The 72,089-nt window shown below is 44.7% G+C and overlaps 2 protein-coding genes and 2 pseudogenes across 2 annotated transcripts; 3 read left to right on the forward strand and 1 right to left on the reverse strand.

Annotated features, from left to right (window-relative positions):
* The first annotated feature begins 16,308 nt into the window (after nucleotides 1–16,308).
* On the forward strand, nucleotides 16,309–19,715 carry LOC125531192 (solanesyl-diphosphate synthase 2, chloroplastic). The gene is made up of 6 exons (XM_048695604.1): nucleotides 16,309–16,800; nucleotides 16,951–17,096; nucleotides 18,163–18,290; nucleotides 18,385–18,488; nucleotides 18,589–18,716; nucleotides 18,798–19,715. The coding sequence occupies exons 1-6, from the start codon at nucleotides 16,647–16,649 to the stop codon at nucleotides 19,344–19,346; spliced, it is 1,209 nt and encodes a 402-aa protein (XP_048551561.1). The 5' UTR covers nucleotides 16,309–16,646; the 3' UTR covers nucleotides 19,347–19,715.
* A 2,719-nt stretch (nucleotides 19,716–22,434) lies between these two features.
* On the forward strand, nucleotides 22,435–28,039 carry LOC125531181 (mitogen-activated protein kinase 10-like). The gene is made up of 10 exons (XM_048695597.1): nucleotides 22,435–22,750; nucleotides 23,507–23,915; nucleotides 24,865–24,992; nucleotides 25,082–25,141; nucleotides 25,464–25,613; nucleotides 25,712–25,867; nucleotides 25,992–26,203; nucleotides 26,293–26,391; nucleotides 26,982–27,127; nucleotides 27,207–28,039. Exons 1-10 carry the CDS (start codon nucleotides 22,727–22,729, stop codon nucleotides 27,617–27,619), a joined length of 1,797 nt encoding a protein of 598 aa, XP_048551554.1. The 5' UTR covers nucleotides 22,435–22,726; the 3' UTR covers nucleotides 27,620–28,039.
* A 1,740-nt stretch (nucleotides 28,040–29,779) lies between these two features.
* LOC125533192 lies at nucleotides 29,780–47,342 on the forward strand (annotated as a pseudogene).
* Nucleotides 47,343–48,039: 697 nt separating this feature from the next.
* Nucleotides 48,040–53,543, reverse strand: LOC125533193 (annotated as a pseudogene).
* Nucleotides 53,544–72,089: the final 18,546 nt, after the last annotated feature.

A 72,089-nucleotide genomic window follows, 5' to 3' on the forward strand; every position in this document is an offset into this window, starting at 1 on the left:
TCCCTGAGTATGCACCGTTGCCAAAGTTCGTCGTGCCCAGACACCACGTGATGATCGGGTGTGATAAGCTCTACGTCCATCTACAATGGGTGCAAGCCAGTTTTGCACACGCAGAATACTCAGGTTAAACTTGACGAGCCTAGCATATGCAGATATGGCCTCGGAACACGGAGACCGAAAGGTCGAGCGTGAATCATATAGTAGATATGATCAGCATAATGATGTTCACCATTGAAAACTAATCCATTTCACGTGATGATCGGTTATGGTTTAGTTGATTTGGATCACGTGATCACTTAGAGGATTAGAGGGATGTCTATCTAAGTGGGAGTTCTTAAGTAATATGATTAATTGAACTTAAATTTATCATGAACTTAGTACCTGATAGTATCTTGCTTATGTATGTTTGATTGTAGATAGATGGCCCGTGCTGTTGTTCTGTTGAATTTTAATGCGTTCCTTGAGAAAGCAAAGTTGAAAGATGATGGTAGCAATTACAAGGACTGGGTCCATAACTTGAGGATTATCCTCATTGCTGCATAGAAGAATTACGTCCTGGAAGCACCGCTGGGTGCCAGGCCTGCTGCTGGAGCAACACCAGATGTTATGAACTTCTGGCAGAGCAAAGCTGATGACTACTCGATAGTTCAGTGTGCCATGCTTTACGGCTTAGAATCGGGACTTCAACGACGTTTTGAACGTCATGGGGCATATGAGATGTTCCAGGAGTTGAAGTTAATATTTCAAGCAAATGCCCGGATTGAGAGATATAAAGTCTCCAATAAGTTCTATAGCTGCAAGATGGAGGAGAACAGTTCTGTCAGTGAACATATACTCAAAATGTCTGGGTATAATAATCACTTGATTCAGATGGGAGTTAATCTTCCAGATGATTGCGTCATTGACAGAATTCTCCAATCACTGCCACCAAGCTACAAGAGCTTCGTGATGAACTATAATATGCAAGGGATGAATAAGACTATTCCCGAGCTCTTCGCAATGCTGAAAGCTGCGGAGGTAGAAATCAAAAAGGAGCATCAAGTGTTGATGGTCAACAAGACCACTAGTTTCAAGAAAAAGGGCAAAGGGAAGAAGAAGGGGAACTTCAAGAAGAACAGCAAGCAAGTTGCTGCTCAAGAGAAGAAACCCAAGTCTGGACCTAAGCCTGAAACTGAGTGCTTCTACTGCAAGCAGACTGGTCACTGGAAGCGGAACTGCCCCAAGTATTTGGCGGATAAGAAGGATGGCAAGGTGAACAAAAGTATATGTGATATACATGTTATTGATGTGTACCTTACTAGAGCTCGCGGTAGCACCTGGGTATTTGATACTGGTTCTGTTGCTAATATCTGCAACTCGAAACAGGGACTACGGATTAAGCGAACACTGGCAAAGGACGAGGTGACGATGCGCGTGGGAAATGGTTCCAAAGTCGATGTGATCGCGGTCGGCACGCTACCTCTACATCTACCTTCGGGATTAGTATTAGACCTAAATAATTGTTATTTGGTGCCAGCGTTGAGCATGAACATTATATCTGGATCTTGTTTGATGCGAGACGGTTATTCATTTAAATCAGAGAATAATGGTTGTTCTATTTATATGAGTAATATCTTTTATGGTCATGCACCCTTGAAGAGTGGTCTATTTTTGATGAATCTCGATAGTAGTGATACACATATTCATAATGTTGAAGCCAAAAGATGCATAGTTGATAATGATAGTGCAACTTATTTGTGGCACTGCCGTTTAGGTCATATCGGTGTAAAGCGCATGAAGAAACTCCATACTGATGGACTTTTGGAACCACTTGATTATGAATCACTTGGTACTTGCGAACCGTGCCTCATGGGCAAGATGACTAACACACCGTTCTCCGGTACTATGGAGAGAGCAACAGATTTGTTGGAAATCATACATACAGATGTGTGTGGTCCGATGAATGTTGAGGCTCGTGGCGGATATCGTTATTTTCTCACCTTCACAGATGATTTAAGCAAATATGGGTATATCTACTTAATGAAACATAAGTCTGAAACATTTGCAAAGTTCAAAGAATTTCAGAGTGAAGTAGAAAATCATCGTAACAAGAAAATAAAGTTTCTACAATCTGATCGTGGAGGAGAATATTTGAGTTACGAGTTTGGTGTACATTTGAAACAATGCGGAATAGTTTCGCAACTCACGCCACCCGGAACACCACAGCGTAATGGTGTGTCCGAACTTCGTAATCGTACTTTACTAGATATGGTGCGATCTATGATGTCTCTTACTGATTTACCGCTATCGTTTTGGGGTTATGCTTTAGAGACGGCCGCATTCACGTTAAATAGGGCACCATCGAAATCCATTGAGACGACGCCTTATGAACTATGGTTTGGCAAGAAACCAAAGTTGTCGTTTCTTAAAGTTTGGGGCTGCGATGCTTATGTGAAAAAACTTCAACCTGATAAGCTCGAACCCAAATCGGAGAAATGTGTCTTCATAGGATACCCAAAGGAGACTGTTGGGTACACCTTCTATCACAGATCCGAAGGCAAGACATTCGTTGCTAAGAATGGATCCTTTCTAGAGAAGGAGTTTCTCTTGAAAGAAGTGAGTGGGAGGAAAGTAGAACTTGATGAGGTAATTGTACCTGCTCCCTTATTGGAAAGTAGTTCATCACAGAAACCGGTTTCTGCGATACCTACACCAATTAGTGAGGAATTTGATGATGATGATCATGAAATTTCAGATCAAGTTACTACTGAGCCTCGTAGATCAACCAGAGTAAGATCCGCACCAGAGTGGTACGGTAATCTTGTTCTGGAAGTCATGCTACTAGATCACGATGAACCTACGAACTATGAAGAAGCGATGGTGAGCCCAGATTCCGCAAAATGGCTTGAAGCCATGAAATCTGAGATGGGATCCATGTATGAGAACAAAGTATGGACTTTGGTTGACTTGCCCGATCATTGGCAAGCAATTGAGAATAAATGGATTTTCAAGAAGAAGACTGACGCTGACGGTAATATTACTGTCTACAAAGCTCGACTTGTCGCAAAAGGGTTTCGGCAAGTTCAAGGGGTTGACTACGATGAGACCTTCTCACCCGTAGCGATGCTTAAGTCTGTCCGAATCATGTTAGCAATTGCCGCATTTTATGATTATGAAATTTGGCAGATGGATGTAAAAACTGCATTCCTGAATGGATTTCTGGAAGAAGAGTTGTATATGATGCAACCGGAAGGTTTTGTCGATCCGAAGAGAGCTAACAAAGTGTGCAAGCTCCAGCGATCCATTTATGGACTGGTGCAAGCCTCTCGGAGTTGGAATAAACGCTTTGATAGTGTGATCAAAGCATTTGGTTTTATACAGTCTTTCGGAGAAGCCTGTATTTACAAGAAAGTGAGTGGGAGCTCTGTAGCATTTCTGATATTGTATGTGGATGACATATTACTGATTGGAAATGATATAGAATTTCTGGATAGCATAAAGGGATACTTGAATAAGAGTTTTTCAATGAAAGAGCTCGGTGAAGCTGCTTACAAATTGGGCATTAAGATCTATAGAGATAGATCAAGACGCTTAATTGGACTTTCACAAAGCACATACCTTGACAAAGTTTTGAAGAAGTTCAAAATGGATCAAGCAAAGAAAGGGTTCTTGCCTGTGTTACAAGGTGTGAAGTTGAGTAAGACTCAATGCCCGACCACTGCAGAAGATAGAGAGAAAATGAAAGATGTTCCCTATGCTTCAGCCATAGGCTTTATCATGTATGCAATGCTGTGTACCAGACCTGATGTGTGCCTTGCTATAAGTTTAGCAGGGAGGTACCAAAGTAATCCATGAGTGGATCACTGGACAGCGGTCAAGAACATCCTGAAGTACCTAAAAAGGACGAAGGATATGTTTCTCGTATATGGAGGTGACAAAGAGCTCATCGTAAACGGTTACGTTGATGCAAGCTTTGACACTGAGCCGGACGATTCTAAATCGCAAACCGGATACGTGTTTACATTAAACGGTGGAGCTGCAGTTGGTGCAGTTCTAAACAAAGCGTCGTGGCGGGATCTACATGTGAAGCGGAGTACATAGCTGCTTCGGAAGCAGCAAACGAAGGAGTCTGGATGAAGGAGTTCATATCCGATCTAGGTGTCATACCTAGTGCATCAGGTCCAATGAAAATCTTTTGTGACAATACTGGTGCAATTGCCTTGGCAAAGGAATCCAGATTTCACAAAAGAACCAAACACATCAAGAGACGCTTCAATTCCATCCGGGATCTAGTCCAGGTGGGAGACATAGAAATTTGCAAGATACATACGGATCTGAATGTAGCACACCCGTTGACTAAGCCTCTTCCACGAGCAAAACATGATCAGCACCAAGGCTCCATGGGTGTTAGAATCATTACTGTGTAATCTAGATTATTGACTCTAGTGCAACTGGGAGACTGAAGGAAATATGCCCTAGAGGCAATAATAAAGTTATTATTTATTTCCTTATATCATGATAAATGTCTATTATTCATGCTAGAATTGTATTAACCGGAAACATAATACATGTGTGAATACATAGACAAACAGAGTGTCACTAGTATGCCTCTACTTGACTAGCTCGTTAATCAAAGATGGTTATGTTTCCTAACCATGAACAAAGAGTTGTTATTTGATTAACGGGATCACATCATTAGTTGAATGATCTGATTGACATGACCCATTCCATTAGCTTAGCACCCATCGTTTAGTATGTTGCTATTGCCTTCTTCATGACTTATACATGTTCCTATGACTATGAGATTATGCAACTCCCGTTTACCGGAGGAACACTTTGTGTGCTACCAAACGTCACAAGGTAACTGGGTGATTATAAAGGAGCTCTACAGGTGTCTCCAAAGGTAGATGTTGGGTTGGCATATTTCGAGATTAGGATTTGTCACTCCGTCTGACGGAGAGGTATCTCTGGGCCCTCTCGGTAATACACATCACATAAGCCTTGCAAGCATTGCAACTAATGTGTTAGTTGTAAGATGATGTATTACGGAACGAGTAAAGAGACTTGCCGGTAACAAGATTGAACTAGGTATTGGATACCGACGATCGAATCTCGGGCAAGTAACATACCGATGACAAAGGGAACAACATATGTAGTTATGCGGTCTGACCAATAAAGATCTTCGTAGAATATGTAGGAGCTAATATGGGCATCCAGTTCCCGCTATTGGTTATTAACTGGAGACGTGTCTCGGTCATGTCTACATTGTTCTCGAACCATAGGGTCCGCACGCTTAAAGTTACGATGACAGTTTCATTATGAGTTTATGTATTTTGATGTACCGAAGGTTGTTCGGAGTCCCGGATATGATCACGGAAATAACGAGGTGTCTCGAAATGGTCGAGACATAAAGATTGATATATTGGACGGCTATATTCGGACACCGGAAGTGTTCCGAGGAAGTTTCGGATAAAACCAGAGAACCGAGGGGTTACCGGAACCCCCCGGGGGTTAATGGGCCTCATGGGCCTAAAGTGGAGAAGAGGAAAGGCAGCCAGGGCAGGCCGCGCGCCCCCTCTCCCCCTAGTCCGAATTGGACAAGGAGGGTGAAGGAAATATGCCCTAGAGGCAATAATAAAGTTATTATTTATTTCCTTATATCATGATAAATGTTTATTATTCATGCTAGAATTGTATTAACCGGAAACATAATACATGTGTGAATACATAGACAAACAGAGTGTCACTAGTATGCCTCTACTTGACTAGCTCGTTAATCAAAGATGGTTATGTTTCCTAACCATGGACAAAGAGTTGTTATTTGATTAACGGGATCACATCATTAGTTGAATGATCTGATTGACATGACCCATTCCATTAGCTTAGCACCCGATCGTTTAGTATGTTGCTATTGCTTTCTTCATGACTTATACATGTTCCTATGACTATGAGATTATGCAACTCCCGTTTGCCGGAGGAACACTTTGTGTGCTACCAAACGTCACAACATAACTGGGTGATTATAAAGGAGCTCTACAGGTGTCTCCAAAGGTACATGTTGGGTTGGCGTATTTCGAGATTAGGATTTGTCACTCCGATTGTCGGAGAGGTATCTCTGGGCCCTCTCGGTAATGCACATCACTTAAGCCTTGCAAGCATTGCAGCTAATGAGTTAGTTGCGGGATGATGTATTACAGAACGAGTAAAGAGACTTGCCGGTAACGAGATTGAACTAGGTATTGGATACCGGCGATCGAATCTCGGGCAAGTAACATACCGATGACAAAGGGAACAACATATGTTGTTATGCGGTCTGACCGATAAAGATCTTCGTAGAATATGTAGGAGCCAATATGGGCATCCAGGTCCCGCTATTGGTTATTGACCGGAGACGTGTCTCGGTCATGTCTACATTGTTCTCGAACACGTAGGGTCCGCACGCTTAAGGTTTCGATGACAGTTATATTATAAGTTTTGATGTACCGAAGGAGTTCAGAGTCCCGGATGAGATCGGGGACATGACGAGGAGTCTCGAAATGGTCGAGACGTAAAGATCGATATATTGGACGACTATATTCGGACATCGGAAAGGTTCCGAGTGATTCGGGTATTTTTCGGAGTACCGGGTAGTTACGGGAGAAGCAATGGGCCTTGATGGGCTTTAGTGGGAAGAGGAGAAAGGGCCAAGGGGCTGCTGCGCCCCCCCTCCCCTCTAGTCCGAATTGGACTAGGGAAAAGGGGGCCGGCCACCTCTCCTTCTCCTCCACTTCCTTCTCCCTTCCTCCCCTCTTGGTGGACTCCTACTAGGACTTGGGGTCCTAGTAGGACTCCACATCCTGGCCGCACCAATTGCCTTGGCCGGCCTCCTCCTCCTCCATCCTTTATATACTGAGGCAAGGGGCACCCCATGAACACAAGTTGATCTTCGTGATCGTTCCTTAGCCGTGTGCGGTGCCCCCCTCCACCATATTCCACCTTGGTCATATTGTAGCGGTGCTTAGGCGAAGCCCTGCGACAGTAGTACATCAAGATCGTCACCACGCCGTCGTGCTGACGGAACTCTTCCCCGACACTTTGCTGGATTGGAGTCCGGGGATCGTTATCGAGCTGAACGTGTGCTAGAACTCGGAGGTGCCGTAGTTTAGGTGCTTGATCGGTCGGGCCGTGGAGACGTACGACTACATCAACCAAGTTAACGCTTCCGTTGTCGGTCTACGAGGGTACGTAGATCACACTCTCCCCTCTCGTTGCTATGCATCACCATGATCTTGCGTGTGCGTAGGAAAATTTTGAAATTACTACGTTCCCCAACAGTGGCATCCGAGCCTAGGTTTTATGTGTTGGTGTTATATGCACGAGTAGAACACAAGTGAGTTGTGGGCGATATAAGTCATACTGCTTAGTAGCATGTCATACTTTGGTTCAGCGGTATTGTTGGATGAAGCGGCCCGGACCGACATTACGCGTACGCTTACGCGATACTGGTTCTACCGACGTGCTTTGCACACAGGTGGCTGGCGGTTGTCAGTTTCTCCAACTTTAGTTGAACCGAGTGTGGCTACGCCCGATCCTTGCGAAGGTTAAAACAGCACCAACTTGACAAACTATCGTTGTGGTTTTTTATGCGTAGGTAAGATTGGTTCTTGCGTAAGCCCGTAGCAGTCACGTCAAACTTGCAACAACAAAGTAGAGGACGTCTAACTTGTTTTTGCAGGGCATGTTGTGATGTGATATGGTCAAGACGTGATGAGATATAAGTTGTTGTATGAGATGATCATGTTTTGTTGAAGTTATCGGCAACTAGCAAAAGCCTTATGGTTATCTCTCTATTGCATAAGATGCAAGAGCCAAATAATTGCTTTACTTTATCGCTATGCGATAGCAATAGTTGCAAGAGCAATTGTTGGTGAGACAACCATGTGATGACACATTGATATAGATTAAGATGATGGAGATCATGGTGTCATGCCGGTGACGATAGAGATCATGATAGTACTTTGGAGATGGAGATCAAAGGCGCAAGATGATGATGGCCATATCATGTCACATATTTTGATTGCATATGATGTTTATCTTTTATACATCTTATTTTGCTTAGTTTGACGGTAGCATTTTAAGATGATCTCTCACTAATTATCAAGAAGTGTTCTCCCTGAGTATGCACCGTTGCGAAAGTTCTTCGTGCTGAGACACCACGTGATGATCGGGTGTGATAGGCTCTACGTTCAAATACAACGGGTGCAAAACAGTTGCACACGCAGAATACTCAGGTTATACTTGACGAGCCAAGCATATACAGATATGGCCTCGGAACACGGAGACAAAAGGTCGAGCGTGAATCATATAGTAGATATGATCAACATAGTGATGTTCACCATTGAAACTACTCCATCTCACGTGATGATCGGACATGGTTTAGTTGATTTGGATCACGTGATCACTTAGAGGATTGGAGGGATGTCTATCTAAGTGGGAGTTCTTAAGTAATATGATTAATTGAACTTTAATTTATCATGAACTTAGTCCTAGTAGTATTAGCATATCTATGTTGTAGATCAATAGCTCGCGTTGTTGCTTTCATATGTTTATTTTGATATGTTCCTAGAGAAAATTGTGTTGAAAGATGTTAGTAGAAATGATGCGGATTGGATCCGTGATCTGAGGTTTATCCTCATTGTTGCACAGAAGAATTATGTCCTTGATGCACCGCTAGGTGACAAACCTATTGCGGGAGCAGATGCAGACGTTATGAACGTTTGGCTAGCTCAATATGATGACTACTTGATAGTTTAGTGCACCATGCTTAATGGCTTAGAATCGGGACTTCAAAGACGTTTTGAACGTCATGGACCATATGAGATGTTCCAGGAGTTGAAGTTAATATTTCAAGCAAATACCCGAGTTGAGAGATATGAACTCTCCAACAAGTTCTATAGCTAAAAGATGGAGGAGAATCGCTCAACTAGTGAGCATGTGCTCAGATTGTCTGGGTACTACAATCGCTTGAATCAAGTGGGAGTTAATTTTCCAGATAAGATAGTGATTGACAGAATTCTCTAGTCACCATCACCAAGTTAATAGAACTTCGTGATGAACTATAATATGCTAGGGATAGCGGAAACAACTCCCAAGCTCTTCGTGATGCTGAAATCAACGAAGGTAGAAATCAAGAAAAACATCAAGTGTTGATGGTTGACAAGACCACTAGTTTCAAGAAAAGGGCAAAGGGAAGAAGGGGAACTTCAAGAAGAACGGCAAGCAAGTTGCTGCTCAAGTGAAGAAGCCCAAGTCTGATCCTAAGCCTGAGACTAAGTGCTTCTACTGCAAAGGGACTGGCCACTGGAAGCGGAACTACCCCAAGTGATTGGCGGATAAGAAGGATGGCAAAGTGAACATAAGTACATTTGATATACATGTTATTGATGTGTACTTTACTGGTGTTTATAGCAACCCCTCAGTATTTGATGCTAGTTCAGTTGCTAAGAGTAGTAACTCAAAACGGGAGTTGCAGAATAAACAGAGACTAGTTAAGGGTGAAGTGACGATGTGTGTTGGAAGTGGTTTCAAGATTGACATGATCATCATCGCACACTCCCTATACTTTCGGGATTAGTGTTGAACCTAAATAAGTGTTATTTGGTGTTTGCGTTGAGCATAAATATGATTTGATCATGTTTATTGCAATATGGTTATTCATTTAAGTAAGAGAATAAATTGTTGTTCTATTTACATGAATAAAACCTTATATGGTTACACACCCAATGAAAATGGTTCGTTGGATCTCGATCGTAGTAATACACATATTCATGATATTGAAGCCAAAAGAAGCAAAGTTAATAATGATAGTGCAACTTATTTGTGGCACTGCCGTTTAGGTCATATTGGTGTAAAACGCATGAAGAAACTCCATGCTGATGGGATTTTGGAATCACTTGATTATGAATCAGTTGATGCTTACGAACCATGCCTCATGGGCAAAGATGACTAAGACTCCGTTCTCCGGAACAATGGAGCGAGCGACAGATTTGTTGGAAATCATACATACTGATGTATGTGGTCCGATGAATAGGCTCGTGGCAAGTATCATTATTTTCTAATCTTCACAGATGATTTGAGCAGATATGGGTATATCTACTTGATGAAACATAAGTCTGAAACATTTGAAAAGTTCAAAGAATTTCAGAGTGAAGTGGAAAATCATCGTGACAAGAAAATAAAAGTTTCTACGATATGATCGCAGAGGTAAAATATTTGAGTTACGAGTTTGGCCTTCAATTAAAACAATGTGAAATAGTTTCACTACTCACACCACCTGGAACACCATAGTGTAATGGTGTGTCCGAACGTCATAACCATACTTTATTAGATATAGTGCGATCTATGATGTCTCTTACCGATCTACCACTATCGTTTTGGGGTTATGCATTAGAGACAGCTGCATTCACATTAAATAGGGCACCATCTAAATCCGTTGAGACGAAACCGTGTGAACTATGGTTTGGCAAGAAACCTAAGCTGTCGTTTCTTAAAGTTTGGAGTTGCGATGCTTATGTGAAAAAGTTTCATCTCGATAAGCTCAAACTCAAATCGGAGAAATATGTCTTCATAGGATACCCAAAGGAGTCAGTTGGGTACACCTTCTATCACAGATCCGAAGGCAAGACATTCGTTGCTAAGAATGGATCCTTTCTAGAGAAGGAGTTTCTCTCGAAAGAAGTGAGTGGGAGGAAAGTAGAGAACTTGATGAGGTAACTGTACCTGCTCCCTTATTGAAAAGTAGTTCATCACAGAAATTTGTTCCTGTGACTATTACACCAATTAGTGAGGAAGCTAATGATGATGATCATGTAACTTCAGATCAAGTTACTATCGAATCTCGTAGGTAAACCAAAGTGAGATCCGCACCAGAGTGGTACGGTAATCCTATTCTGGAGGTCATGTTACTTGACCATGACGAACTTGCGAACTATGAGGAAGCGATGATGAGCCCAGATTCCGCGAAATGGTTTGAGGCCATGAAATCTGAGATATGATCCATGTATGAGAACAAAGTATGGACTTTGGTTGACTTGCCCGATGATCGGCAAGCCATAGAAAATAAATGGATCTTCAAGAGGAAGACGGACGCTGATACTAGTGTTACTATCTACAAAGCTAGAATTGTCGCAAAAGGTTTTCGACAAGTTCAAGGTGTTGACTACGATGAGAGTTTCTCACTCGTATCTATGCTTAAGTCTGTCCGAATCATGTTAGCAATTGTCGCATTTTATGAAATCTGGCAAATGGATAAACAAAACTGCATTCCTTAATGGATTTATTAAAGAAGAGTTGTATATGATGCAACCAGGAGGTTTTGTCAATCCTAAAGGTGCTAACAAAATATGCAAGCTCCAGTGATCCATCTATGGACTGGTGCAAGCATCTCGGAGTCGGAATATACGCTTTGATAAAGTTGATCAAAGGATATAGTTTTATACAGACTTGCGGTGAAGCCTGTATTTACAAGAAAGTGAGTGGGAGCACTACAGCATTTCTGATAAGTATATGTGAATGACATATTGTTGATCGGAAATAATGTAGAATTATTCTGCAAAGCATAAATGAGTGTTTGAAAGGAGTTTTTTCAAAGAAAGACCTCAAAGAAGCTGCTTACATATTGAGCATCAAGATCTATAGAGATAGATCAAGACGCTTGATAAGTTTTTTCAATGAGTACATACCTTGACAAGATTTTGAAGTAGTTCAAAATGGAACAGTCAAAGAAAGAGTTCTTGCCTGTGTCATAAGGTGTGAAATTGAGTAAGACTCAAAGCCCGACCACGGCAGAAGATAGAAAGAGAATGAAAGTCATTCCCTATGCCCCAGCCATAGGTTCTATAAAGTATGCCATGCTGTGTACCAGATCTATTGTATACCCCACACTGATTGGCATGGGAGTACAGTAGTGATCTAGGAGTAGATCACTGGACAGCGGTCAAAATTATCCTTACTGGAATAAGGATATGTTTCTCGATAACGGAGGTGACAAAAGGTTCGTCGTAAAGGGTTACGTCGATGCAAGTTTTGACACTGATCCAGATGACTCTAAGTCTCAATCTGGATACATATTGAAAGTGGGAGCAATTAGCTAGAGTAGCTCCATGCAGAGCATTGTTGACATAGAAATTTGCAAAATACATGCGGATCTGAATGTGGCAGACCCGTTGACTAAACTTCTCTCACAAGCAAAACATGATCACTTTTTGGGTCTTAATCACATAGCGATGTGAACTAGATTATTGAATCTAGTAAACCCTTTGGGTGTTAGTCACATGGAGATGTGAACCAATCACATAAAGATGTGAACTATTGATGTTAAATCACATGGCGATGTGATCTAGATTATTGACTCTAGTGCAAGTGGGAGACTGAAGGAAATATGCCCTAGAGGCAATAATAAAGTTATTATTTATTTTCTTATATCATGATAAATGTTTATTATTCATGCTAGAATTGTATTAACCGGAAACATAATACATGTGTGAATACATAGACAAACAGAGTGTCACTAGTATGCCTCTACTTGACTAGCTCGTTAATCAAAGATGGTTATGTTTCCTAACCATGGACAAAGAGTTGTTATTTGATTAACGGGATCACATCATTAGTTGAATGATCTGATTGACATGACCCATTCCATTAGCTTAGCACCCGATCGTTTAGTATGTTGCTATTGCTTTCTTCATGACTTATACATGTTCCTATGACTATGAGATTATGCAACTCCCGTTTGCCGGAGGAACACTTTGTGTGCTACCAAACGTCACAACGTAACTGGGTGATTATAAAGGAGCTCTACAGGTGTCTCCAAAGGTACATGTTGGGTTGGCGTATTTCGAGATTAGGATTTGTCACTCCGATTGTCGGAGAGGTATCTCTGGGCCCTCTCGGTAATGCACATCACTTAAGCCTTGCAAGCATTGCAGCTAATGAGTTAGTTACGGGATGATGTATTACAGAACGAGTAAAGAGACTTGCCGGTAACGAGATTGAACTAGGTATTGGATACCGACGATCGAATCTCGGGCAAGTAACATACCGATGACAAAGGGAACAACGTATGTTGTTATGCGGTCTGACCGATAAAGATCTTCGTAGAATATGTAGGAGCCAATATGGGAATCCAGGTCCCGCTATTGGTTATTGACCGGAGACGTGTCTCGGTCATGTCTACATTGTTCTTGAACCCGTAGGGTCCGCACGCTTAAGGTTTCGATGACATTATATTATGAGTTTATGAGTTTTGATGTACCGAAGGAGTTCGGAGTCCCGGATGAGATCGGGGACATGACGAGGAGTCTCGAAATGGTCAAGACGTAAAGATCGATATATTGAACGACTATATTCGGACATCGGAAAGGTTCCGAGTGATTCGGGTATTTTTCGGAGTACCGTGTAGTTACGGGAGAAGCAATGGGCCTTGATGGGCTTTAGTGGGAAGAGGAGAAAGGGCCAAGGGGCTGCTGCGCCCCCCCTCCCCTCTAGTACGAATTGGACTAGGGAAAAGGGGGCCGGCCACCTCTCCTTCTCCTCCACTTCCTTCTCCCTTCCTCCCCTCTTGGTGGACTCCTACTAGGACTTGGAGTCCTAGTAGGACTCCACATCCTGGCCACACCAATTGCCTTGGCCGGCCTCCTCCTCCTTCATCCTTTATATACTAAGGCAAGGGGCACCCCATGAACACAAGTTGATCTTCGTGATCGTTCCTTAGCCGTGTGCGGTGCCCCCCTCCACCATATTCCACCTCGGTCATATTGTAGCGGTGCTTAGGCGAAGTCCTGCGACAGTAGTACATCAAGATCGTCACCACGCCGTCGTGCTGACGGAACTCTTCCCCGACACTTTGCTGGATCAGAGTCCGGGGATTGTTATCGAGCTGAACGTGTGCTAGAACTCGGAGGTGCCGTAGTTTCGGTGCTTGATCGGTCGGGCCGTGGAGACGTACGACTACATCAACCAAGTTAACGCTTCTGTTGTCGGTCTACGAGGGTACGTAGATCACACTCTCCCCTCTCGTTGCTATGCATCACCATGATCTTGCGTGTGCGTAGGAAAATTTTGAAATTACTACGTTCCCCAACAGAGGGAGGGGCGGCGCCCCCCCTTTCCTTCCTCTCCTCTCTCCCTTCCTTCCCCCTCTCCTACTTGGACAAGGAAAGGGAGGGGAGTCCTACTCCCGGTAGGAGTAGGAGTCCTCCTGCGCGCCTCCTACTAGGGTCGGCCGCCCCCCCCCCCCCTTGGCTCCTTTATATACGAGGGAAGGGGGCACCCTAGGACACACAAGTTGATCTTCGTGATCATTCCTTAGCCGTGTGCGGTGCCCCCCTCCACGATATTACACCTCGATCATATTGTAGCGGTGCTTAGGCGAAGCCCTGCGACGGTTAAACATCAAGATCGTCACCACGCCGTCGTGCTGATGAAACTCCTCCCCGAAGCTTTGCTGGATCGGAGCCCGGGATGCGTCATCGAGCTGTACGTGTGTCAAGAACTCGGAGGTGCCGGAGTAACGGTGCTTGGATCGGTTGGACCGGGAAGACGTACGACTACTTCCTCTACGTTGCGTCAATGCTTCCGCTTCGGTCTACGAGGGTACGTAGACAACACTCTCCCCTCTCGTTGCTATGCATCACCATGATCTTGCGTGTGCGTAGGAATTTTTTTGAAATTACTACGTTCCCCAACAGTATTTTCCATTCAATTTTTATGGAATATCAAGATCTTTCTTTGGTTAACTGTGCACTAACCAGCCAAAAAGAGGGTGGATTGGGAGCACAAAATATGTTGAGTTAATCTACCCAAAAAGAGGGTGGATCGAGGGTTGATCATTTATTTTGTCACTACTCTGTGGCCAAATTTATATTGAGTCTCTTATAGTGGACTTTGAGTGTACCTTCTATTGTTGTTCATGTTAAAAATGTTTTTTCCATTTGGCTTCCTCAATTTTGGAAGGAAAAAAAGATGAAGCTCTATGTGGGCATTTCTGCACTGCTATGGTATCAAGACCTGTAGAAGTGTTGTATTGCTTTGCCCACAAGAGGATGCATGCTTGGTCCTTTTGTGATTCTTCATAAATTTTTCTCTTACAAGTTCTTGGTCAATATTGCAGAAAAACAGGAAGATCAAAGGGAGTTGATGTGGGGGTAAAACTTCTAGAACGGTGGCAAGTGAGGCGTTCAATACTTCGCATGGATGGCGCCCTGGAGTCATGCGGATTACTAGCGGCTAATGGATGAGAAATGAAGATGTTCTGCTGGCACCACTCTCTGATAGTTTGATCAACTTCATTCTATCCTCTTGTTTGTGGCTTTTATTTTACCTTTATGTCCTATCTCGTATGATTTATTCCTGTTGTGGGTATTTACACCTCTTGTCAGTTTCCCTGCTGCAATGATTTGGCGTGTAAGCATGTTAACGTGGATGACGTTCCTTTGATCACTTGACTGGCTTTGGGTTGCATCCCTGATATGCCGACAGAAGTTGATCTACTAGTAGATGGTTGGCTTTAGGGTGAGGTGTTGGTAGTTTGTAAAGTTTGTAACAAACTCCGATTTTCATTCTTTGGCCTGTGTCATACTTCACATGTCTATTATTCGTTCGGCTGGACATGTAAATGTATCTTTTCGGCTCGGTCAGTGTGTTAGTCTACCTTTCTTCCTTTCCCTTCTCCTTCCTTCTTTTCTTCCTCCCACACTAGACCTAGGCATTTGTTGGGCCGGATCAGGTTTTGATGGTCAAAATGCAAGCCCGAGCACGTTTCAGATGCCCCAAATAACTCTCTTCTCAAGTCTAAGATGGGCCCAAAAACGACTTTTCCGAGCCAGGCCATCGATGCCTAGGTCAACCCCACACACTCCCTATGCCGTCCATCTCTCCTGCGCCGGACCACGACGACTGGGGGTGCGTCGATAGGTCAAACTTCTAACATTCACCCTCGAGAAATTATGATACTCCCTCCGATCCATATTAATTGCCGCTGCTCTAGTACAATTAACATGAAACTGAGGAAGTAGTTATTTCACGTGTAGGTACCTACTAGAATATACTTTAAGCCACGCAAGACGGCAATGGTGCAAAATTGCAAAATCACATCTTTTGAAGGACCAAAGAGCAAAAGGCGGTGTAGCAAGTCAAAGTCAGAACTCGGAGGTGATAGAGCCCTCTCTCTCAGACGCACACACGGTCAGGCAGCGGCTGCTTGGCTCGCTGGTGATCAGGGCTTGGGTTCTATGGCCCTCGTGGATCCACAAATCCCCCTTTCTCCTCCTCCGCAAGCCTTCCTCCATATTTTAAACCCTCCCTCCCACCACCACTCCCCCACCGGAGCGAGCAGCAGCGCCAGCCGCCAGCAGCCATCCAACTCCTCCCCGTCTCTCCTCCCCCTTTCTTCTCCACGCAAGCGCAAAAGAGGCTTCGTCACCAAATTGGGCAAGATTCTCTCTTTCCCGCACGCAACCAATCGCCAGCCAGCCAGCATCACTCGTCCTGCCGCGGCCGCTGTGCAACCAAGGATTTTTCTGCCGTCCGTGCTTCTTGGGGGCTCCGAGCGCGCGCGCGAGCTAGCCTGCGTCGTCGTTGGTGTCTAGGTTCTTGGATTGGCGGGCGAGCGAGCGAGCTTGCTTGCCGAGATGCTGTCTGTGAGCTCGCCGAGGGTGCACATGAGCCGGAACGTCGTGGATTTGGGCCTGCTGGCCGCCTGCCGCTGCCGCCGCTGGGCCGCGCGCCCGGCGCCCAGGCGGCGCGCGCCATGTGTTTGTTTCGTGGCCGCACCCAGCCAGACAGGTTTGTGTGTCTCTCTTACTACCATGCCTTACCTTATCTCTGCTGGTTGGTTCAGAGACGTTCGGTACAACACACTACGCAGCACACGTCCTGCCTGTAGTACCACCGTTGCTTGGAGTGAAGCTGACCTATTAAAATTCTTCTATGTAGGTCTTGCGGCGATCGACGTGCCGGCGGCAGAGACCATTGCCAGCGCGGCGGCCGGGACGGCGAGGCTCCCCGAGCGCGTGTCCATCGCTTCGCTCTTGGATGTCGTCTCGGATGACCTGCTCAAGCTCAACAACAACCTCAAATCGGTGAGCGCCTTCTCCAGGTCACATTCTCTTTGGTCTTTGCTAAGCTCACTCAAAATTAAAATTGCTTTGGAGAAGAAGATGCACCCCTGTGTTGTGTAGGCTGTAGACGTATGAATGACTAGTTTCCTTCTTCAGACTCTGTTTGATAGAAGCTCTCATTGCTCATGTTATGAAACTGCTTAGGAGGTTCCTCTGAAATACGTTCCGCCCGTCTTATTCGCACACTATTTTACTAGCCAGGATTTCCTTGGTCCTGAAATCGATTACAGTTCCTTATACCGTGTGGAAAACAATGTGAATTCAGTACACCTGCAAGTTCAGTCCAAATAATGTATACCAGCAAACCAAAAGGTGGAAAGGCCACGGTTTGAAGGAGATTCTGCTGGGTTTCTAGGTGTATGGTTTCAACTTTGAAGTGTGTGCTGTTTGTTTTCCTACTTCAATCTCGGGTTGGGAAGGAGCTGTGTTTCAACCCAGCTTTGGATAGTGTTAATTTTGATTAGTAAACTAATGGCACGACAGTCTTAATTGCTACATACTTACTTCCCTACAATAGACCATGGATAATGACGGATAGTACATCAGTGGATTGAAAATCATGCAGTAGCTACTATGCTTTCATGAATTATTCCAAGTTCATAAAATTTAATGGGACATATACCGTTGGGCCCAAAAGAAAGAAAAATAAGATGTCATAGTTTGCTGTGCACAAGTGTGCATCGGTTTAACTGTTCTTTAGAAGGGGATTGCACATAATCCACATGACTACAGTCTACAGATATGACTAAAGACAGAGACAGCTTCCTACTTGTGCACGCCTTTCAACTTGTCCGGATTCTAATCATGTAATGGCCCATATTTGATGGCTTGGAGCTGTGAGTAGCTGGCCTTTTCTGAATAGGCAATCTCTGTTTGCGTAATCAAGACAAGAAACTTCAGAGCACATATCAAATAGATATAACACACATATCTAACTAGTTTTCAACATAAGATTTTTCTAGACTAGTTCCTGTTGAGTTCGTGTTTTCCACAGTAACTACTTAAGTAGCTGACACGACCTCAATAGCTTATTGGTGCAGAAAACCCAGTTTTAGTATCTGCCGCAGAACAAATTTTTGGTGCTGGTGGAAAGAGATTAAGACCAGCATTGGTTTTCCTGGTGTCCAGAGCAACAGCAGAAGTAGCTGGCTTGTCGTAAGTTCCTGTTCTTGTTGCAGCCTTGGAATTTCCAATATTTTTTGTTTTCATGCACTCAGAGTCTCAGACCTTTTACCATTTTGCATTGCAGGGAGCTAACTACAGAACATAAACGTTTGGCTGAGATCATAGAAATGATTCACACTGCGAGTTTAATACATGATGATGTCATAGATGATAGTGGGATGCGCAGAGGTATAACGAAAACCGTTCTTTATTCATCATACTGGACACAGTTTAATGAGGGGATCGATAAATTGAAAATTTTGTTCTAAACTAATTTGATTATTTGCAGGGAAAGAAACCATTCATCAGCTATATGGAACACGGATAGCGGTGCTTGCTGGTGATTTTATGTTTGCACAATCTTCTTGGTTTCTGGCAAACTTGGAAAACATTGAGGTTATAAAGCTCATCAGCCAGGTACTGAAGGATTCAGTAAACCTCATCCTCTTCTGTAAAACCGTATATAAGACTTCTATATAACCATTGGTGTGCTCACAGGTGATCAAGGACTTTGCTAGTGGTGAGATTAAACAGCAGTCGACCCTTTTCGACTGCGACGTCACCCTGGACGACTACCTGCTCAAGAGCTACTACAAGACTGCCTCCCTGCTCGCTTCAAGCACGAGGTCTGCGGCCATATTCAGCGGGGTGAGCACCGCCGTATGCGAGCAGATGTACGAGTACGGCAGGAACCTGGGGCTGTCGTTCCAGGTGGTGGACGACATCCTCGACTTCACGCAGTCGGCGGAGCAGCTGGGCAAGCCGGCGGGGAGCGACCTGGCCAAGGGGAACCTGACGGCCCCGGTCATCTTCGCGCTGCAGGAGTCGCCAGAGCTGAGGGAGATCATCGACTCGGAGTTCTGCGACACGGGCTCGCTGTCGGCGGCCATGGAGCTGGTGCACAGGAGCGGCGGTATCCGGCGGGCGCAGGAGCTGGCCAAGGAGAAGGGCGACCTGGCGCTCCAGAACCTGCAGTGCCTCCCCAGGAGCCATTTCAGGACTGCACTTGAGAACATGGTGAAGTACAACCTTGAGAGGATCGACTAGATGGATGGACGGATCATTCACCTGGTCTGTCTGAAGATGAGATACAACCTGCAGGCGGGCCCAGATTAGCTTGTACTGAAATCCTGCTTGCCAGTATCATGTCGATTTCTTGGAGATGGTCGGTGCGACAACGTCAGAAAAACGTCGTCTATTTTTGCATATCGTGTAAGTGCAAGGTAAATATATTCACTGTATATGCGAAAGATGGAGCTGTTCTTTTAATTAGTAGTATAACATAAGATAGCAGTAGTTATTTTTTTCCTTGGGATGAAAAAGAAAAACATGTAATTCCGTTTATTTACAGTCGGAAGTATGAACATGAGTTAACATGCCCTGTAAAACCTAGCGTGCGCCATTCTGGACCGTTGAGATGTTTGCCTGGAAGACAACTTTTTATTAGTATCTCTTTACACTCGTATGGTTCAGAAGTGAAGTAGTAGCAGTAGATGCCGGGGCGGGCGGTTGGGTTGGGTTGGATGGATCCAGCTGAGCGGAAACGAAGGGACATGGCGCACGTTATCGTCGGTGGCCGCACCTTCTCCTTCCTTTCCACTTCTTCCAATAATTAAATGCTCTTTTATTTTTACTTTAAAAAATAACAAGTGGCACTTTTTTTTGCCTCGCAGAACAAAGCAAAACAAAGGAAGAATACTCGTGAATGTATTATAAAGCGGTCGCCAGGATAGGATACTCCCGTCCCGTTCCAAGTAGGCGTATTCTATTATTATTACTCCTGAGTAGAGCATTATTTTATTTAGTTTTCCCCATTGCTTCTCCGTCGGTGGCTCCCAATTAATCAGTAAAGTAATCGGCTGATTAACCACCGGTACGGTATTTTTTTTTCTAAGAAAACTTTTGATCTATTTATCTTTAACTATGGCAATACGACAACACAAACATACAAAAAAATACATTCAGATGCATAAATCGTCTAGCCGACGACTACAAGCATTGCAGCGAGCTGAAGACATGCCGTTGTCATCGCCCCTCCATCGCTGATACTAGCACGAGGAAGTAAAATGGATGCATCCACTCATTCATTTAGATTCTCCTAACACGTGGAGCTGTCGTACTGTACGTAGCACAATTGTAGGGAATCATTGGAGAAGAGGGACTGGGTTCGGTTGGGTAGTAGACTTATTATTAGATAGTAGATGGATTCATTCATCTCCTCCACGTGACGGTGCAGGCAGATGAACGTGATGATGTTCTTTTATTTACATTACACACCACGGCAGGAAGGAAGGAAGGCAGATGCTACGTGCCGTCTGATCCGATCCTGATGGTAAGTCAAAGCCGTGTGTGTGTGTTGTGTGTGTGGCTTTCAAGGTTATTGTAGCTGGCGTTTCAATTCCGTCACGCGCGCCACGGACGCCCGCCCGCCACCTAATTCTGCAACTGCACCGACCCGAGAGAAAGATGGTCACAGGAGACCTACCCCCAAACCTACCTCAAGCAACTCTGGCTTGCTCATTTTCTTTTTCCTTCTTTAAAAAATGTGTATGTTAACTAAGGTAAAACATTCCACTACAATCATTACCATCACACACGGGCAGGCTTTTTTAGCATTTTGAAATTCGAAACCTGTAGGGCACCCTCCAACCCTCCTCGGTTCAACTAAATGAACCAAGTTTTCAGAATTTCCGACCAAAATTGAACTAAGGTGGTCAAAGGGTTACCTTGTACGCAGTCGTCGCTAGATGATCTACGAATCTTGATGTAATTTTTATTATTTCTGATGGCCGCTGTACTATCACGACTGAAGATGAATAAATCGAAAGTTTCCTGCAAAAAAAAAAATTAACTAAGGAGGTCAGAGGGATACCCCTATAGGTTTCAAATTTGCATCCCTAGGCTTCGTCATGCAGGAGGGTACCGCACCGCGTTACACCATCACTTTGTGCATCGAGCTGCATGATCTAGGCTGCTTCACTAGCGCCACGGGGAAGCTTCCGAGCTCTCTCTCTGGAGTTTGGGAATTGTTGAAGCAACAACCGGGTACATGTACATGTAATGTCGAATGGTGACTTAGTTGTTCAAAATGTATGACAAATGGAATTGACAAATGCCAAGCATCCGGTTTAGGGAAAGGATGGATGAGGTGACAAGGCGTGGGCGCACGGTAGGCTTGTCAAGATCCGCGTATTTACACCCGCCCATTTGTTGTATGAAGCGCGTGCCAGAACGATGATGAGCACGTGCACGTATGGTTTTCCTTGTACTTGAAGATCGCTATGCGAGCTAGATTATGTATGACCCGAGAGCACACACAGAGCCAGGAATCTTTTGCAAGGGGGTCATAGAGTAGAAGAGGTAAAATGTTGGAAAGGGGCCAAACATGTAGACTTAGAACATTTGTGCTAACAATATAGGGTTCTTTCTAGAAAAAAACAATTAGCATGGGGAGCCATGGCCCTGACCCATGCACCCCTGGCTCCGTCACTGCCCGAGAGAGCAATTGAACTACAAAATGCTATACTACTGATCAGAGAAAATGTTGGGCCCCTAAGGAGGTAGAAGCGGGGATTCGATATCACCTGCAGATATCCATGCTGTTGTTATTCACAATGGCCAATGCGAAGTTCCAACCATTGCAAGGCTTTAGGCATTTATTTCCAAGGTTCCAATCTTTGTTACGAGTAGAGAATATAATAAAATGCCCCATGAGTCTGCAGCATTAGATTGGAGTGTAATAGAGTGCACATAACGATACGGCAAACAACGCAGCCCCTACCCTCCGCCCGCCCCCTTTCCCCGCTAAACGACTGTAATGATTCTATGTTCTCCATAGAGCCCTCTCGTTGGTGAAATTCCGGTGATACCTTTCGCCAGTCTTGTTTTCTTATAACTTACTAATAATATTATTATGTAATAATGAAGTTTTATCCCCTTGGTTGATTTAAAATTCAGACCACCAGTAGATGAGCGGTGGATAAAGCAGAGATGCGGATCGGGCGGCGCAGAGCCGTCCAACGAGCATCGCACCGGCAGCGCCACCAGCAGCCGCAGGCCGCAGCCCATGGCATGTGGCCCAGAGGCAACGCGCACGCATCTCTCTCTCTCTCTCTCTCTCTCTCTCCCCGATTAAAACCAACAACAACAACGGCAAGTCGGCAGACATCACAAAGAAGAGAAAGAAATCTACCTCCCCTCCCCTCCGGCATCCCGCTCCCCTTCCCTTCTCCGGCGCGCCGCCAGATCGGGCCAGAAGAGTCCGTCCGGCACCTTGGGCCCGGCATCGGCCGCCGCGGCATACGTGTGAGTTCGGCGGGCGGCTCGGCCGACCGACCGGGAGGCGGGGGGTCCGGCGCCGCGGGAGGGCAGGGGTCCGGCTTCCGGAGCGGCCTTGGAGCGCAGATCGGCCCGCCCGGCAAGCGGCAATGCAGCAGGCGCAGCGGACCAAGGTGGGTTCCGACTCCCGTGCCGTACCTCCCCCTCCTCCTGCGTCTGTCTTGTAGACATGATTTGATTTGTGCCTGTTCTTGCGGCGTCGATGCCTGCTGCTCGTCTCGGTTCCAGGACGACGCAGGCGAACCGGCGTATTTTTGAATCCTCGCTGCCGCCTTTTCAAATTCAAACCTCTTTGACAGATTCTTCGCTACTTTTGTTGTGATTTCGGTGCTGCCAACCCTTCCTTTAGCCGAAATCTTTGATCTGTATTTCTGTCAGTAGAAAAATAGTCAAATGCCGTCGGTTCCATTCCAGTACGGCGACACCGCGTGATGGGTTACAGACAGCTCACGCCTCGCATGGGAAAGTTGACCGCCTCCTTGCCGCTTCCTGAATCTAGATGCCTTCTGTGCCAAACGCTAGACGAAATCCGCAAGATGCCGCTTTTCCCCTGCCGCCTGTCGGTGGCGCGCAGAGCTTCTCCATTTTAATCCTTGTTGGAGTCCTCGCAGATGCCCACCAGCAAGCAACCTGCGTTCAGTGGCAGAAAAAGTTTTAAACTGTTTGATTGCTTGCTGGTGCTTTGGCTTTTCTTAATGCCTGGTTCTGTTGCAATGTGGCCACTCCAAATCTCTGTCGGTCTCCAATGATTTTCTCCAACCCCCACCACACCACTCATTGTGCCGTCTCAGTTCCCCACATCAACCGTTTAAAGTTCTCTCTGTTTTAACAGTTGGGTTTTGACAGTTTGCTGATTCGGTGTTTTCCAGAGTTCGGCGGAGGTGGACTTCTTCACGGAGTACGGCGACGCCAACCGGTACAAGATCCAGGAGGTCATTGGCAAGGGGAGCTATGGGGTTGTGTGCTCTGCCCTTGATCTGCAGACCAGGCAGAAAGTGGCCATCAAGAAGATACACAATATTTTCGAGCATACCTCCGACGCCGCGCGGATTCTCCGTGAGATCAAGCTTCTGAGGCTCTTGCGGCATCCCGACGTCGTCGAGATCAAGCACATTATGTTGCCTCCCTCCAGAAAGGACTTCAAAGACATTTATGTTGTTTTTGAGCTCATGGAGTCTGATCTCCACCAAGTTATTAAGGCCAACGATGACTTGACAAAAGAGCATTACCAGTTCTTTCTCTACCAGCTACTCCGAGCCCTCAAATACATTCATACTGGTAAGAAATCGTTGCCTTCAAGTCTACTGTTGTTGCTTGGAAAACAATGTTTTACCATGAAGGTGGTGTGTGTTTTAGTTTACAATCATGTGTAGTAGGTCAGATCCTCTTTTCATCTCCTTTTCACTTGCCTCTCAAACACTCCACCACCACCCCCCCCCCCCCCCCCCCCCCCCCCCCCCCCCCCCCCCCCCCGAGGCTTGCTCTTCATTATTAAAAAGTCCAATGATGGGTCAGTTATGGTTTCCTCAGTGTGCAGAACTAGATAATATACACTGCGGTTTAGTCAACAGATCCTCAGTAACAGTTGATACTTTAAGTACCAAAATGTGACTTGCTTCGAGTGTAGTCAACCAAGTTAACAACAGGGTTTATCATTTGATATTAAATCCTGTGTATCATCATCTCTCAATCTACAGTTGCATCTTTCTCCGTTTGCTTTGTGCTACAGAGACATCTTTAAGATACGTATCATCCCTTATCAACAATTCTTAAAATATGACCATATTACATCTATTCAGATATTAGCCTACATTCTCTGAATTCCTCAAAGTGTTTTTTTTCCTTTGAGGCCATAGATCATCCCGTAGCTAAAATAACGACAATAATTATTAAACGGAGGGAGTAGCAGTCAAGATAAGTACCAGTCCATATCTGATTCAACCTTTGTTCACCTCTTGAAATGAAATATTTTGGTGTTTTGTTCATTATTTATCCCTTTATATCGTAGGCACTCTAGCCAAGACTCTGTAATTTGATTGCTCGTTGGAAATCTTTTCCACTTAATTGCCATCACAAAGCTTGTCATGGTATTGAATTGATACTACCAGAAATTGCACCCCAATGTTTCTCTTTAGTGATATACTGTAGAAAACGTTACTTGATTGCGTATTCTATTTTTATCACCACTTTATTTTTTTTTGCTGATAAGGATTTCATATGACTGCAGCTAGTGTTTACCATCGTGACCTGAAGCCCAAGAATATTTTGGCAAATTCTAACTGCAAATTGAAGATATGTGATTTTGGACTAGCACGAGTTGCATTCAACGACACCCCAACAACTGTCTTCTGGACGGTATGTTAGTACAAACTCAATTTATGTTTTTTATAGCAGATTTTTTATGAAGTATCATAATTTATAGATATTATGCATAATCCTTGCAGGATTATGTCGCAACAAGATGGTATAGAGCTCCAGAGCTCTGCGGATCCTTCTTCACAAAGGTGAGGTTTAGAGTTCATGGCTTTGTGCTTATTAAAAAATGAAGAAAAGAACTAGGTTCTTAATCTGTTGACAGGCTTATAGTGTAAGAAAGAACATGCTTACAATTGTTCTAGCATGAGTTGATTGAACTGTGAGCTGTAACATGCAAATGGTTTATGGTTTATGGTTCTGTATCATTGTCTTTGCTTTCATCTTCTCTTATGATAGGTTTTCTGGTGAAAATTAAAATGCACTATGTACCTGTTCATCCTATGTTTTATTGTTTTGCCTTTTTTGTCAAAGTCGTAAATAGCCTATGCTTTATTGTTTACCAAAATGCAGTATACACCTGCCATTGACATCTGGAGCATTGGGTGTATTTTTGCTGAGGTACTGACAGGAAAGCCTTTGTTTCCTGGTAAAAATGTTGTCCATCAGTTAGACTTGATGACTGATCTTCTAGGCACACCTTCAATGGATACAATTTCTCGGGTACGACACTAAATTCAGGAGGAGACTATATATTTAGTTTGTCTGGTAAATGTATTCGTTGAGCCCAATATTTGACTATTGTTTTTGTTCCTTCCCAGGTCCGAAACGAGAAAGCAAGAAGGTACTTGAGCAGTATGAGAAAGAAAGACCCGGTCCCATTTTCTCAGAAGTTTCCTAATGCAGATCCTTTGGGAGTAAAACTCTTGGAGAAGCTATTAGCCTTTGATCCAAAAGACCGTCCAACTGCGGAAGAGGTAGTCTTATGGTGTTATTTTGTCTTTCTGATGCCTTGGTTTCTTCTCTCTGTTTGCAGCATTAGTTTGTTATCTTTGTATGGAGTAAGGTGTAATGTTTCCTTCAATGTTTGTATTTTGTCAGGCATTGACTGATCCATACTTTAGAGGCCTTTCCAAGCCAGAGAGAGAACCATCCTGTCAGCCAATCAGAAAAATGGAGTTTGACTTTGAGCACAGCAGAGTGTCAAAGGATGATATAAGGGAGCTGATATTCCAGGAGATATTGGAATATCATCCGCAATTACTGAAGAGCTACGTAGATGGCACAGAGAGGACAACCTTTCTCTACCCAAGGTTTTAGTTTTTCTATGTTTCTATTCCCTCATTTCTGTTTGCTGTGTCAACTCTTACTGACAGCAATATTTCTTGGTTATGTTTGTCAGTGCTGTCGATCATTTTAAGAAGCAGTTCTCTCATCTCGAAGAAAGCGATGGTAGTGGCCCTGTAGTCCCAGCAGATAGAAAACACGCATCTCTTCCTAGGTAATGTTGCATCGTACTCTTGTCTTGTGTTCATTTCTTTTCCTTCCATATCACTGGCACGTAATCAAACCACTTGCTAATGGCGCACTTTGAAGTGCACTGCTCCTTTGCTTCATATTAAGATGGGCTGAGTTTCAAATAATGGGATAATTATCATGTTATGAATTTGGTATGAGTTGATTATCTGGATAGTGAACCGGGCTATATAAACTTGAGAGTGAAGTGAAGTGACAGGAGTTCAAAGATCTACTACTGTAATCTATTTTAAACTTGAGAGTGAAGTTAGTGGGAAATTAATACCCGGTTTTCTCAACGGAGTTGGGGTTACAATTGATATATGTAGGTTATCAGATCTGATTGTTAGGTCCTGTGCGATACTTTATCATCACTTTGTTAGTCGAGGTTCTGTTCGAAATGTAAGTGAGGGCTTAATCAGTATGTGTTCAGAATGTTGATACTCGAGACCCACTTCATAATTTGGTTGCTTTTTTGCCACTCAGTTAGCACACCTGTATGCCTTTCATCATTATATGTTTTATATTAGTACGGTAAGCCTGCGTTATTGCTGATAAGCATCTTTGTTTTTGCAGGTCCACTATTGTTCACTCGGCTCCAATTTCCGCGAAGGACACTCGGCCGCTCTTTGGCAAGCCTTGCAGCAAAACTTCCTCGGAGACAGGGAGGTATGCTGGGAACGGTCACGGTGCTTCTCAGGCTTCACATGCGGCACAAGCAGGTGCGTCTGCGTTCATTCTGCTATACATATTTTGTCGGCATTCACTCGGAACTTAATGTCAGACTTGCTTATTTTGCAGTGGTTTCACGGAGAGCTGCTGGTTCAGCGTTACCTTATGACGCGGCAAGCAGGCCGACGATTAGCCCAGGATGCCCTCCTCAGCAGCAGATCCCACAAATGTATGGGCAATATCAGCATCAAGCACCTGCTGGTGCTGGGATACCACAGGCCATGGGGGGCTATGCCTGTGGTGGGTACACCAAAGGCACAGCGCCGAATGCTGCTGCTGCTCCAGCCATGAGAGCACCCCCCTACCGCCACCTTCCGGCGGGGCAGAAGAACGGTCCGCTGGACAGACTGGCGGTGGAGACCACCGACATATACACGCGGTCGCTCAACGGCATCGTCGCCGCCGCCGCAGCATCGGCTGGCACTGCCAGCGCCCACAGGAAGGTTGGCGCCGTCCCGTTTGGTATGCCGACGACTTACTAGCGTCTAAGAAGATGGCAGCAGCGCGTCTCTAGACACTTCGGCCGGAACCGTAGCAACCGGAGGGAGGCATTGGCCTGAAATAAGTTGGCGGATGAGGATCGTCTGACAACGACGACGACGACGAAGGCATACAGAGATAGTAGGTCTGAAATCCTGTTCCATGTCGTCTCTAGGCTACACACAAAAAGACGGAGGGTGGACCGTGGACGGGTGTGGCCAGACGAGCTGTTTATTTAGGTGGAAATGAAAATTAATTAGCCGGTTAGCGGCCGGCTGGAGACAGGCCAACTCAACACAGAAATGAAGTCTGTACTGTGCTACTGCTACTATCCAACAGACTGATTAATTAATTAAAGGGATGATGGTCCATTGATCATCATCATATGATTCATTTGCTCGAAAAAATAGTGCCCTTAAACTGAAACTGCAATGCCCTTGACTTTCTCCATCTACAATATTCATGTCAAAATAAATTTGCTTTTGGCCCCTTGACTTCCTCCATCTAAAATATTCATGTCAAAATTGTAATCTACTAACTCCGTTCCTAAAATATAAGATGTTTTGGCAGTTTAAAATGAACCAACACACGTCTTATATTTAGAAACAGTATCACATACATAGCCAATATCACTATCTCAAATTGCATTGACAGTAGCAACAGCAACTACAGAGATCAAAATTTCACCATTTTCATAAAAAATACCCACTGTTAGCACATTAAGCAACTACATCCATTCACCATTAGCACATCGATCCAAATACGTCCATTCACTATTAGCCCATTTGCATACATAGACATCCGTCAATAATTAGCCATCCAAGCCTTCATATGCATCAATCGAGTAACAGAGGAGAACAGAGGAGACAGAGAGATGGGGAGGGAGAGCAGCTCATAAGTGACCAGCGAGCGGGGTGGGACGGTGCGGCCTCGGGCGATGTCGACCGGCGGCGAGGGTAGGGTTAGCCCGGATAATTTGTACAGTTTTGTTTTTGTTTTCTGGTTTCTAGATCTTCAATGTACCAGTTACATATTACATAGTTCCACAAATAACATATGTGCGATTCTAATGTCATGCCAAGCGGCCAGCTTGGTAGGCTACCAACAAGAAATTGAAAAACTCAAATTTCATGGATGCGCATCTGACATTGTTTGCACATTCTTAGGATTAAGAATGCAGAAATTCAACAAGTTATGAGATCTCAGGCTTGTAAAGTTGTAATATCTGGTTCTTTTGTTTTGGGATTCATATGTTCGTGGATTCCATTTGTACAGAAAAATATAGGGTGCATGGTGCATCAACGCGATGGTCAGGAGTGGTGTGGTGTACTCCTCTGACCAGGGTCAGAGCTAGGATTGGGCCAAGCCCCGGGCTTACTACAGTGCTGCTAAAGTGCCCGAGATGCTACATCGAACGAAGTACTTACTTCATGCCTCAGGCCCAGGCCCCCTCGGCTTGGGTCTTGGATCCGCCACTGCCTCTGACCATCACTCTCATGAGTATATATGTCATGTTCCGGATGCGAATTATTTGAGCTCGAGCTCATATGAGTTCGATTGAACAGTAAAATCCAAAAAAAAAACAAAAATCTGAATTCTATTTGTAGCAACATTGACAAATGTTCTTAGTGCTTGCAATTGCAAAGTTTCATCATGGGCTAACATTCATGGAAATCCTGGCAAGCATTCGGAACATTTGTCCATGATTTGCTAAAAAAATCAGAATTCTTTTTTGAATGTTTATTCATTTTTTTTGATTGTACTGTTCATACAGAGTTCATTTTGGGGCCGTGTTCCTTCTTTTTTTAAGACCCTTCTCAACCCCGCAAAAGGAAAATGATCAAGAGGAATAAGAACTAGGCGTCACCTTAATTAATTTATTTGTTTTGTCTGAGTCGTCCAAATACTTTTTCCTCATATATGAAAAAAAAATCGCCACACCCATCTCTCTCATGCATCTCAACATGGAAAACGTGACAGGAGAGAAAGAGAGAATTAACCTCTTTTTTTTCCATTTCGTTCACTGGGTAAAGATCGATCAAGCGTGCATGCACATGTCATTCCCAACGTACGTACGTACGTGTTGGGTGCACTACCTTACTTGCGGTTAATATCAGCGGAGTTCGATCTCTCCCGGTGAGTGACAAACACCACTAGCTCAGCGCAGCTCCCTCGCTCTCACTCTCACCCAACTTTCTTCCCGCCGGCCAGCCGCGCGCTTCATCACATCCATCCATCCATATATCCATCCATCGGTCCCCGAGCACTGTGGCGGCGCCAGCCATGGAGACCGGCGACGACCCTGCATTCGTCGCGGAGGACACCGTCACCTGCATCAGGCTCGCCGTCGCCTCCAACGTGGAGATGGTAATCACTCTGTCCAGCTTCATTCCAACAACCATGCCATGCAGTGGCGAATCTTGCACAAAATTGAAGGGTAGGCTCGGAACATCAAGTTTCTAAGTCTACTGAGCAAATTCATTGCAGTTTACATGTTAAACACCTCAGTATAATTCTCAAGTTGCATGTTTAGCTGAAATATGATTTTTGGAGGGTAGGCTTCAGCCTATTGAAGCCCCCCTAGTGGAATCGCCACTGATGCCATGGCGTCTTCATCTCCTCCTCCTCCTTGTTCTTCATCTTGCACTGCCTACACAAGGACACAAAGAAAGCAATCATCAAATTAATTAACAACATTAATCAACGATTGCATTGCAGGTGAGGGCGCAGCCGATGAACGAGGAGTTCCCGGTGACGCACCCGAGCCAGCTGGCCGCAAACCGGGCGCTGGGCCTGCCGTTGCAGCTCGGCTGCTGCGACTCCTGCGGCGCAACGGACCTCGCCAAATGCGAAGGTAATTGATTGATTTTTCTTCAACAGTGTCTCTTCGGTTAAGTGATGAATATAGACAGTAGTGGCACTACGGACATGCAGCTAAAACTCTTTTGGTCAGCTAGCTAGTTCAGTCAGTGTGTGATAATCCTGCAAAACATGGTTCAGTCAGTTAGTCAGTGTGTGATAATCCTGCCAAACATGGTTCAGTCAGTTAGTCAGTGTGTGTGAACTGAATTTGGGACAATTTTTCAGGCTCCTGAAACTAGACAGAAACCAAACTGAACGGTATTCAAACAAGTTCAATTTATCGCAAAATAACTAATTACCTAGGTAGCTGGATATGATATGGTCACAGCTGAGCTGAGTACTCACTTGAGTGTTATACATTTTTGGTAAAAACAATTCTGCAGCAGCATTTAACTCAACTGAGAGATGCCTCGTGTTCCTGAGCTTTGTGTGATACTCAAAAAACTTGGCTGCAACAATAGCTTCTCTTTCCACCTGGAAAATGTTCAGCCAAGTCAGTTTACTGAACATAGCATAACTAGACCTTGGTTAGATCACTTTATAGGAACATACGATTCTGAATCAGAGACAGTACCCATATGTGTGCATGCTGCATCTTCATTTTTTTCTTCTGGCAAACTCATCTTCTCATGGCTGGCTCAAGGTCATTTCGGGTTCATCAAGCTGCCCGTGTCCGTCTACCACCCGAGCCATATTGCCGAGCTGACCAAGATACTCAACATGATCTGCGTCAGCTGCCTCCAGTTCAAGAACTGCAAGGTACTACATGCAGAAACTAAACCCTGCCCAGCCCAGGAGTACTTTGATCGGTGATGTTTAGATGCCAGTATTAATACAGAGTTTCTCAATTTCGCAACAGAAGCGGAAAAGCAAGGGAAAGGAGAGCGACTTCACCTCATGTTCATACTGTCAGGTAATTAAGTGATAACTGATGAAGAAGACCAGACTGTTAAAGTCTCCTTTAAGATCGCATTAGTAGGGCCTGATTGGTCTTCATAATATGAACTTACATATGTTGTCTACTCTAATTCCCTGAAAGGATCCCAAGGTAGGCGAATCGACTGATAGATACATCAATAAATGAAACGGTGATGGTGCTTCTTCTTCCCCAAAAATTGCTACAGCAGAGATGGCATTAGCCGGAAGATGATGAGCTGAAATATGCAAGTGAACCTAGCATAACATGTATTTTGCCAGAAAGTTTTCCGATCCAACTTGAAAACAACAGGTGTAGAGTTTAAAATGAATGCATCACCACCTACAGTATCAATTATCTCAAAAGGAAGCAAATGTCATGCTTTGTTTAACACGCATAGTTCAGTAGCCAATTAAATTAAGACTATTGTCTGTCATGCTTTGCTTAACACACATAGTACAGTATCCTACACATTTGTTATCACTAAATTCCACCACATTACCCAAACCCTCAAACAGTACAAATATCCGCTCAAATTAAGACTATTAGTTAAGTTATTAGTAGCTTAGAGTCAAAGTTATTAGTGGCTGGCTGGTGTTAGTTCCTAGTTGTAGGTTTATTAGTATCTTAGTTAAGTTATTAGTAGCTTAGAGTCAAAGTTATTAGTGGCTGGCTGGTGTTAGTTCCTAGTTGTAGGTTTATTAGTATCTTAGTTAAGTTATTAGTAGCTTACAGTCAAAGTTATTAGTGGCTGGCTGGTGTTAGTTCCTAGTTGTAGGTTTATTAGTATCTTAGTTAAGTTATTAGTAGCTTAGAGTCAAAGTTATTAGTGGCTGGCTGGTGTTAGTTCCTAGTTGTAGGTTTATTAGTATCTTAGTTAAGTTATTAGTAGCTTAGAGTCAAAGTTATTAGTGGCTGGCTGGTGTTAGTTCCTAGTTGTAGGTTTATTAGTATCTTAGTTAAGTTATTAGTATCTTACAGTCAAAGTTATTAGTGGCTGGCTGGTGTTAGTTCCTAGTTGTAGGTTTCTGAGGAGCATGCCATGTGTACAGTACAAGCACCAATTAATTATGTTTTGCCATGGTTTATTATTTTAATTGGACTATTGTTTCTCTTAATCCCTCTATCTAACTAACCAGCCACTATTATTTCTTTTGCCAAATTCTGCAATCCTCTCTTTCTAGGATCTCCCACCGCTACATGTTGCAAAAGTCGAGAAACCCAATGGAGCCCTTACCTTGGAACTGAGAGTGCCATCCAGGAAAGAACTGGAAGAGGGATTTTGGAGCTTCCTCGATCAGTTTGTTCACACAAAGGGCAGATCTCACTGCCGCCGTTTATTCACAGAAGAGGTACTAGCTAGTACTAGACAGAGAATTGTTCCCCTCGTAGCAAAATCCTCAGAACTTTGTTGCTGTACTTTGCATTAGAAATGGTCACAGTGAGACAAATCAATAAATACTTCAAGAATTAATGAATAGGAACTACTAGGAGATACTCACATTTTGTTCCTCTGTTTCTTAGGTTCGGAAAATAATGGAGAAGATTCAAATAACTGTATGTTGATAACGTGTCTTCATGTATATATCTTCTGAAGGGCCCTCAACTCAAGATGTCACCTTCACAAGTCAGCCTGCAACAAAACAATGGCAGCAGAAGATGAAGTCGCTCTGTATCAGCAAGAGGTCAAGATTTTCATGCCGTGGTGTGATCACGGGTGACCCATACATTCCCATGAATGTGGTAGGAGTGCCTGACGAAGTAGCAAGACGGATGTCGGTACAAGTGCATGTGACAGAGTACAACATTGCTCAGCTGCAAGGCATGCTGGATAGAGGTCTTTGTCTGACACATGAAGATGCTAATTCCATCACGCACTCCTTGGATGTGGGGAAAGCAAATAAGAAACGCATCATGCTGAAGGTTGGTGAAACGGTCAGCCGCAGAATTCTAGATGGAGATACTGTATTTATCAATAGGCCACCAAGCACCGACAAGCACTCAGTCCAAGGAATGTATGCCCATGTTCATAGTGATCACACCATCAAGATCAACCCACTCATATGTGGACCACTTGGAGCTGATTTCGATGGTGATTGTGTCCACATATTCTTCCCAAGGTCAGTGTCAGCAAGGGCTGAAGCTACAGAGCTCTTCACGGTGGAGAAGCAGCTGGTGAGCTCTCACAGTGCTAAACTGAACTTTCAACTTATAAATGCAATGTTCACGGGAGGGTTGATTCCCAAGAAGCAACTATCAGGTGGACCAAAGTGGACTTTTGCTCAGATTCTAGAAACATTACTGCCAGAGGAGAACAGAATGTTAGTCAGAGACTTGGTTACTGGCACAATCACCATCTCATCAGTTTTGTCAACGATGAGTCCAAAGGAGGCCGTAGAATTTCTGAATCTTCTGCAGCCCCTGCTGATGGAATCATTATCTATTGATGGCTTCAGTATAAATCTGAGAGACTTCACTGTCGAAAATTCAATACCAGAGATGATTCAGCATAAGGCACTTAATCTTGACAAGTTACGGAAACCAATTGTGGACTTCATCGCTTCTTCTTCTGATATTCGTTTGTTGGTTGATCAAAAGAGTGACTCTGCCATGAACAAAGTAGTGGAGCAGATTGGTTTCTTGGGAACTCAGCTGCAGTGCAACGGAAGATTATACTCTAGCAGCTTAGTGGAGGATTGCCTATCCAAGTCACTGAGCAAATGTGGCAGCAGCAGCAACGGTGGCCATCCTTTGGAGGCACATGGTTTTATCAGAAGCTCATTTTATAAGGGACTGAACCCATATGAGGACCTACTCCATTCGATATCTGCAAGGGAGAAGATAATACACGCATCTAAAGGACTAATGGAGCCGGGCACTCTCTTCAAGGACATGATTGCAATGCTCCGAGATGTTGTAGCATGCTATGATGGAACCATAAGAAACTCGTGTGGAAATTCAGTTGCTGAGTTTGACTCGACAGAATCATCGAGTTATGTGACACCAGGAGATCCTGTTGGTATCTTGGCAGCCACTGCAGTTGCAAATGCTGCATACAAGGTGGTGTTAGATCCAAATCAGAACAACATGACCTCCTGGGACTCGATGAAGGTAAGAGGCTCAATTGAACAGTTCCATCTAAGACTCCAGTTCACATGTTTTGACTCCTGATCTTTGAATTTACAGGAAGTGCTACTTACAAGAGCTAGCTCTCGAAATGAAAATGACCAAAAAATAATCTTGTATCTGAGTAAATGCTCTTGTGGGAATAATTTTTGCACGGAAAGAGCATCACTAGCAGTTCAAGCCTGCTTAAAGAGGACCAAAGTAGAAGACTGTGCTACTGAGTTCTCAGTCCAGTATGTAGCATTCATAAGTAACTACTCCCTCTGTAAACTAATATAAGAGCGTTTAGATCATTAAAGTAGTAATCTAAACACTCTTATATTAGTTTACGGAGGGAGTACTTCTTACACATTTCAGCGTATATGGTGCTAGGCTCAGAATCATTGTCTTGTTTCAGGTATCAACACCAAAATATGGAAGCAACACATTGTCTTGTTGGCCATATTCACCTTGACAAGGTATTTTCTCCTACTTCTCAAATATTATCGTTGTTTCAGCAATATCATCAAGATTTTATGTTGAAGAAATAATTATGTGCCCGTATAGAAGCAACTGGATGAAATGAACATAAGTATGGAAGATATTCTTCAGAAATGCCAGGAAGCTATTTGTGAACGCTGAAAGAAAAAGGGGCAAGTGTATCAAGTTCTGAAGAGAATTGTACTGAGTTCAAGGTGATTTGATCTTTTCTGGTTTTGAACCTTCAAATAGCATGGGAGACTCATATTTCAATTAGCTTAAAGAATATTCCAAAAAGTATATTTGGATTTACTATTCAGATTGACTAAGATTTGATTTATTTTTCTAGTGACTTAAGTTGAATAATGTCTTTCAATGGGTATTTATGCATTAGGGACTTCCAACCATGCTATACTGAGAAAATCAAGCATGAATTTAAATAATCTATGACTTCTTAACATATACTGACATTTCTTATTTGCAGTGAATGTAAGTGCTGTGCGACTTGCGGTAAACGTCTTGCCTATCCTGGCAGATGTGTTGCGTGTTATATAGCAGGGTTGCGAGCCCAAATACGCGTACAAGTCGGTTAGGAGATTACATCTTGGAAAGGAAGAAAAGCTAGAGATAGAGAAGATAAAGATTACAAGATACTCATCTAACTAACTACTTCCAACGGTGGTGAACTCCTCCTTGTACACGTAATGCATGCGCAATATTATCATCATGTTTGACACCCTCCCTTAATCACAACTTCATTAGGTTGAGATTATGCCTGAAGTCTTCAAAACTTCTTATAGGCAGAGCTTTGGTAAAGCCATCAGCAACTTGGTCTTGAGAATGAATAAACCGAATATCCAAAATCTTATTTGCAACTCTTTCTCGAACAAAGTGAAAATCTATTTCAATGTGCTTGGTCCTAGCATGAAAGACTGGATTTGCTGACAAATAGGTAGCACCTAGATTATCACACCACAAACATGGAGCTCTAGTGCTTTTTATACCTAGTTCCTTTAAAATTGACTGCACCCATATGATCTCTGCTGTTGCATTAGCCAATGCTTTGTATTCTGCCTCTGTACTGGATCTTGAAACTGTGGCTTGCTTTCTTGCACTCCAAGATATCAAATTTGGTCCAAAGAATACCGCAAAACCACCAGTTGAGCGTCTATCATCTAGACACCCAGCCCAGTCCGAGTCAGAAAAGGCACTGACAAGTGCAGAGGATGACTTGCTGAAGCTTAGGCCAATGTTCAACGTGTTTTTCACATATCTTACTATACGTTTTGCAGCAGTCATGTGAACAGTGGTAGATGCATGAAGAAACTGACATACTTTATTGACAACAAAAGAAATATCTGGTCTAGTCAATGTTAAGTATTGAAGTGCACCTACCAGGCTCCTGTATTTTGTACTATTTTCTGAATTCAGAGGCTCTCCTTCAACAAGAGACAATTTTTCTGTGCTAGACAAAGGAGTAGGTGCAGACTTACAACTTTGCAAACCAGCCTTTTTTACCAAGTCTGTTGCATACTTTTCTTGAGAGAGGTGAAGACCATCCTTGTGTTGTTTGACCTCAATACCAAGAAAGTAGTGTAGATCTCCTAGATCCTTTAGAGCAAACTCTGCACTTAAATCCTTCAACGGTGCTGTTATTGCTTCATCAGATGAACTTGTTACAATTATATCATCAACATAAATGAGAACAAATATGGATATTCTTGACTTGTTATAGATAAATAACGAAGTGTCAGACTTTGAAGGAACAAAACCAAGTGTTCGCATCTTTTTACTGAGGCGAGAATACCATGCTCTTGGGGCCTGTTTCAGTCCATACAAGGCCTTGTCAAGTTTGCACACATGAAGTGGTGCATGTGCATTTACAAACCCAGGAGGTTGTTTCATGTAAACCTCTTCTTCCAGAACACCATGGAGGAACGCGTTCTGAACATGTAGCTGTCGTAGACTCCATCCCCTAGACACAACAATGGACAAGACAAGGCGTATGGTAGCAGCTTTAACAACTGGACTAAATGTGTCCTCATAGTCAATACCATATCTTTGTTTGAACCCCTTTGCAACGAGTCTAGCTTTGTAACGATCAATGGTTCCATCAGCTTTTCTTTTTATCCTAAAGACCCACTTACAGTCAATAAGATTTTTACCTTTTCTTGAAGGGACCAAGTGCCATGTTTTATTTTTCCTTAGTGCCATAATTTCATCATGCATTGCCTTTCTCCAATTAGCATCCCCAAGTGCTTCTTCAAGAGTGTTGGGTTCTCCTGGTTCACCTGTTGAACAAATCATCCCATGTTTTGTAATATGTTTATAATCAATAGGTTTAATTTTGCCTTGCTGTAGCCGTGTGCGACGTGGAGTAGTAGCAGGAGTCGCTACAGAGAGCCCCGGCGCAGAGGATCCCACGCCTGGATCAGACTGATCCCCCCCCGATCCCAAGGAGGATCCGGACGCGGCTCCAGAACCGGTGGTGTCGGCAGCGTCAGGTTGGTCGGGATCTTCCGCGGTCGTCCGCTGCGACACAAGCGGCAAACCAGCCACAGAAGATCTGGGCCGAGCCGCATCATCATTGCCTCGTGATTGCCTAGGCCCGGCCTCGTCAGGATCTGTCCCCGCCTCAGCCCGGCGAGTCGCTGCCCGCCGCTTGTAGACGACTGGTTGGGCCTCAAGCCGCGCGCGGCCCAGGCCAGCGCCAGCCTGCCATCTGCTGGACGGTGATTGGCGCGGACGAGGGGAGTCACCGCGTCCATCCGGATTCTGCCGCGTGGCTGACGTGGATGGTTCAGCGCGCCCACCTGCGGCTGTTGGGGCTGTCGCAGCAGATTCGCTGCAAGGCACCGATCCCGAGGTGGATTCGCTGCACGACAGCTCCTGGGCAGATCCCGAGGGAGATTTGCTCCCCAGCTCAGGGCACATAAAATATGGATCCGCTACCGTATTCTCTTCGCCATTTTCGATGATTTCTTCATGAATTTTTTCTGCATCACCACAAGACTCATAAAGGCTATTAGTAGTAGGGTTAGTCATATGATCATCACAATTATTAATGCCCCCTTGATCATAGCCAGAGAGGTGAGGTGGTAAAAGCAAGATTTCCTTGCGTAAGAGAGCTCCGACATTAGGATGTAGATTAGCGAAAGGAAATTTGGTCTCATCGAACACGACATCGCGTGAGATGTAAACCCGTCCGGTGGAGATGTCAAGGCACTTGACACCTTTGTGCTGGGCACTATAGCCAAGAAATGCACATTGTTTGGACCTATACATGAGCTTGCGGCTATTGTACGGACGGAGATTTGGCCAACAGGCACATCCAAAAACACGGAGAGATGTGTAGTCTAGTTTGACATGGAGGAGGCATTCCATAGGTGTTTCATTATTGATGACACGGCTAGGAAGCATGCTGATGATATGGACAGCTGTAAGAAACGCCTCGTCCCAAAATTTGAGGGGCATGGACGCCCCTGCTAGAAGAGCTAAACCGACCTCAACTATGTGTCTATGCTTGCGTTCGGCCGACCCGTTTTGTTGGTGAGCGTGTGGGCATGACACATGGTGGGATATGCCTATATTTTGGAAGAAGGAATTGAGTTTCTCGTATTCCCCTCCCCAATCGGATTGGACAGCTATAATTTTGTTGTCAAACTTCCTTTCAACAAGTGCTTGGAAGTTTTTAAACACTTGAAACACATCGGACCTTTTTTTTAAGAAGATAGATCCATGAGAACTTGCTGTAGTCATCAATGAAACTCACATAGTAGGTGTGTCTACCAACAGAGGAGGGAGCAGGCCCCCACACATCAGAGAAAATCAGTTGCAAAGGCTTAGTGGAGACACTAGTAGATATGGGATATGGTAATTGATGACTTTTAGCACACTGGCATGAATCACAAATAGTTTCAATATTTCGCTCACCAACAAACGGGAGCTTATTTTTCCTAAGTAACTTTTCAACTAAACAAAAAGAGGCATGTCCTAAACGATCGTGCCATCGTGTGGACGAAAGCTTGATAGCACCACAAGCTTGTTTATTGAATCTTCTGAACTCCGGAATCAACGTGTAGAGCCCTCGAACGCATCTACCTCGATAAAGAACTTTCCTCGTGGCCTGATCCTTGATCAAAAAGAAATAAGGATGAAACTCAAGAAAAACATGATTGTCAATGGCGATTCTATGAACAGACAGAAGATTTTTGTGGGCACTAGGAACATGCAAGATTCTTTTGAGATGTATTTTGCGACTAGGGGTATTAAAAATTGAATGACCAATGTGACGAATACCCATACCTTCACCACTGGCCGTATGGATTTGATCCTTGCCATGATACTTTTCCTTCATGGTGACCTTCTCAAGCTCATTGGTGATATGGTTTGTGGCACCACTGTCGACATACCAGTTTGTGTCGATCCCGTAGGAGCCATCGGCAGCCGCAGCCACCTTTTCTTCATCTTGTGAGGAGTCACCATCATCCTCTTCATAGCGGTACCAACAATCCTTCGCCGTGTGACCAGGCTTGCCACAAATTTGGCAGCGAGGTAAGTCCAGACGGGATCTGTTGGAGCCGCCGCCACGACGCCCTTTTGAGCTGCCGGAGCGCCCGCCGCCACGAGCGTTGTTGGAGTAGCCGCCACTGCCGCCAGATCCGAACCTCCCCTTGCCACGAGAGGAGGCACGAGAGAGAGAGCCACCGCCGCGGCCTCTGGAGACGGAGTTTGCCGACGACTTGAAGCCGCCGCCGGAGCCGTTGTACTGCGCATGCGTTGATCAAAATTACTGAGCATGGAAAAGAGTTCATCAAGTGTTACTGGAGTGACGCGGGCGTCCAAGGCAGACACAAGGGGCTGGTAGTCCTGGTCTAGCCCATGGATGATGTAGGACATGAGTTCATCGTCCTGGATGGGTTTGCCCACCGCGGCGAGCTCATCGGCAAGGCCCCTCATGGCGGCGAAGTAGGTGGCCACCGATTGGTTGCCCTTCTGCGTGTTGATCAGCGTTGTACGGATGTTGTTGACGCGGCTGAGTGACTGCGACGAGAACATGCTCGCCAGCGCCACCCAGAGTTCCCTCGCCGTGGTGATCGCGGTCACCGTGACGAGCACCTCCTTTGAGAGGTTTTGGAGCAGGTATCCTAGGACCTGCTGGTCCTCCCTCACCCAAAGTGGATGAAGAGGATTTGGCCCCTTGGTTTCCTTCCCAGCAGCATCTTTGGTGGTGTGGGTTTTGGCTGGCTCGGTGCCCGTGCCGTCGACGTAGTGGAAGACGCCGGCGCCCCGCAGTTGCGGCGTGATCTGTGTCCGCCATAGGATGTAGTTGGTGCGGGAGAGTTTCTCCGTTACTCCACCGCTGAGCGACGACTGGGAGGAGGAGGAGGTGGAGGAAGACATGGCTGCGCACGGAGATGGGATAGCTAGGGTTTAGTGGAAGAAGATTGCTCTGTATACCATGTGCGACTTGCGGTAAACGTCTTGCCTATCCTGGCAGACGTGTTGCGTGTTATATAGCAGGGTTGCGAGCCCAAATACGCGTACAAGTCGGTTAGGAGATTACATCTTGGAAAGGAAGAAAAGCTAGAGATAGAGAAGATAAAGATTACAAGATACTCATCTAACTAACTACTTCCAACGGTGGTGAACTCCTCCTTGTACACGTAATCCATGCGCAATATTATCATCATGTTTGACAAGTGCTACCAGGATGCAGATGATGAGAAACACTTTGAGATCTCCTGTTTGCAGTTTTTCCTAACTGAAAGTGTCACCACACAAATATCTGAATCTTCTGCCCGAGTTGTCCAGTTGATGGTCAATACCATTTCTCCTATACTCTTGAACACGATCATAAAAGGTAAACCAAGAATTCACATTCATACTAGGTATCATGCATATAGAAAATCCAGATGAATATGCTGATAGCTACGACTTATGCAATTCTGCTTGCTAAAAGAGACATTCTTGCATCTTCTCCCAGGTGATCCACGAGTCCAGGAGGTGAACAAAATATGGGTTGAACCGAAAGCCACATGTTGGGTCCAACACTCCCGTACAGAACAGAAGGGTGAATTGGCGCTGGTAATCACGGTGAATAAAGCCTCAATTGGAGAGAGTGGTGATGCCTAGGGAACAGCAATGGACGCATGCATCCCTGTGATGGATCTGATCGACACTACCAGGTCTGTGCCCTACAGCATCCAACAAGTTTAGCAAGTAATTGGAATTTCATCCGCCTTCGGTCGAGTCACACAGGTCTAGTAACTTCTTGCCCTTTTACCTTTCTCATGAATTCAGTAGCTTCTATTACAGCATTACTCACGTTCGGCTCTTTTTTCCCTTTTTCCTTTCGACCATCCTTGCAGCACCTTTCAAAGGCAGTTGTAATGGTTACAAAATCAGTTCTCAAAGAACACATGACAACCGTTGCAAGCAGTATGACCTGCACAGGTAAGTTGCATGGCTTCAACAACTATGGTTACAGGGCCACATTCCAGTCCCTCAAGATTCAGGCACCCTTCATGAAGGCTACACTCTCTGTAAGTCCTCAGTTTGGCTTTATTTTGAACTCCCATTTTGATGGGCAAGTGTAGATGATGACTAAAAAAATGAGAAAAACATGTTGCAGAGGCCAATGCAATGCTTCGAGGAGGGTGCCAAGAAGGTCTACTCTGATCACCTGGATAACATTGTGTCCACCTGCTCTTGGGGCATTCTTGCACCAATTGGGACTGGTTCAGCCTTCAAAATCCACTGGAATGATGAGAACATGGTAAAACGAACATTTTACTTGCATATGTTCTCTCATCTGTGCAGCAGGTAATTATATTCTCCCTTCTCGTATGAACCTCTTGATCTTTTACAGCCAGCGAGCAGTGGGGACCTTGGAGGGTGTGGTTTATATGAATTCCTCACAGCAGTATTAACAACAAAAGACACTGAAGATAACATGATTGTTTCATACGGTACTTGCTTGTATGATGTTGACAAACTTCAACAAGATGAAATCAAAGAGGCTGAAGTCAATTGTTCTGGAGGAAACAACCCAATCTCTTGGTCAGACAAGCCAAAAGGAGATCTCCTGTTGCAGGATCTTCAAGGTTGGAGAGCTGAACAAGAGCATCAGACAATGACAATTGCAAATTGGCAACATGGTAGAAACATCGCCACAGGATCGAGTGGCACTAGTGAATGGAACCAGAGCTGTTCTGCCACAAAAGTTTATCAGAGAAGGCGGCCTAATAGTAATTGGAGATCGGATGGAACACCCCAAGATGGTAACCTGAATTGGAACAAAGCAAATGCCACAGGCCCACATAACTTTGCCATTACATGGTCATCTCGCTCTGGTGGATGGGGCAGGACTAATAATCTTGGTCGAGGTCGAGGTGGTGGTAGAGGCGCAGTGTGGAAATCAGAGGGATCACACCGAGGGGGTGGTAACAATAGGTGGAAAGCCGAGGGAGCAAACACCACATACACACCGAACTTCCCCATGTCAGGAACATCTAACTCTGGTGGATGGAACAAGAAGACGGGCAATCTTGGCCCAGGTGTTGGCAGAGGATCAACATGGAAATCAAACAGACCACATCGGGGAGGTAGTAATAGTAGGATCTAGAAAGGACAGAAGATCATCAATATTGGACAAGGAGGGAGTTCAAACTTTACACCAGCGGAACAGGAGATACATGCACGAGTTGATCCAATCATGAAAGAAGCACAAAGGATCATCCGTGAATCAAGGTATAGTTTCTAGCCCAATGCAGGTCGTAAAAAATGACAAGTACTGAAAACTAGCAATAATTCTTCAGGTGCTAAGCTGGCATATAGATTATAATATGAGTGTAGGGTTTTAGTTTGAATTTCACAGTCTTAAGTAACTGCAGTGATTGAAAAATGCACCTGATCTTGTACACCCCAAGTGGCTCCTTGTCTATGTTTGTATCCCTCACTCGTAGTCTATCTACTTCCATACTTTGCAGGGATGGAATCAGGCTTTCTGAAGATGACCGGATGTTCATTGTTAAAAATATTCTCACGTATCACGCAGAGAAGGAAAAGAAGATGGCAGGGCATGACAAGTACATAGTGGTCAGCAGCTTGCCTTTCTGTCTTACGATGCATCACAAGAACAAGAACCAAAATAGAAATGCCATGACAATTCTTTTCCTGCTTGCATGCAGGTTGCTAAGCACCAAAGATTCAACAATAGGTGCTTTCACGTGGTGTCCTTAGACCGGCCCGCTATAGATTTCTCCTACATGAAGTGCCTAAAGAACATGATCATGATTCAGTACCCACGCGATGCAAGTTCATTCTGCACAAAGTACTTTACTTCCAATGGTGAAGCATAGCATGTTCATTTGTTTCAAACTGTGTGTGCTTGCAGTAGTGCAATGCCCAACCCCCTAAAATGACCTCATACTGGCTTACACGATTTATGTGGACTCAGATGCCCACAAACTTCTATAATTTCGGTGTGTGCTTGAAAATATTGTATAACTGTGATGCTATTTCTTCTGAACATTAGGAAACAAAAATCCGGTATGCTTGAACTTATATAATTTGGTATGCTTGGAAACATCCTATAATTTTGAGATAGTTTCCGAGCATCAGCAACCGAAAAGAACATAAATGCTTGCTGGAGAGTTTGTACTTCAGCAATATTCTTTGAGTTAGTGGCAAACACCAAAAAAATAAGGTTTGTCAGCTTTCAACGCTCATCCGAAAAAGCTCGAGTCGAAGAGTGGAGGTCGCTCGTAACTCGAGATGTAGGCACACGCACACGGAACAGAAAGAGTGATATATAGATGGAACGTTACTTCAAGACACCGGCCTGAAAACGTATGTCTCAAAATAACCAAGTACTAATCAAAAGCAATGACAGATTTAGAACAATTCCATGTTATTACTTGTTGTATCTTCAAACAACTCTATAACTAAAATTTAAATGACACCCAGCTATGATATTGACATGAGATGCAGATGATACACCCGCCAGGCTAGATGTACTCGCTGATTATTAGCTACAAGGAAAAGAATCATACAGGCTCAAGCAGCAGCAACTCCGGCCTTCATCTCGGCTGCGGCTTTCCTTTGGCGTGATTCAAGGTATGAATTGAGGATCGCGGGCCTGGCCGTCTCGAAGGCGCAGTAGCCTATGGCACCGAAGCATGCGGATGCGGTGTGCAGAACCCCGGGACAGGTCCTTGAGACCTTCCTCGGCAATGACCTCCTGCATCCTGCGGCTCCCCTCGGTGCCCACCCACCCTGGTCATCAGCCGTGTCTTACGACATGATCGACATCCAGCGGCGTGGTGAGCCCGACCGCCGACGAAGCCGCCACACAGCACGCTCTTGATGAGGGCGAAGGCCTTGAGGCACTCGAAGGAGGAGTAGCTGAGCACACGCTGGCGGGGAGGTTGCGGAGCAGGGTGGCGGCGTAGAGGCCGAAAAAGCCGTCGCCCGTCGGTCTGGGGATCTGGAGCAGCACCTGCCTGGAGCGGCCCGTGGCGGCGCCGGACTGCAGGCGCTACGTGATGAGCTCCTTGGGGAGCATAATGGCGGGGAGGAGATGTTGCCGCTGGCGCCAGCGTGCGGAGCAGCGACTTGGCGAGCTCGCAGTGGCCGAGGAGGAGGCTGAGCCGAGGATGCCGGTGGAGAGGCCCAGCGGCCCGTCGGTGCGGAGGATGTCTACGAAGACCTGCCAAGACCTGCATCATGACGGCGTCGTAGGTGAAGCCCCCCGCGCACGCAGGGCCGACCCTGTGTTTCGGGGGAAAACGGGCATACGCCGATGACCAAACCTATGCCTACGGCTGCCGTCACCCTACTTTGAGATATGCCGATAGCCCAGTCCTGGCCGTCGGCTTACACTGGCCGTCGGGTTACGTGGATCTATGCCGACGGCCGCCGTCGGCACAGAACGGCCGTCGACCTAGCCGCAGACATGCCGACAGCAGCCATCGGCATAAATCAGCCGTCGTTATAACTGTGAGCCCGGCGACCCCGCCCGTGACTGGCGGCTAACGCCGTCAAACCTATGCCGACGGTCGGGACGGGCGGCCGTCGGCATATCTCCGCATGCCACGTCACCGATCCGCGGCGTAGGTATGCCGACGGTAGCCGTCGGCATATCTGCCATGTCACCGATCCGCGGCACGCGCGCCCACCAGAACTCTGCCGCATCTATGCCGATCAGAGTTTAGCAAGTAATTGGAATTTCATCCGCCTTCGGTCGAGTCACACAGGTCTAGTAACTTCTTGCCCTTTTACCTTTCTCATGAATTCAGTAGCTTCTATTACAGCATTACTCACGTTTGGCTCTTTTTTTCCCTTTTTCCTTTCGACCATCCTTGCAGCACCTTTCAAAGGCAGTTGTAATGGTTACAAAATCAGTTCTCAAAGAACACATGACAACCGTTGCAAGCAGTATGACATGCACAGGTAAGTTGCATGGCTTCAACAACTATGGTTACAAGGCCACATTCCAGTCCCTCAAGATTCAGGCACCCTTCATGAAGGCTACACTCTCTGTAAGTCCTCAGTTTGGCTTTATTTTGAACTCCCATTTTGATGGGCAAGTGTAGATGATGACTAAAAAAATAAGAAAAACATGTTGCAGAGGCCAATGCAATGCTTCGAGGAGGGTGCCAAGAAGGTCTACTCTGATCACCTGGATAGCATTGTGTCCACCTGCTCTTGGGGCATTCTTGCACCAATTGGGACTGGTTCAGCCTTCAAAATCCACTGGAATGATGAGAACATGGTAAAACGAACATTTTACTTGCATATGTTATCTCATCTGTGCAGCAGGTAATTATATTATCCCTTCTCGTATGAACCTCTTGATCTTTTACAGCTAGCGGGCAGTGGGGACCTTGGAGGGTGTGGTTTATATGAATTCCTCACAACAGTAGAAACAACAAAAGACACTGAAGATAACATGATTGTTTCATACGGTACTTGCTTGTATGATGTTGACAAACTTCAACAAGATGAAATCAAAGAGGCTGAAGTCAATTGTTCTGGAGGAAACAACCCAATCTCTTGGTCAGACAAGCCAAAAGGAGATCTCCTGTTGCAGGATCTTCAAGGTTGGAGAGCTGAACGAGAGCATCAGACAATGACAATTGCAAATTGGCAACATGGTAGAAACATCGCCACAGGATCGAGTGGCACTAGTGAATGGAACCAGAGCTGTTCTGCCACAAAAGTTTATCAGAGAAGGCGGCCTAATAGTAATTGGAGATCGGATGGAACACCCCAAGATGGTAACCTGAATTGGAACAAAGCAAATGGCACAGGCCCACATAACTTTGCCATTACAGGGTCATCTCGCTCTGGTGGATGGGGCAGGACTAATAATCTTAGTCGAGGTCGAGGTGGTGGTAGAGGCGCAGTGTGGAAATCAGAGGGATCACACCGAGGGGGTGGTAACAATAGGTGGAAAGCCCAGGGAGCAAACACCACATACACACCGAACTTCCCCATGTCAGGAACATCTAACTCTGGTGGATGGAACAAGAAGACGGGCAATCTTGGCCCAGGTGTTGGCAGAGGATCAACATGGAAATCAAACAGACCACATCGGGGAGGTAGTAATAGTAGGATCTAGAAAGGACAGAAGATCATCAATATTGGACAAGGAGGGAGTTCAAACTTTACACCAGCGGAACAGGAGATACATGCACGAGTTGATCCAATCATGAAAGAAGCACAAAGGATCATCCGTGAATCAAGGTATAGTTTCTAGCCCAATGCAGGTCGTAAAAAATGACAAGTACTGAAAACTAGCAATAATTCTTCAGGTGCTAAGCTGGCATATAGATTATAATATGAGTGTAGGGTTTAAGTTTGAATTTCACAGTCTTAAGTAACTGCAGTGATTGAAAAATGCACCTGATCTTGTACACCCCAAGTGGCTCCTTGTCTATGTTTGTATCCCTCACTCGTAGTCTATCTACTTCCATACTTTGCAGGGATGGAATCAGGCTTTCTGAAGATGACCGGGTGTTCATTGTTAAAAATATTCTCACGTACCACGCAGAGAAGGAAAAGAAGATGGCAGGGCATGACAAGTACATAGTGGTCAGCAGCTTGCCTTTCTGTCTTACGATGCATCACAAGAACAAGAACCAAAACGGAAATGCCTTGACAATTCTTTTCCTGCTTGCATGCAGGTTGCTAAGCACCAAAGATTCAACAATAGGTGCTTTCACGTGGTGTCCTTAGACCGGCCCGCTATAGATTTCTCCTACATGAAGTGCCTAAAGAACATGATCATGATTCAGTACCCACGCGATGCAAGTTCATTCTGCACAAAGTACTTTACTTCCAATGGTGAAGCATAGCATGTTCATTTGTTTCAAACTGTGTGTGCTTGCAGTAGTGCAATGCCCAACCCCCTAAAATGACCTCATACTGGCTTACACGATTTATGTGGACTCAGATGCCCACAAACTTCTATAATTTCGGTGTGTGCTTGAAAATATTGTATAACTGTGATGCTATTTCTTCTGAACATTAGGAAACAAAAATCCGGTATGCTTGAACTTATATAATTTGGTATGCTTGGAAACATCCTATAATTGTGAGATAGTTTCCGAGCATCAGCAACCGAAAAGAACATAAATGCTTGCTGGAGAGTTTGTACTTCAGCAATATTCTTTGAGTTAGTGGCAAACACCAAAAAAATAAGGTTTGTCAGCTTTCAACGCTCATCCGAAAAAGCTCGAGTCGAAGAGTGGAGGTCGCTCGTAACTCGAGATGTAGGCACACGCACACGGAACAGAAAGAGTGATATATAGATGGAACGTTACTTCAAGACACCGGCCTGAAAATGTATGTCTCAAAATAACCAAGTACTAATCAAAAGCAATGACAGATTCAGAACAATTCCATGTTATTACTTGTTGTATCTTCAAACAACTCTATAACTGAAATTTAAATGACACCCAGCTATGATATTGACATGAGATGCAGATGATACACCCGCCAGGCTAGATGTACTCGCTGATTATTAGCTACAAGGAAAAGAATCATACAGGCTCAAGCAGCAGCAACTCCGGCCTTCATCTCGGCTGCGGCTTTCCTTTGGCGTGATTCAAGGTATGAATTGAGGATCGCGGGCCTGGCCGTCTCGAAGGCGCAGTAGCCTATGGCACTGAAGCATGCAGATGCGGTGTGCAGAACCCCGGGACAGGTCCTTGAGACCTTCCTCGGCAATGACCTCCTGCATCCTGCGGCTCCCCTCGGTGCCCACCCACCCTGGTCATCAGCCGTGTCTTACGACATGATCGACATCCAGCGGCGTGGTGAGCCCGACCACTGACGAAGCCGCCACACAGCACGCTCTTGATGAGGGCGAAGGCCTTGAGGCACTCGAAGGAGGAGTAGCTGAGCACACGCTGGCGGGGAGGTTGCGGAGCAGGGTGGCAGCGTAGAGGCCGAAGAAGCCATCGCCCGTCGGTCTGGGGGATCTGGAGCAGCACCTGCCTAGAGCGGCCCATGGCAGCGCCGGACTGCAGGCGCTGCGTGATGAGCTCCTTGGGGAGCATAATGGCGGGGAGGAGATGTTGCCGCTGGCGCCAGCGTGCGGAGCAGCGACTTGGCGAGCTCGCAGTGGCCGAGGAGGAGGCTGAGCCGAGGATGCCGGCGGAGAGGCCCAGCGGCCCGTCGGTGCGGAGGATGTCTACGAAGACCTGCCAGGACCCGCGTCATGACGGCGTCGTAGGTGAAGCCCCCCGCGCACGCAGGGCCGGCCCTGTGTTTCGGGGGAAAACGGGCATACGCCGACGGCCAAACCTATGCCTACGGCTGCCGTCGGCCTAGTTTGAGATATGCCGACAGCCAAGTCCTGGCCGTCGGCTTACACTGGCCGTCGGGTTACGTGGATCTATGCCGACGGCCGCCGTCGGCACAGAACGGCCGTCGACCTAGCCGCAGACATGCCGACAGCAGCCATCGGCATAAATCAGCCGTCGGTATAACTGTGGGCCTGGCGACCCCGCCCGTGACTGGCGGCTAACGCCGTCAAACCTATGCCGACGGTCGGGAAGGGCGGTCGTCGGCATATCTCCGCATGCCACGTCACCGATCCGCGGCGTAGGTATGCCGACGGCAGCCGTCGGCATATCTGCCACGTCACCGATCCGCGGCACGGCGCCCACCAGAACTCTGCCGTATCTATGCCGACGGCTTTGCCGTCGGCATAGCTATTTCTTTTACATACTTTTTTAGATGATGAACTTGAGTATGTTTAGATGATGAACTGTCATATTTATGCATAATTCCATATTATTCTGCTTTGAAATGTTGTGAAATGAATTGAAAAAGAGAAAACAAGGAAAATAAAAAAACAAAAAAAACTATGCATACGGCAAAGCCGTCGGCATATATAAGCCCAGGAGTTACCAGGGCTTGCCACGTGGCAGATCTATGCCTACGGCCATGCCGTCGGCATAGATTTTCATCTATGCCGACGGCTTTGCCGTAGGCATAGCCCTGCCGCCAGGAGAAACCAGGGAAAGACACGTGGCTGAGCTATGCCTACGGCTTTGCCGTAGGCATAGCACTGCCACCAGGAGCACCACGGAACGCCACGTGGCAGAGGTACGCCGACGGCTAGGCCGTCGGCATAGATTTCTACCTATGCCGACGGCCAAGCCGTCGGCGTACCTCTGCCACGTGGCGTCCCATGACTCGCCCGCGCTTTTGACGGCGCCGTCCGTTGCCGTCAGACGGAAAAACACTGCCGACGGCTAAACTATGCCGACGGCTGACCCCGGCCGTCGGCATAGGCCCCTATGCCGACGGCTATACTACGCCGACGGTCTGACAAGACTACACTGACGATATATACGCCGACGGGTCTATGCCGACGGCAGCCGTAGGCATAGATCTATGCCGACGGCAAAGGACCTATGCCGACGGCCCCTAGCCGTAGGCATAGACCGCGAGTTCGGTAGTGGGAGGCCCTAGGCGAACTCGACGACACGGGCCCTCTAAGTCCTAAGACCATATAGATATGTATGTGTTTGTGTGCTACATATATATATAACTCCATTTGCATAATACTAAAAGTATACTTTCAATCACACATCTTTAGTTTGAAATTTGACTACAATAGTTGTTGGACAATGCAAAATAAAACAAACATGACATGATTACCTCAAATAGGAAACACATTTATTTGCTCCTCTGTATACTTTCGCAATCTTCATTGACCTTAACATCTGGATTTTCATGCTCGGGATTAGTTCCTTGCCTATGTTCTTCACTGACATCAACAATACTTGAAGATGTAAAATACTTTGTCAAAGAACCCTTTGGTGGTTGAATTTTCAGATGTATTTATTTCTTTCTTTTTCTTTTTTCAGCACCCGACAAATGCTTATTAGGCAACATGGCATGCTAATGTCCTAATATTACAAAGCAAAGAGTAGACAACAAATTAGAAATTTATAGATCACAGAATGACAAAAAATTAGGATGATTGAATACATACTATGAAAGATTGAATTAGAAAATTATACATAAAAAATTAGATACTTCATGGGATGAATCATTGATGAATAGTTTAATATACGTACTAAAGAAACTACTGGAATTGGGGATGGACGAATGGATCAGGAACATCCGAACATGGATATTGGGTACGGACCTACGTTCGCATACATATGTATTGCCGTATTGCTGGAAGGCCGAGTTGTCGGATTGCTGCGTGCCGCGGCGGCAACAAGCGGCTGAGGCACCGAGCGAGGAACGACAGAGCGACGGGCTGATGAGACGACGAAGAAGAACTGACGAGCGACGAATGGGAAAAGTCAGATTTTTTTATTTTTGAGAAGAAAGGAAAAGCCAGACATTCCGATTGATTTGTTTCACACGTACGCGTGCATCGAGCGGCTGTAACTTGCGTGCGTGACGCTTCGCTGCGCATTACTAGGCGATTCGATGGGCCGAGCCCATCTTGTTTTCTTCCTCTCATAATTTTTCCCTTGTCTATTTTTTTGCTGGACTATACTATATGTGTACTACATCATGGGCCCCCCTTCCATCCTGGGCCCTGGGCCGTCGCCCCTCTGCCCATGCCCCAGGGCCGGCCCTGCGCGCACGCCCCGATGGCCGCCCGCGCGAGTGAGGAGGCCGAGAAGACGGGCGGATGGGGTGGAGGAGGAGTGAGGTGAGGTCGGAGAAGAGCGAGGGGAAGTCCTGAGAGCGGCTAGAGCACGGGAACGCTCCCTCGAGCAGCTCGACGATGGCATCTCGCCGCTGCCGGCGCCGGCGCCACCGCGATGGATTTGGTGGAGGACGGGGGATCCGGAGCTAAAACAAAAGTGACTATTACCTGAATCTTTTTGTGTTTGTTTGTTTTTTGAGTTTTCCGAAGTCTAGAAAAGTAGACTAACAAAAAATTAAAAATAACTAAACAAACTAAATAACAAAGAAGTAAAATAATTGAAGGTATAGGAACGTATGCTGACTGATAGTGATAGTAGTACAAAAAAGGGCATTTTTAGAGGTGATGGCACCGTCTACTGAGTACTTGCATAAAACTAAGATTCTTCTTGGTGGTGCCCAACTTTGCTAGTTACAATAATTAAGGTGTTGTGTGTAAGGAATTGATGGTTGCACGCTTGCGAAAGAAAGTAAATTGTCCAGATTGCAAAAAGTTCAGAATAAGTTGATCGAAATTGTGATTATGAGGAATAGAAAATCGGCATCCATAATTTTACAAGTGACATCTCTCCAAAGAACATAGCATAGGTGTGGAAAATATCTAATACTTTGTATTCTAGTGTGTTGGTAAAAATAGGCACGTCATCAGCCAATAACTCATACATTGTATTTAGATTATTTAAACTTTTTTGAAAACACAAACATTAAAAAAGTAAATTTGGAAAAGAAAGAAGGACATAAGTAAGAAATAAAAAACCCCAAAGGAAACCGTAAAAATAAGCAGGAGAAGAAATGAACCAGAGCCGGTCAGGAGCCTTTTGGAAAGTTTTCATAACCGACATCTGTGGGCACTAAACAGGCCAGCCTACTTACCGCAGCTCTATGTGGCAGGGCAACAGTTTGCCGCACAGAGCGGCAAATAGGATTTTCTGCTCTTACTACCTCTATAGATTTTGTTTTTCTCAAAACAAAACAAAAACCCTCTATAGATGTCGTATTGGGCCCGGAGTCTCTGAATGAAACAGAAAAAATAATAATAAGAACTCAATCCCTTCCAATCACCCGACCTGACCTACTCGGTGCTAACCGGTGCTACTTGTACAGGTTCTTCTTCATGGCAAAACTACACAAGACTTTGTGTAGCTTAGCAAAGTCAACTAGACAAAATTTTGTGTAGTTTCGTCGTGGAGAAGAAACTATACAAGTAGCACCGGTCAACATACTAACATAATGCAAGATTGATCACATCTTGGCGGCCTCTAACATCCATATATGAGGCAACCGGCCAGCTATAAACAATGGTCAATATGCAACAACAATATATCAAGGGCAACCTTAGATATAAATAAGTACTAACCTAATAGTCTCTTTCTAGCTAACCATCCTCTGAAAACTCGATGAATCAGTACTGCAGCGCGCCGGTGGCGTTGCAAAGGTTGGTGCCACAAGAATGCTATTACTAAGGTTTGGATTCCTACAATAGCCTGAAATTGCTTTGTGAATCACTTGCATACTGAATAGCAGAGGTGCGAAAGCCATGACCACACCAAGGCGGCGAAGGTCCGGCGGGCGGAGCGCGATTGGTCGTCATCGAGGGCACGGAGACGGAGGCCGAGGGGCGTCGGGATCAAGGGACCGTCGTAGTGCTTCAGGCAGTGGAGCGAGGGCGGAGTGGGAACCAACTGGAGTTGGGTTGTAGTTGTTGTGAATGAAACAACAGATAGAAGCCAACAACATCATTTTGTCCCCAGCCTCCGGCGCGCGCTGCTAGCCACGAGCCAGGGATTTAGTCCCGGTTCGTGGCCAACCGGGACTACAGGGCGGGGGCCTTTAGTCCCGACTTATTAGTTCCGGTTGATGAAGCGGGACTAAAAGCCCTTACGAACCGGGACTAATGGCCGATCCTTTACTAGTGTGTACATTTATTTGTATTGGACATGCACTTAGAGGAAGAAAGGTGGGTCTGTTACAGATGAGTAACAGGGAGCTGGTCACCGTTACCCACAGTGATAGAAGGAGGCGGGGAGTTGAGGCCAGAGGGGAGTGACAGAGTGGGTGATAATGGGAGTGGAGGCCACATGCGACGTCGCATCGGTATCCAACAACCGGTCGAAGGAGGTGGTCCCTGTTGGAGGCACGGCGCCAGCGCCGGCAACAACAGCGAGTGCTGGAGTCAGGCCTGGCAGCGTGTTTGCAAACGACCCAGCAACGTTGGTGAGGCCGGAGGAGGTGGGGGAGTCGGAGCCGTCGCCGCCGCCGGCAGCAGTTGGTGGGCGATGGAGCTGTTTGTCGCGGACAAGATCATGGGCGCCAGACGGTGAAGGCCGTGGCGTTGTGGACGCGAACGATATTGCGTACGTCGATGGAGACATTCTCGTACAACCACTCGACGATGCATTGGTCCACTGTCGACCACTTGTCGTCGCATTGCTTGACTGTGGTTGGGGAGGAGGCGAGGTGACCGTCGATGAAGCCGGAGTCAACGATGATGCCATCCATGAAACAACACCACTGCGAGTAGTTGTTGGGCTCAGCGATGTCAAGCACAACCGAGGCACGGGGCATCAACATGTTCACAGTTTGGAGAGATGCGGTGGAGGGCGGAGCAGTACTAGCAGGCGTGAACGGCGAGCCGTGTGGCGCAACCGTGCCCGTGGGAGCGGCAGAGGAGGAGGAGCCACCGTCGGATTCGAGGAGAGGATTGTTGTTGTCCAAGGCGAAGGCAACGGAGAGGGAGAGCGCCGCGCATGGATAGGCGGGATTAGATCGCGCTATCTATCTGGTTCCGTGCAACAAGATGGAATGGGAGTCTGTTCCGCTGAATAGGAGGATTGTTGTTGTATTGATCGATCATTCAAATATTTTCTTACATGAGCTAGTAAAGAGAGCCGAGCGCCGTGGCGCAAGACTCGATCCAAGTCTGTTCCGCTGGCACTGTCAGCAAGGAGCTGCGGCGAGGCGGGTACGGCCTTGGGGGTTGGAGTGGTCGCGGAAGGGGGAGGCGGCGACTCATGGCGGATCTACCAATATGGCGACATCTTGGGGTGGCCTCTGCCCTGTTCGGGCCTCTGTTTTGCGAAGAAGACTGGCGGCAACGATTCCGGTTTCCTGGTGCGTGCGAACAATTAGACATCGCTGGGACACATTATGAGACACATGACCATTTTCACAATATGTTTTAAGTGTTAAACTGCATACATACAGCTTAGTAAAATAATGTTCGGCATCACACTTACATATGTGTAAAATAGTTGTTATGGATAACTAGAAGCGCCATTTATTAGTTGTTTGCATGTGTTGTACAATAGTGAGGTAACTACATGGAACCACCACATTTGGGGTTAGTATAACATGAAACCACCACAAATCAACGGAAATCTCAAATAGCAACTACTCCCTCCGTCCGGAAATACTTGTCATTAAAATGAATAAACGGGGATGTATCTAGATGTATTTTAGTTCTAGATACATCCTTTTTTGTCCATTTTGATGACAAGTATTTTTGGACGAAGGGAGTACCTTTGAGGCCATTGATCACATATTTAATTTGTTTGTTCTAACAGCAAAACTGATGGCTGAGTCCCGCATGTCAATGCTAACTATTGACAACAATATCGGGTAATGACATTTGTTGAAAAACAAAAGAAAACTTGAAACACCAAATATCTGGTCATCACATGAGTCAGGACGGTTTACTTCCTCCTCGACCCCCATGTCGCCCACGCTCGGGCGACTCGGGTGGTGCCGCAACCCTAGCCGCCAGGGCACTACCTCCTCCCTTCCCTCCTTCCTCTCCGCCGGGCTAAGCCCTGGAGCCGACGACGGTGGCGGGGGTATATCTCTCTCCCGTGTCATGGGGGTGATGCGGGGCCCCTTAGTGTGAGGAGGCGCGACCGATCGGGTCTTGGAGCTGTGGCAGTAGGGCCTGCTTCGGGCAACGGCAATGGATGCGGTCGGTGATGTCGACTGGTTGTGTGATGGTGGGCCATCTGACCTCGGATCGGCGATGGCGGCGTGGAAGGCCTGGTGGATAGGTCGGCGGCATGCGTGGTCCGGCCTTCGGTCAGATCTGATTTGGCCGGTGCGGCCTGCTCGCTGCGTGCCGCCAGAGATCGGTGGCGACCCGTGCACACAATGCTAGATGGAGGTTCGCCGAGCAGATCCGGGCGAAAACCTTGCTCTCGGCTAGTTGCCAAGGCCGGCGATGTCGGTGCTCTTTTTTGTCGTTCCCTTCTTGAAGGCATCGCCACAGAGAAGCTCCAGAACTCTATCCGCTACCTTCGGAGGAACCCTAGATCAGTCAATCGAATGACGGTGGCACTCTTGTGTTATCCCCTCCTTGGGGGCGTCATTCTTGGAGGTGTGCATTGGCTCGAGGGACCAGTTGACGATTTCAATGAAGCGACGTTTCATGTGACGCATCGACGATGTGGAGTCTCAGCGGCGTGGCGCCGCAGGGCCTCGACGACGGATATGTGATGATGAACGTGCGTAGGGAGGTGGCGTCGACGACAGGCTGACAAGGTTGATGTGTCGGTACCCGCCGAGAGTGCACTGGACCGGTGTGTGCCTTAGATCCAGTGATTGCGGCTTGGTTGAGGCCTTCGGTTTTAGATGTTGGGCTTTGGCGTGACATCTGGGCAGGCGGCCCCGACAATATGCACTCCTTCATCGAGTTGGTAGGAGTAGCGATAGATATTGCCAAGATAATAGACTTATTGATGTATTACTTTATAAGGTCTTGGTGAATAATTAATAAAATGATTGTGTGCATCGCCCTGATGCAAAGCCTGATATCATCCTCCTTTAAAAAAAATATCGGGTAAATTGACAAATACAGTACATTTTTACTTATTTCCACATTAATAGAGCAGACAAGTAAAAAAACTATTTATAGGATAGTAATTGGATAAGAGAGCGTCTACCCTGTCAACAGATAGGGAGAGAGCAAAAGCTGTCTAAGCAAACTGAGAAACAGTTGACATAGCAAAACCGGAAACTAGGTCAGCAACATGAGCAGCATAACCACCAACCAAGCCCATCCAGCAGCCACCAACTGCACCATAGCAATTCCACAAGGAATGCCAGAACACAAAGCGAATACTTGTCGCCGGTCCACCCTAGCTGCTGCAGCGGATGTCAAAGCCACCCTCCACGAGATCGTCACTGCACATGACACGGCTCTCGCGCATGATCCTCCCACGAAGTTGCCTGCCCCGTGAATCGGCCGGCACATATCCATACCCAGGTATTAAAAATTGCGTCGATGCAAGCGCAAAAACCGTGCCGCTCTCGAGCATAAAGGACTCGGGACATACTGGCATTTTGCCATCCAAAGCAAACAGAAGCAGAAGTAGAAGAGCTGAAATCCCAGAGCCCACCGGCGACCTGACGATCGATCGGCACCGATGGCCGGCGGGAGGAAGCGGGAGTGGATACGTAAGAAGATGACGGCGGCAGCCGGGAACGGGTCGCTGCGCATGCGCGCGCTGTCCATGGCGCTGCGGCAGCGGAGGAGACGGCTGCCGCGCGTCGACCTACTCCGGTTCTTCTACGAGAGCATCGTGTTCCGGCTGCTGTGGGTGCTCGAGTCCATCATCGTCCTCGCCAGGCTCTGCTTCTTCTTCCTCCGCTTCGGCTTCCGGCTGTAAAATAAACTGAGCTGTAATTTGTTTGACGGTAGTAACCGAGCTGTGTTCATGTGCGGTGTCTTGAAATCTTCTTTGCTTTGCTCCAAAACATTGTAAACAATTCACAAATTCAGCAATTAATCTACTCTGTCTTCCTACAAAAGTTCTGTTATTGGCTATTTTAGATCAAGCTATTTTCCTTTCTATATAGGCATGTCTGAAAATATTTCTCATATTTTGCCTCATTCCGATGTATACATATATGCTTGAATTGTTGGAGCCTCTATGATTGGTAGTTTGCTGGAAAAAGTAGACATATCATCAGCCAACAACTCTTTGTATTTAAATTACCCAATTGGTAGTTTGTTGGAGCCTCTGTGAACTGGTACGAAAAAGTTTTAGAAGCTTCCCTGTATATTTTTTCTTTTTTGTATGTTTCATTCATCTACTTTTCTTTTGCTTTCTACCTTTTCTATTATTTCTTTGTTTCGTCTTCATTTTCAAATACATGTTGACTTTTTTAAATACATGTTGAATTTTTTTCAGATACACAGTAAACATCTTTTCAAATATACAATGAAAATTTATTGACCACTAGTAAAATGTACATTGAACATTTTTTTAAAACACAATGAACATTTTTGAACACACGCTCAACATTTTCCAAAAATTTTGTGACCATTCTTTGCAAAATGTATGAACAACTTTCGAATGGCGCAAACATTTTATTATGTTATGAATATTTTTTAAAATTAATTGATATTTTTACATTTCATGAATATTATTAAAAATTTCATCAACATATTATTAAACATGTGAACAATTTTGAATGTGTAACTTGTTATATTGAATGATACAAACCTTGTGCGGACAATTTTTTAAATTTATGAACATTTTTTTAGAAATTTCATGAACATAGTTTTAAACATGTCAGCCTTTTAAAAATGGCATGAAATTTATTTTTGAAAGGTCTAAATAATTTTAGGAATTAGGCAAACAAAATTTTACATTTCATGAACATTTCTTATATACATGGTGAATGTTGTTAAATTTTTAATAAAAGTAATTTATGTTATACATATATTGAAAATATTGTGAAATATAAACAAAAGTAGGGGTAGTGATATGTATCGCCCGCAATGGTCCCTGATTGACCAACAGCTCATGGTCAGGGCATCGAGCTAGTTTTTCTTTTTAGAAATCTCGCCCACTTTATTGATTCATAGCAATGTTCATAGGTACAAAATTTGGGTCATGAGAATTGCCCAACCAAACATGTCTACATATGCCTAGATTACAAGCAAACTTGATGAGCTTGTGAGCCTACGTCGAGCTAGCTCGGTGATACCATGGTGTGGGTGTGGGCGAAGGCATAACCTCGGATCACCGTCCGCCCTGCTCGATGTTAGTGTAGGTACAACTTGCAAGTTCTTTCTTCTTGTCTTTTTCTCCTGCACCAAAATATCAACAAATTCAAAAAAAAGTTCACGAATTTTAAAAAAACTTGAATTATGTTTTTCACAAATTTGAAAATATAAGTTAATTTGAAAAATGTTAGAAAATTTAGAAAAGTTGACAAATTTATAAATTGTTCACTAATTTGAAAACAATATTTAATTTTCGAAAATATTCCTGAATTTATAATTTTTAAAATTTGATTTTTCCCCTGAATTCAAAATTTTTCAGTATTTGTTTGAGAAATACGTATCGGGAAAAGTTCATTTTTTTTGTAGATATCAAAGATATGCAAGGATTCGAAAAATATTTTTACACCTAGACAAATTTGTAAAATGTTTCTGAAATTGAAATATGTATGTAACAAAATTTTAAAAAGGAAAATGCAAAAAAAAGAAGGAAAAAGAAAAAACAGGCAAAACGAATTAACTAAAAAGAAGGAAAAGCTGAAAACTAAAATATGAAGAAAAAACATCTGGGACATTCCCAAAACCGGCAGCGTAAAACTGTTCGTTGTGTGATAACGGGCTAGCCCAAGAAATGTCCTCATGTTAGTGAGCAAAATGGGGTATTGCTCGCAACGAGATAGCATTTGGTGCATAGACATTCCCCGCAGCGCGCAACGAGCAAACACAAGGCATATGTGGTAAGCAATATTAAAAAACATATCAAAACATCAACACGAGAGTAACTAGGTTACACCTTGCGAGGGACCTTCAGGGGTCACTTTTGGTGCCCGGGGAGCACGCCAAGTGGTGTGTCCAGCCGCCGCCTGCTACCTCTTGAGCACTGGGTTGGTTTTCCCTTGAAGAAGAAAGGGTGATGCAGCAAAGTAGCGTAAGTATTTCCCTCAGTTTTTGAGAACCAAGGTATCAATCCAGTAGGAGGCCACGCACGAGTCCCTAGCACCTACACAAACAAATAAACTCCTCGCAACCAATGCAATAAAGGGGTTGTCAATCTCTTCACGGTCACTTACGAGAGTGAGATCTGATAGATATGATAAGATAATATTTTTGGTATTTTTATGATAAAGAGAAATAAAGATGCAAAGTAAAATAAAAGGCAAAATAAATAACTAAGTATTCGAAGATTAATATGATGGAGAATAGACCCGGGGGCCATAGGTTTCACTAGTGGCTTCTCTCGAGAGCATAAGTATTACGGTGGGTGAACAAATTACTTTTGAGCAATTGACAGAATTGAGCATAGTTATGAGAATATCTAGATATGATCATGTATATAGGCATCATGTCCGAGACAAGTAGACCGACTCCTGCCTGCATCTACTACTATTACTCCACACATCGACCGCTATCCGGCATGCATCTAGAGTATTAAGTTCAAGAGAACAGAGTAACGCTTTAAGCAAGATGACATGATATAGATGCATAAACTCATGCAATATGAAATAAACCTCATCTTGTTATCCTCGATGGCAACAATATAATACATGCCTGGCTTCCCCTACTGTCACTGGGAAAGGACACCGCAAGATTGAACCCAAAGCTAAGCACTTCTCGCATTGCAAGAAAGATCAATCTAGTAGGCCAAACCAAACTGATAATTCAAAGAGACTTGCAAAGATAACCAATCACACATAAAAGAATTCAGAGAAGATTCAAATATTGTTCATAGATAAACTTGATCATAAACCCACAATTCATCGGTCTCAACAAACACACCTTAAAAGAAGATTACATCGAATATATCTCCACAAGAGAGGGTGAGAACTTTGTATTGAGATCCAAAAAGAGAGAAGAAGCCATCTAGCTAATAACTATGGACCCGAAGGTCTGAAGTAAACTACTCACACTTCATCGGAGAGGCTATGGTGTTGATGTAGAAGCCCTCCGTGATCGATGCCCCCTCCGGCGGAGCTCCGAAAAAGGCCCCAAATGGGATCTCATGGATACATAAAGTTATGGCGGTGGAATTAGGCTGTTGGCTCCGTATCTAGTAGTTGGGGGGTACGTAGGTATATATAGGAGGAAGAAGTACGTCGGTGGAGCTTCGCGGGGCCCACAAGGCAGGGGGCGCGCCCTAGGGGGGGCGCCCCCTACCCTCGTGACCACCTCGTGGCTTTCTTGACGGAGGGTCCAAGTCTCCTGGATCTTCTCTGATGAGAAAAACTCGTTTCCGAAGGTTTCATTCCGTTTGGACTCCGTTTGATATTCTTTTTCTGCGAAACTCTGAAATAGGAAAAAAAACAATTCTGGGCTAGGCCTCCGGTTAATAGGTTAGTCCCAAAATAATATAAAAGTGTATAATAAAGCCCAATAATATCCAAAACAGGATATAATATGGCATGGAACAATAAAAAAATATAGATACGTTGGAGACGTATCAAGCATCCCCAAGCTTAATTCCTGCTCGTCCTCGAGTAGGTAAATGATAAAAATAGAATTTTTGATGTCGAATGCTACTTGGCATAATTTCAATGTAATTCTCTTAATTGTGGTATGAATATTCAGATCCGAAAGATTCAAGACAAAAGTTCAATATTGATATAGAAATAATAATACTTCAAGCATACTAACTATGCAATTATGTCTCTTCAAAATAACATGGCCAAAGAAAGTTATTCCTACAAGATCATATAGTCTGGCTAAGCTCCATCTTCACTACACAAAGTATTTAAATCATGCACAACCCCGATGACAAGCCAAGCAATTGTTTCATACTTTTGGTGTTCTCAAAAAATTTCAATCTTCACGCAATACATGAGCGTGAGCCATGGACATAGCACTATACGTGGAATAGAATGGTGGTTGTGGGGAAGACAAAAAGGGATAAGATAGTCTCATATCAACTAGGCGTATCAACAGGCTATGGAGATGCCCATTAATAGATATCAATGTGAGTGAGTAGGGATTGCCATGCAACGGATGCACTAGAGCTATAAGTATATGAAAGCTCAACAAAAAGAACTAAGTGGGTGTGCATCCAACTCACTTGCTCACGAAGACCTAGGGCATTTTGAGGAAGCCCATCATTGGAATATACAAGCCAAGTTCTATAATGAAAAATTCCCACGAGTATATGAAAGTGATATCATAGGAGACTCTCTATCATGAAGATCATGGTGCTACTTTGACGCACAAGTGTGGTAAAAGGATAGTAGCGTTGTCCCTTCTCTCTTTTTCTCTCATTTTTTTACTTGGGCCTTTTCTCTCTTTTTTATGGCCTGTTTTTTTAGTCCAGAGTCTCATCCCAACTTGTGGGGGAATCATAGTCTCCATCATCCTTTCCTTACTTGGGTCAATGCTCTAAAAATGATGATCATCACACTTTAATTTACTTACAACTCAACAATTACAACTCAATACTTAGAACAAAATACGACTCTATGTGAATGCCTCCGGCGGTGTACCAGGATGTGCTACCTCTTGAGCACTGCGTTGGATTTCCCCGAAGAGGAAGGGATGATGCAGCAAAGTAGCGTAAGTATTTCCCTCAGTTTTTGAGAACCAAGGTATCAATCCAGTAGGAGGCTACGCTCGAGTCCCTCGTACCTACACAAAAACAATAGCTCAACGCAACCAATGCGCTTAGGGGTTGTCAATCCCTTCACGGTCACTTACGAAAGTGAGATCTGATAGAGATGATAAATAATAATTTTGGTATTTTTGGTATAAAAATTCAAAGTAAATAAAGTAAAAGCAAAGCAATAATAAAGTGATGGAGATTGATATGATGAGAAAGAGACCCGGGGGCCATAGGTTTCACTAGTGGCTTCTCTCAAGAGCATAAGTATTCTACGTGGGTGAACAAATTACTATTGAGCAATTGACAGAATTGAGCATAGTTATGAGAATATCTAGGTATGATCATGTATATAGGCATCACGTCTGAGACAAGTAGACCGAAACAATTCTGCATCTACTACTATTACTCCACTCATCGACCGCTATCCAGCATGCATCTAGAGCATTAAGTTAAAAATAGAGTAATGCCTTAAGCAAGATGACATGATGTAGAGGGATAATTTCATGCAATATGATAAAAACCCCATCTTGTTATCCTCGATGGCAACAATACAATACGTGCCTTGCTGCCCCTTCTGTCACTGAGAAAGGACACCGCAAGATTGAACCCAAAGCTAAGCACTTCACCCATGGCAAGAACAACCAATCTAGTAGGCCAAACCAAACTGATAATTCGAAGAGACTTGCAAAGATAACCAATCATACATAAAAGAATTCAGAGAAGATTCAAATATTATTCATAGATAGACTTGATCATAAACCCACAATTCATCGATCTCAACAAACACACCGCAAAAAGAAGATTACATCGAATAGATCTCCACAAGAGAGGGGGAGAACATTGTATTGAGATCCAAAAAGAGAGAAGAAGCCATCTAGCTACTAGCTATGGACCCATAGGTCTGAAGTAAACTACTCGCACTTCATCGTCACACAAGAATGATCTCATCATGCACAACCCCGATGACAAGCCAAGCAATTGTTTCATACTTTAGTAATCTCAAACCTATAAACTTTCACGCAATATATGAGCGCGAGCCATGGACATAGCACCATGGGTGGAATAGAATATAATGAAGGGGGGTTATGTGGAGAAGACAAAAAAGGGAGAAAGTCTCACATCAACGAGGCTAATCAATGGGCTATGGAGATGCCCACCAATTGATGTTAATGCAAGGAGTAGGGATTGTCATGCAACGGATGCACTAGAGCTATAAATGTATGAAAGCTCAACAAATGAAACTAGTGGGTGTGCATCCAACTTGCTTGCTCACGAAGACCTAGAGCACTTGAGGAGGCCCATTGTTGGAATATACAAGCCAAGTTCTATAATGAAAAATTCCCACTAGTATATGAAAGTGATAACATGAGAGACTCTCTACTATGAAGATCATGGTGCTACTTTGAAGCACAAGTGTGGTAAAAGGATAGTAACATTGTCCCTTCTCTCTTTTTCTCTCATTTTTTGGGCCTTCTCTTTTTTTATGGCCTTTCTCTTTTTATGGCCTTTCTCCTTTTTATGGCCTTTTTATTTATTTATTCCTCACTTGGGACAATGATCTAATAATGATGATCATCACACTTCTATTTATTTACAACTCAATGATTACAACTCGATACTAGAACAAAGATGACTCTATGTGAATGCCTCCGGCGGTGTACCGGGATATGCAATGAACCAAGAGTGACATGTATGAAAGAATTATGAACGGTGGCTTTGCCACAAATACTATGTCGACTACATGATCATGCTAAGCAATATGACAATGATGAATGTGTCATGATGAACGGAATGATGGAAAGTTGCATGGCAATATATCTCGGAATGGCTATGGAAATGCCATAATAGGTAGGTATGGTGGCTGTTTTGAGGAAGATATAAGGAGGTTTATGTGTGAAAGAGCGTATCATATCACGGGGTTTGGATGCACCGGCGAAGTTTGCGCCAACTCTCAATGTGAGAAAGGGCAATGCACGGTACCGAAGAGGCTAGCAAGGATGGAACGGTGAGAGTGCGTATAATCCATGGACTCAACATTAGTCATAAAGAACTCACATACTTATTGCAAAAATCTACAAGTCATCAAAAACCTCGGCACTACGCGCATGCTCCTAGGGGGATAGATTGGTAGGAAAAGACCATCGCTCGTCCCCGACCGCCACTCATAAGGAATACAATCAAATAACACCTCATGCTTCAAATTTGTTGCATAACGTTTACCATACGTGCATGCTAAGGGACTTGCAAACTTCAACACAAGTATTTATCAATTTCACAACTACTCAACTAGCATGACTTTGATATTATTACCTCTATATCTCAAAACAATCATCAAGCATCAAACTTTTCTTAGTATTCAACACACTCATACGAAAGTTTTATTATTAATCTTGAATACCAAGCATATTAGGATTTTAAGAAAATTACCATGCTATTAATACTCTCAAAATAATCTAAGTGAAGCATGAGAGATCAATAGTTTCTATAAAACAAATCCACCACCGTGCTCTAAAAGATATAAGTGAAGCACTAGAGCAAAACTATAAAGCTCAAAAGATATAAGTGAAGCACATAGAGTATTCTATCAAATTCCAAATCATGTATGGCTCTCTCAAAAGGTGTGTACATCAAGGATGATTGTGGTAAAATAATAAGCAAAGACTCAAATCATAAAAGACGCTCCAAGCAAAACACATATCTTGTGGTGAATAAAAATATAGCTCCAAGTAAAGTTACCGATAGAAGTAGACGAAAATGGGGATGCCTTCCGGGGCATCCCCAAGCTTTGGCTTTTAGGTGTCCTTAGATTATCTTGGGGGTGCCATGGGCATCTCCTAGCTTAGGCTCTTGCCACTCCTTGTTCCATAATCCATCAAATCTTTACCCAAAACTTGAAAACTTCACAACACAAAACTTAAAGTAGAAAATCTCGTGAGCTCCGTTAGCGAAAGAAAACAAAATACCACTTCAAGGTACTGTAATGAACTCATTATTTATTTATATTGGTGTTATACCTACTGTATTCCTACTTCTCTATGGATTATAAACTAATTTACTAGCCATAGATTCATCAAAATAAGCAAACAACACACGAAAAACAGAATCTGTCAAAAACAGAACAGTCTGTAGTAATCTGTAGCTATCGCAAGATATGGAACCCAAAAAATTCTAAAATAAATTGAAGGAAGTGAGGAATTTATCTATTAATCATCTTCAAAAATAATTAACTAAATAGCACTTTCCAAATAAAAATGACAGCAGTTCTCGTGAGCGCTAAAGTTTCTGTTTTTTACAGCAAGTTCAACAAGACTTTCCCCAAGTCTTCCCAACGGTTCTACTTGGCACAAACACTAATTAAACACAAAAAACACAACCAAAACAGAGGCTAAGTAATTTATTTATTACTAAATAGGATAAAAAAGCATGGAATAAAAATAAAATTGGGTTTCCTCCCAACAAGCGCTATCGTTTAACGCCCCTAGCTAGGCATAACAAGCAAGAATAGATCTAGGTATTGCCATCTTTGGTTGGCAATTCTTCAATGAGGCATCTATCTCCCTTAGGAATTTCTTTCTTTCTAGTGATTATCAAACTCTTAGGCACAAGATCAAAAAATTCATTTGTAGCAATTGGTTCCTTAATGATAGCAAAAAGATTGGGATGAATACTTATAGATTTAAGATCCGCAGTTTCCTTACTAGATGATTCACCCTTATTTTTGGGAACATACATAAGCTTGGCAATTTTAGTAGGAGGACTCAGAATATTCTTTACGGAAGAAAAAGTGGTTCCCAAGTTTGTAATGATACCCTCAAGTTTACCGATTCTAGTAGGATCTAAGTTTATTTTCTCATTAACTATGGGTTCCTTTTCCTTAATATTTTTCAAAGTCATTCCTACCTTAGATCCGTATTGGGTAATTTGATTGTGGATCTTTTTATCTAGATTTTCAATTAATTCAATAGTAGCAACTTTATTTTCAATAATTTCAAGTCTTTGCATAACATGCTCCAAAGTTAGCATAGTTCCATTAACCAAAAGAGGTGGTGAGCCAAATAAATCTAACATAGCATTATAAGAATCAAAAGTATGGCTACCCAAGAAATTCCCTCCGGTAATGGTATCAAGGATATATCTATACCAAGGATTAACACCTACATAAAAATTTCGGAGAAGAACTGAAGTAGATTGCTTCCTGGTAGATCTATTTTGAGCATTGCAAATTCTATACCAAGCATCTTTTAGATTTTCTCCCTCCTTTTTTTTTAAAATTTAGAACTTCATTCTCAGGAGACAACGGAGACGATATGAGACTAGCCATGACGACAAGCAAACAAACTAGCACATGAGCAAACAAAAAGCAAACGGGCAAAAAGAGGCAAATAGAGAGGGAGGATGGAGAGAGAGAGGGCAAATAAAACGGCAAGGGTGAAGTGGGGGAGAGGAAAACGAGAGGCAAATGGCAAATAATGTAATCGGGAGATAGGGATTGTGATGGGTACTTGGTATGTTGACTTTTGCGCAGACTCCCCGGCAACGGTGCCAGAAATTCTTCTTGCTACCTCTTGAGCACTGTGTTGGATTTCCCCGAAGAGGAAGGGATGATGCAGCAAAGTAGCGTAAGTATTTCCCTCAGTTTTTGAGAACCAAGGTATCAATCCAGTAGGAGGCTACGCTCGAGTCCCTCGTATCTACACAAAAACAATAGCTCAACGCAACCAACGCGCTTAGGGGTTGTCAATCCCTTCACGGTCACTTACGAAAGTGAGATCTGATAGAGATGATAAATAATATTTTTGGTATTTTTGGTATAAAGATGCAAAGTAAATAAAAGTAAAGCAAAGTAAAAGCAAAGCAATAATAAAGTGATGGAGATTGATATGATGAGAAAGAGACCCGGGGGCCATAGGTTTCACTAGTGGCTTCTCTCAAGAGCATAAGTATTCTACGGTGGGTGAACAAATTACTGTTGAGCAATTGACAGAATTGAGCATAGTTATGAGAATATCTAGGTATGATCATGTATATAGGCATCACGTCTGAGACAAGTAGACCGAAATAATTCCGCATCTACTACTATTACTCCACTCATCGACCGCTATCCAACATGCATCTAGAGTACTAAGTTAAAAACAGAGTAACGCCTTAAGCAAGATGACATGATGTAGAGGAATAATTTCATGCAATATGATAAAAAACCATCTTGTTATCCTCGATGGCAACAATACAATACGTGCCTTGCTGCCCCTTCTGTCACTGGGAAAGGACACCGCAAGATTGAACCCAAAGCTAAGCACTTCTCCCATGGCAAGAACAACCAATCTAGTAGGCCAAACCAAACTGATAATTCGAAGAGACTTGCAAAGATAACCAATCATACATAAAAGAATTCAGAGAAGATTCAAATATTATTCATAGATAGACTTGATCATAAACCCACAATTCATCGGTCTCAACAAACACACCGCAAAAAGAAGATTACATCGAATAGATCTCCACAAGAGAGGGGGAGAACATTGTATTGAGATCCAAAAAGAGAGAAGAAGCCATCTAGCTACTAGCTATGGACCCGCAGGTCTGAAGTAAACTACTCACACTTCATCGGAGGGGCTTGGATGTAGAAGCCCTCTGTGATCGATGCCCCCTCCGGCGGAGCTCCGGAATAGGCCCCAAGATGGGATCTCATGGATACAGAAAGTTGCGGTGGTGGAATTAGGTTTTTATCTCCGTCCCCGATCGTTTGGGGGTACGTGGATATATTGTTGGGGAACGTTGCAGAAAAACAAAAAATTTCCTACGGTTTCACCAAGATCCATCTATGAGTTCATCTAGCAACGAGTGATCGGATGCATCTACATACCTTTGTAGATCGCAAGCGGAAGCGTTCAAAGAACGGGGATGAGGTAGTCGTACACGACGTGATCCAAATCACCGAAGATCCTAGCGCCGAACGGACGGCACCTCCGCGTTCAACACACGTACGGTCAGCGTAACGTCTCCTCCTTCTTGATCCAGCAAGGGGAGAGGAGAGGTTGAGGAAGATGGCTCCAGCAGCAGCACGACGGCGTGGTGGTGATGGAGCTGCAGTACTCCGTCAGGGCTTCGCCAAGCACTATGGAGGAGGAGGAGGTGTTGGAGAGGGAGAGGGAGGCAACCAAAGGCATGGATGAAAAAGCCCTCCTTCCCCCACTATATATAGGAGGGCCTAGGGGGGGCGCCGGCCCTAGGAGATCCAATCTCCTAGGGGGCGGCGGCCAAGGGAGGTTTCCCTCCCCCCAAGGCACCTAGGGGGTGCCTTCCACTTGTGGGACTCTTCCCCTTTGGAAACCCTAGGCGCATGGGCCCCTTGGGGCTGGTGCCCTTGGCCCATGTAGGCCAAGGCGCACCCCCTACAGCCCATGTGGCCCCCTGGGGAAGGTGGCCCCACCCGGTGGACCCCCGGGACCCTTCCGGTGGTCCCGGTACAATACCGGTGACCCTGAAACTTGTCCCGATGGCCGAAACAGCACTTCCTATATATAATTCTTTACCTCTGGACCATTCCGGAACTCCTTGTGACGTCCGGGATCTCATCCGGGACTCCGAACAACATTCGGGTTACTGCATATACATATCCCTACAACCCTAGCGTCACCGAACCTTAAGTGTGTAGACCCTACGGGTTCGGGAGACATGTAGACATGACCGAGACGACTCTCCGGTCAATAACCAACAGCGGGATCTGGATACCCATGTTGGCTCCCACATGCTCCACGATGATCTCATCGGATGAACCACGATGTCGAGGATTCAAGCAACCCCGTATGCAATTCCCTTTGTCAATCGGTATGTTACTTGCCCGAGATTCGATCGTCGGTATCCCAATACCTCGTTCAATCTCGTTACCGGCAAGTCACTTTACTCGTACCGTAATGCATGATCCCGTGACCAGACACTTGGTCACCTTGAGCTCATTATGTTGATGCATTACCGAGTGGGCCCAGTGATACCTCTCCGTCATACGGAGTGACAAATCCCAGTCTTGATCCGTGTCAACCCAACAGACACTTTCGGAGATACCCGTAGTATACCTTTATAGTCACCCAGTTACGTTGTGACGTTTGGTATACCCAAAGCACTCCTACGGTATCCGGGAGTTACACGATCTCATGGTCTAAGGAAAAGATACTTGACATTGGAAAAACTCTAGCAAACGAACTATACGATCTTTAAGCTATGTTTAGGATTGGGTCTTGTCCATCACATCATTCTCCTAATGATGTGATCTCGTTATCAATGACATCCAATGTCCATAGTCAGGAAACCATGACTATCTGTTGATCAACGAGCTAGTCAACTAGAGGCTTACTAGGGACATGTTGGTGTCTGTTATTCACACATGTATTACGATTTCCGGATAACACAATTATAGCATGAATAAAGACAATTATCATGAACAAGGAAATATAATAATAATGCTTTTATCATTGCCTCTAGGGCATATTTCCAACAGTCTCCCACTTGCACTAGAGTCAATAATCTAGTTATATTGTGATGAATCGAACACCCATGGAATTCTGGTGTTGATCATGTTTTGCCCTAGGGAGAGGTTTAGTCAACGGATCTGCTACATTCAGGTCCGTATGTACTTTACAAATATCTATGTCTCCATCTTGAACATTTTCACGAATGGAGTTGAAGCGACGCTTGATGTGCCTTGTCTTCTTGTGAAACCTGGGCTCCTTGGAAAGTGAAATAGCTCCAGTGTTGTCACAGAAGAGTTTGATTGGCCCCGACGCATTGGGTATGACTCCTAGGTTGGTGATGAACTCCTTCACCCATATTGCTTCATGTGCTACCTCCGAGGCTGCCATGTACTCCGCTTCACATGTAGATCCCGCCACGACGCTCTGCTTGCAACTGCACCAGCTTACTGCCCCACCATTCAAAATATACACGTATCCGGTCTGTGACTTTGAGTCATCCAGATCTGTGTCGAAGCTAGCGTCGACGCAACCCTTTACGACGAGCTCTTCGTCACCTCCATAAATGAGAAACATTTCCTTAGTCCTTTTCAGGTACTTCAGGATATTCTTGACCGCTGTCCAGTGTTCCTTGCCGGGATTACTTTGGTACCTTCCTACCAAACTTACGGCAAGGTTTACATCAGGTCTGGTACACAGCATGGCATACATAATAGAACCTATGGCTGAGGCATAGGGGATGACACTCATCTCTTCTATCTCTTCTGCCGTGGTCGGACATTGAGCTGAGCTCAATTTCATACCTTGTAACACAGGTAAGAACCCCTTCTTAGCCTGATCCATATTGAACTTCTTCAATATCTTCTCAAGGTATGTGCTTTGTGAAAGACCTATGAGGCGTCTCGATCTATCTCTATAGATCTTGATGCCTAATATATAAGTAGCTTCTCCAAGGTCCTTCATTGAAAAACTCTTATTCAAGTAGGCCTTAATGCTGTCCAAGAGTTCTATATCATTTCCCATCAAAAGTATGTCATCTACATATAATATGAGAAATGCTATAGAGCTCCCACTCACTTTCTTGTAAGCGCAGGCTTCTCCATAAGTCTGCGTAAACCCAAACGCTTTGATCATCTCATCAAAGCGAATGTTCCAACTCCGAGATGCTTGCACCAGCCCATAAATCGAGCGTTGGAGCTTGCACACCTTGTCAGCATTCTTAGGATCGACAAAACCTTCCGGCTGGATCATATACAATTCTTCCTTAAGGAAACCATTAAGGAATGCCATTTTGACGTCCATTTGCCATATCTCATAATCGTAGAATGCGGCAATTGCTAACATGATTCGGACGGAATTTAGCTTCGCTACCGGTGAGAAAGTCTCATCGTAGTCAACCCCTTGAACTTGTCGATAACCCTTAGCGACAAGCCGAGCTTTATAGATGGTCACATTACCATCCGCGTCTGTCTTCTTCTTAAAGATCCATTTATTTTCTATGGCCCGCCGTTCAACGGGCAAGTCAGTCAAAGTCCATACTTCGTTTTCATACATGGATCCTATCTCGGATTTCATGGCTTCTAGCCATTTGTCGGAATCCGGGCCCGCCATCGCTTCTTCATAGTTCGAAGGTTCACCGTTGTCTAACAACATGATTTCCAAGACAGGGTTGCCGTACCACTCTGGTGCGGAACGTGTCCTTGTGGACCTTCGAATTTCAGTAGGAGCTTGATCAGAAGTATCTTGATCATTATCATTAACTTCCTCTCTAGTCGGTGCAGGCACCTCAGGAACATTTTCTTGAGTTGTGCCCTTTTCCGGTTCAAGAGGTAATACTTCATCAAGTTCTACTTTCCTCCCACTTACTTCTTTCGAGAGAAACTCCTTCTCTAGAAAGGATCCATTCTTGGCAACAAAGATCTTGCCTTCGGATCTGAGGTAGAAGGTATACCCAACAGTTTCTTTAGGGTATCCTATGAAGACGCATTTTTCCGACTTGGGTTCGAGCTTTTCAGGTTGAAGTTTCTTGACATAAGCATCGCATCCCCAAACTTTTAGAAACGACAGCTTAGGTTTCTTCCCAAACCATAATTCAAACGGTGTCGTCTCAACGGATTTCGACGGAGCCCTATTTAAAGTGAATGCGGCAGTCTCTAAAGCATAGCCCCAAAAAGATAGCGGTAAATCGGTAAGAGACATCATAGATCGTACCATATCTAATAGAGTGCGATTACGACGTTCGGACACACCATTACGCTGAGGTGTTCCAGGCGGCATGAGTTGTGAAACTATTCCACATTTTCTTAAGTGTGTGCTAAATTCATGACTCAAGTATTCTCCTCCACGATCTGATCGTAGAAACTTGATTTTCCTGTCACGTTGATTCTCAACCTCACTCTGAAATTCCTTGAACCTTTCAAAGGTTTCAGACTTGTGTTTCATTAAGTAAACATACCCATATCTACTCAAGTCATCAGTGAGGGTGAGAACATAACGATAGCCACCGCGAGCCTCAACACTCATTGGACCGCACACATCAGTATGTATGATTTCCAGTAAGTTGGTTGCTCGCTCCATTGTTCCTGAGAACGGAGTCTTGGTCATTTTTCCCATGAGGCATGGTTCGCACGTGTCAAATGATTCGTAATCAAGAGACTCTAAAAGTCCATCTGCATGGAGCTTCTTCATGCGTTTGACACCTATGTGACCAAGGCGGCAGTGCCACAAGTATGTGGGACTATCATTATCAACCTTACATCTTTTGGCACTCACACTATGAATATGTGTAGCATTACGCTCGAGATTCATTAAGAATAAACCATTCACCATAGGAGCATGACCATAAAACATATCTCTCATATAAATAGAACAACCATTATTC

The sequence above is a fragment of the Triticum urartu genome, chromosome 1 (assembly GCF_003073215.2).
Source record: "Triticum urartu cultivar G1812 chromosome 1, Tu2.1, whole genome shotgun sequence".
Lineage (NCBI taxonomy): Eukaryota > Viridiplantae > Streptophyta > Magnoliopsida > Poales > Poaceae > Triticum > Triticum urartu.

Coding starts and splice junctions, on each gene's coding strand:
- LOC125531192 (XM_048695604.1), top strand. CDS start 16,647: ATGCTGTCTGTGAGCTCGCCGAGGGTGCACATGAGCCGGAACGTCGTG. Junction 17,097..18,162: donor TCAACAACAACCTCAAATCG/GTGAGCGCCTTC, acceptor CGACCTCAATAG/CTTATTGGTGCAGAAAACCC. Junction 18,717..18,797: donor TTATAAAGCTCATCAGCCAG/GTACTGAAGGAT, acceptor GTGTGCTCACAG/GTGATCAAGGACTTTGCTAG.
- LOC125531181 (XM_048695597.1), top strand. CDS start 22,727: ATGCAGCAGGCGCAGCGGACCAAG. Junction 23,916..24,864: donor CCTCAAATACATTCATACTG/GTAAGAAATCGT, acceptor ATATGACTGCAG/CTAGTGTTTACCATCGTGAC. Junction 25,142..25,463: donor GCGGATCCTTCTTCACAAAG/GTGAGGTTTAGA, acceptor ACCAAAATGCAG/TATACACCTGCCATTGACAT.